Source organism: Cannabis sativa, chromosome 1 (genome assembly GCF_029168945.1).
Source record: "Cannabis sativa cultivar Pink pepper isolate KNU-18-1 chromosome 1, ASM2916894v1, whole genome shotgun sequence".
In the NCBI taxonomy this organism is placed as follows: Eukaryota; Viridiplantae; Streptophyta; class Magnoliopsida; order Rosales; family Cannabaceae; genus Cannabis; species Cannabis sativa.
Window position 1 is genome coordinate 10232784 of NC_083601.1, and position 69238 is coordinate 10302021.

Consider the following 69238-nt stretch of genomic DNA (forward strand, 5'->3'; position numbering starts at 1 on the left):
AAGAGAAGAGATGACTGTCAGACTTAGAGCTTGAGAGTTAAAAGTGAGAGTTAAGATTTAGAGAGTTAGGGTTTGACTAATTCCCTTTATATAGTAGAGCTTACATCCCTAATATCCCTTAAAAATAGGTAAATAAAGTTATATTTACATAATTAATTAATAAAGTTCAAATGACTAAATTGTCTCTCGAAAATATGGAAGTTACTGATATTTTTCTTTATTTTCGTGGGTTGTTAAGGTCTAATTTGCTGCTTGACTTGCTGTCCATAGATGAAAGTTGTGCACTAAAAACCTGCCAGGCAAAAGCTGGGCGGCCATGCACCTGCCAGGGTGCATGCTGGCTGGCCACACAATACTTGGAAGTTGGTCGACCTGTGTTGGCCATAGGGTTGGCCAGCTCCTTTGAGGTGCCTGGTTCGTCATTTCATCGTCTCTCCTAAGTATCCGGATCCTTCGTTGGTTGAAGTGCATAGTAGATGGCTTGACTTTCTTGTTGGTGAGTTGTACTCTCACGTGGCATTGATGTTGGCCATGTGGACACGCCGCATCAAGTGTGCAAAAATCAGGATAATAGTAAACTAAGAAAAAAAAAAATAGAAGTCAATGAAAAAAAATACAAAGACATATAAGAAAAGAAAAAAAAAACTTTATAGAAATTTTTATTCCAAAATAAAAATAAAAATAAAAGTGTAATAAAAATATAAATGTATAAATTCTATTGTAAATGTAAATTTTTTCTAAAAAAAATTAAATTAAATATCCTTTAAAAAATGTACGGACGATCCAAAATAATATGCAAATTGTAAATCCTAAACTGGTGTATATATAAAGAATCCATTTGGCATTGGCCAGTGGAGCTATTTAATTAGGGAAATGTGACAATATATGCTTAAAAATAAATAATACACTAAAACTATGCTAGCATTTTTTACATTATGGAAACTATACTTAAAATATTTTTCCCTTACAATTTTACCCCTAAAACAAATAAAAAATATTCATAACACTTTCTCTCTCTCTCTCTCTATCTCTCGGATTTCTCTCTCTCTCTCTCTCTCTCTCTCTCTCTCTCTCTCTCTCTCTCTCTCTCTCTCTCTCTCTCTCTCTCTACAATACACACATTGCCACCACCGGAGCTAGTGTTCGGCCGCCTTACTCAAAGGGAACTTGAAACCCAACCAAAGCTCTAAGAAAGTCATTCCTTTAAACAATAATGGGTATGTAATTTCTTTAGTAATTATTGTTTGATTTAGATGTATTTATGTTGAAAGTAATAGATCTAGACATATCCGTGGTTTTTATGTACCCTTTTGACACCCTTTGTCAATGAAACACGAAATGCAGCAAGTCTGCGAGTATACTGGTTTTTTTTTGCAATTTTAGCAATATTTTTCGACATGGTTAGCGACATTTAGCGATTACTAGCTGACAAGAGGTTAGGGATGACATTTAGCGACATGTATCGACATGTCGCGACACAAGTCGCGACACATAGAATTATTGTGTTATATTGTAGATATTTTTATTTTTCTCGACAAGTTCGCGACGTTTGTCGACATACTTTTTTTGTAATTGGTTCGCGATAAGTAGCGATAGGTTAGCGACATCTTGCGACATATTGGTTTGTTATAATTTGTGGTCATTTTGGTTTGCAGATTCAAATGTGTTTGTAGTTGTACTATATGATGGGGCTTGGGCAGTTGAAGGTTTCAACTGGATATTCAATAATCCAAAAAGTAAGATGTTAATGTTTGAGGTTGACACTACTTTAGAAAAGATGAATGATATTTTGTATGAAGAGTTGGATATAGACCCTATTGTGTATGAACTGAAAATAGAGGTGTGTTATATGTACATGAAAGGCAATATGATACCGCCAGAAATTTTAGTGAAAGATAGTCAAGTAAGATTGTTCTTAAGAATGAAGGCAAAAATGAGTGTGGAGAACTTGCTGCCACTGTTTGTGACTAAGGTTAAAAGGCATGCGCTTTTGGGGCCTACTCCGCCAACTGTCCTCCCAAGAAGTGTTGTTGGGAGTTTTGTCCCAGAAACAGATCCAGCCGTAGGGATGAATGAGCAGGCCCCTACTAATATAGAGGAGGATAATAGGGTTGACTATGGATTTGACCAGTTCAATGAGTTTGATGGTGCATTTTACAACAATGATCCTATAGTAGATTTGAACGAGGATGGTGATGCGGAGTTGGAAGTTCATGAACCTATAGAGGTACCTTCTTTAAGGTTAGAACTACCTCCACCATCTCCACCACGTCCAAGGGAGCAAAGGAAAGACCAAGAAAGAAGAACCCCTCGGAGTGAAAATCACGAAACACCAGGCACCAGTAGCAGCCGCCCAGGTCCTCCTCGTAGTACTGTACCATCTGATTTTGAAGTTTGTACAAAATTCAAACCTATTGTGTGGACAAGGGAAGACATAGAGGAAAATAATGTTTATACAACTTCTTTTACTGGTACACATTCAGGGGAAATATATGTTGGCAAGCTGTATACAAATAAGACTGAATTGAAAAATGTGGTTGGAAGGTTTGCATTGAAAATGAATTTTGAGTTCATGGTCAAGAAGTCTGGGACCGATGTTTTTTATGCAACTTGCAGGGGTTCAGATTGCAAATGGAGAGTGAGGGGGAGGAAGAGGGCACGTTGTGACATGTTTGAGGTTACTGTATTCCACAACGAACACACATGTAGCCTGGATTCTAGACATGCTGATAACCGTCAAGCAGCACCGTGGGTTGTTGGCCACCTCATTAAGAACAAGTTCAAATCAGATGGAACTAAGTACAAAGCTAAAGACATACAAAGGGATATGTTTCAGGAGTATGGGATCAAGATGAGCTATGAGAAGGCTTGGAGGTGCCGAGAGAAGGGACTTATGTATTCGAGGGGTACGCGAGCAGCAGCTTATAGTCAGTTACCTGATTACTTTTACGTGTTGGAACAGAAGAATCCAGGTACTATTACAGACATTATCACAGAGGATAACAGGTTCAAGTACTGTTTCTGGTCACTGGCTGCTTGTAGGAGGGGATTTAAGTTTTGTCGTCCTGTGATTAGTATCGACGACACGTTCTTGAAGACAAGGTTTGGGGGCACAATGCTAGTTGCTGTAGCGTACGATGCAAATAACCAACTGTTTCTGATTGCCTTTGCAATTGTTGACAGCGAGAATCATGACTCTTGGAAGTATTTCTTGCAGAAGTTAAAGGAAGCGATTGGGGAGGTTGAAAACTTAGTGTTTGTATCGGATAGGCATCAAAGCATTGAACATGCTGTCGAGGTTATTTTCCCCGAAGCATGCCATTGTGCATGCTACAAACATATTTCTATGAATGTCACCCACAAGTTCAAGACTGATGTATGTAACACGCAAATATGGTTGGCCGCTTACGCATGGTCGAAGAGGGAATGTGATAGACATTTGCAGGTGCTCCGACAGATGGATCCTCCCATCGCTGCTTATGTTGACAATATAGGATTAGAAAAATGGGCTCGTCCTTATTGTCTAGGAGACAGGTACAACATCATGACAAACAACGCTGCAGAAAGCCTTAACAACGTGACTGAAGAATTCTGGGCATATCCAATAACTACTCTAGTTGAGTTCATAAGGTTCACACTACAAAATTGGTTTGCTAACCGTCTCGAGAAGGCAAGTAAGTGTGTTACCCCTTTGGCAACTCATTTTGAGGAAGATTTGATAAAGCAACACGAGGATGGTAGACGTAGAAGTGTCCTACGTAACGGTGCACAATTGTTTAATGTTGGAAGAGGTGCTGACGGTTCTGACTTTGAAAAAGGCGGAGATGTGAACTTAGTTGAGAGAACTTGCACTTGTGGCATGTTCCAATTGTTGAAAATTCCTTGTCCCCATGCATGTGCCGCAACGCTTACTCAGAATGTCAGTGTCTACGCTCTGTCATCCCCCTATTACACAAAGGAGACGTGGAAGAATACTTACGATGCAACAATTAATGTTGTGGGCGAGGAGGATGAATGGGTGCTTCCAGAACACATGCAGAACATGAGAATCGGTGTACCGAAAGGAGAAGAAACCTGTAGGTCGTCCAAGAAAGAGCAATGCAGGAAGACTACGGACTAACCGATTTCCATCGAACGGTCAAAAAGTCAAGGAACCACGCAAATGTTCAAACTGTGGCGCATTGGGACACAACAAAGCTACTTGCAAGGCCAGGGTTTGAGCAGCATTTTCGTTTTTAAATTGCATGCATTATTATTATTATGGTTTATGACATGTTACTTGTATTTTTTTATGTATGACTATGTTTTATCGACATTATTTTCTGTGTATGTGGTTGTTTACTCTCACTATCTCAGATTTTTGTATATAATTGTGTATTTCACGACATTTTGCGATATGTAGCGACACTTTCACGACATGTTTGGAAATTTATTTTATTCTGGAAAAATTTAAAAACTGCGACTTTCCACGATTACACTAGCGACATGGTGCGATGTAGGAAGAACTTTTATCAATTTTGGAAAAATTTAAAAATAGCGACGTTTCACGATTACTTTAGCGACATTTTGCGACATTAATGGAACTTTTATTTATTCAGTGAAAAGTCGATATTTAGCGACGTTTAACGATTACATTTGCGACATGAAGCGACATGTAGCCTTGCAATATTTGCATAGAGATCCAGGCTTCACCTGTTTACCATTTAAATAACCTAACTTGCAGCGACGGCAGCCTTCGGGGAACCCTGGTGGTGGAGCCGGCCATACACCTATTTTGTTAAATTTTTTTTCAAGTTTTAGAAACCTCCACTCGTTCATAAGCCGTTCATCTTCAAAACGTTTCATGTCGTCAAGCACTTTTTGCATTTGAGGCGTAATTTCCCCACAATCAGGCTCCTGCTTGATCTCTTCAGGAGTAAGAATCGGAAATTTGCCCTTGTTCCTTCTAGTAGACATTGCTAAGAGAATTATCTTAAGAGGGAAAAAATTAAGAAAATATGTAACTTATGAGATAGACAAATTGGCTTTTATAGAGAAAACTAGTAGTTGGGAAGGTGGGATAATAAATGTAAAAATTGAATTACACAATTGTACACATGTTTGTCATGCACAAAGCAATCTGGGCAATTTTCGCGACATGTCACGACACAGAGCGACATGTTATCGACATAGTCAAGTAGTTGGTAAGGCGGGATAATAAATGTCACATTAATTACCATTTAATGTGGAAACGTCTTTTGTATCGACGTTTTGCGACATAATTGCGACATGTTAACGACATCAACTGAAGAGTCAAAACATGAATTTACTATCGACATTTTAACGACATGTTCGCGGTGCTTTAGCGATATGAAACCAAACACTCAAAAACTAAAAAATTTCGACATTAAACGACATGTTAACGATTTTGTAGCGACATGTAAGTAAAAGTTTTAAAATTGAACACTTTTCCATATATAAAAAATGTACAGTACTAAAAACAACTATCGTCTGTAATACAAAAAAATTACAACCCTTTTAAATTATATTTCACCAAGTTAAGTTCTGATAAAACAAGTCTACACACCACCGATCTCTGAACATTCTCATGCTATCGTCTGTAATGTTGTCCAAGGACCGATTCAGCATTAGGTGTTCGATGTACTCAAGTGCATACACCCTGCAATCACCACTGAAAAATTAACAACAAACACATTTAGAGACTGAACTGCATTTAAAGAGTAATGGCAAATGAAATAATAATATACTATATTAACAAATACCTTGTTTTACTTGATCTGAGTTGGCTACTGTCCCCTAAGTCCACATTCAGAATGTTGTTGTTCACTTGATCATAATAGCCAGTAGACCTCAGCAGATATGGAAACAACTCAGTCCAAGGTAGCATGATGGCATCAAACTGTGCGTCGGTGGTGCATGATAAATCATTATCGTACACCCGAATCTGCCACATATCAATATCTACCTCAACAGCAACCCAATGTTTTTGATGATCGAAGTACAGGACGAAGTATATGAAGTTCAAATCCTTCCAACATGGCATGTAACGGCTCTCCATACCCAGATAGTACTGGTTCACTGCATCTGGCCATTCGAACGTACTTCTGTCACCAGTCTGGCAGCTCCAAATGCCTATGAGGAATTGTGGAAGTGTTGTGTCCAAAATCACACCTGGCTGAGGGTACAACTCTGGAAAATGATGGCGTCTCCTCCTCATCAAGTGTGATATGGCATCTATGTGCTGCATAAAAAAAAGAGAAGATTAATCAATGTCGTAAATAAAGTCGCGAAACGTCGCGAACAATGTCGTCAGAAAAATTTGCCGAATGTCGCGACAATGTCGTGACAATGTCGCGACATGTCGTTAAACAGAATGTACAAAAAAAGTGACCATGTCGCTAGAATGTCGTGACAATGTCGCGACATGTCAACAAATAAAACAGAAAGAAAAAACATCTGTATCAGCAACAATGTCGCGAAAATGTCGCGACATTGTCGCCGACACATCGACAATAACATATATGTTGCAAAAAAAAAAAAAACTAATTAATGATTAAATACTTACATCATCGTGAAGCCACTCCGACCTAAGAAACAAAGTTGTGAAGAACTTGACATCGCCAACACCGGTGTGCACATTCCTAGGTCGGGCATTGGGAATGTCTCTAATCAACCACCTCTTGAACGTACGAAGCAATCTACGGTCTGCTGGTCTCTCCGGGTCTACGTTCTCCGGAAGAACTCGCCTCTTTTTCTTTTCCGCAGTGTAGTCGTTCAAGTACTTTGGCGGCTTCCTCTTCCTCACAAATGGCACATTTTCTGGGGGTCCAGGTAGAAGTAGGACTTCGTCCTGTGATTGTGTATCCCCAATGGCCGTGATAATTGCTTCCAATGGAGTTGACGGTGCCTCGTTATCATCTGCTTCCCAATCTTCTGGGAAGACATCTTCGTTATCACTCGCCTCTTGTTCCTCATTTTGCGGTGCAGGTGTGGGCTCTCCAGGTGTGGGCGCTCCTTTTACCATAGCCATCAACTCGTCCATCTTAGCCAGTAGAGTCTCCTTCATATCTTTTGGACTCTCTGTGAACGACCGCCTCATGCTGATATGGCTATTTACTAACCCCGTCTATGCCAACATGACGGCTTCCTGCTGGGACTTAAGCTTCTCCAGCCGGGCCTCAATGCTATCCAACCTCTTTACAAGGTCAGTGTCCACAGTTGTACTGGTTGGAGCAGAAGGACCTGCTGAAGTAGATGGCTCGTGTACTTCAGGTGCCGGTGGTGGTGGAACTAAATTTGCCTTTGTCACGGCCTAGTTGATGGTCTTCGCTTGAGTTTCAAACACAGACTCCTGTGTACCATCAACGTCCACCGTTTGTTCTACGTCCATCTCAAAGCAAAGAGGGGCTTTACCCTCATTAATACTCTTGAAGTATGCCTCTTCACTGGGCCGGGGAAACAAGCACTTCTTCACCACCAACTGAAACAAAAAAGAAAACACAAAATAATTAAAAACTGTGAAAAGAAGTCAAAAATTATGATAATTGTAAACATGCAGCACAATGTCGCTACATGTCGATAACATGTCGCGACATATGTCGCGATAAGCGATTCAGCAATTTCTTTTGCAACATCGCATAATATCGCTAACACATCGCGAACAATGTCGCGAATGTTCATTTTCAATAAATTTAAATAAAATACTGAACAGTAAAGAAACATACCTGACTGTTGAATAACAGTGCAATGTCGGTTGCCTTGACATCTTGTTTCCGCTGGCCCTCCGGTGTTTTCCAGCTCAACATTCTGGGGAACTTGGTCCCGTTGCAGTGGGCATACTTCTTCCCCAACTTCTCAATTGCTTCGTATGCCCAGTACTGAAAGGCAGGTACATAGCCACTAACAGTGTACTTTGCCTCCTGAGCAATCTTCTTCCCCTTCTTCTTGTCAACATTATCCTTGTAATGTTGCATATTCTTTCCTAATGTCTCCATCAGCTTACGAAAAGCGCGCTCGCCCCACGGATACTTAAAGAAGAATTCGAGATCGTTAACAAACTTCAACATCTCAGGCCAAACTTGGACATTGCCCTCCTTTGATACTAATACACCTTCAATGAAAGCGATCAGTCCAAGCTTGTAGGCATCATCTTTATCTTCGCACCTCTCAAGTTGGAGCATAAGGGAGTCCAACTGAACAGAACTCTTCCCTTCAAAATAAGTCCGAACTAGATGGTCGTTGGACTTGGCGTGTATTTCCTCGTCTGTAGGGGCACTACCCATAGGTAAGCCAGTAATGAGTCCAAACTCTATCCGTCCAAATCTCATGTCATTTCTCCCTACATGAAACCAAACCTCATCCTCCTTTTCTGTGTCCACTTTCATTTTTCGTAAGAGGAGGCTGTGGACCAACGCGCTGGAGAAAGTCAACTCTCCAGCTTCCCAAAAGTGTCCGAAAGGACTAGCCTTCACTATCTCAACCAAATCCATCTCAGTAAACTTGGCCTTGATATATCTGAACCTATCTGTACCCCGATAGGTAAGACGTCCCGTGAAATGAGAGGAAATTGGAAGTTTAAGTTCAGGAGCCATCTGCAAAATTGTCAACAAATTTGTTAGTAGTATGTCGTGAAAGATATCGCAGTATGTCGCTAATTATCGTGAAACATAATCCTAGTTGCTGCTAATCATATCGCCAACTATGTCGCTAATATATCGCTACCATATCGCTAACAACAAACAGGACGATAAAAAACATGAATCCTAGGTACGACTGTCATATATCGCTAACCGAATCGCCTATCATCGCAAACATGTCGCCAAACACATACAAGTCGATAAAATCATGAAACCTACGCACTCAACACTATATATCGCGAAGTGGGTCGCTAATGTATCGCTAAAATGTCGATAAACAGACGGTTTCTAATAAATTTTGAACTTTTCCAAGACGATGTCGCGCTATGTCGTGAACATAGTCGCGACACGTCGCAAATTGTGCAAAAACCAGAACACAGATCGGCATCAATGAAATTCAAACGAAAACAAAAATTTTTTAAAATAAAGTAAATACATTTCTTTAAAATGAAGCACAAACAATTAAAAACTAATCAAAACAATAAAAAAGTTTAGACAAATACCTTTTTTACTGTTTCGGATCTGGGTTTTGTGTAGGGGGTGTCGCGAGTTTGGGGTTTCACGATATCGTCTCCGGTGGTCTGGTGCTCGTCTCTTTGGGTTTCACGATATGTAACGGGCTTCCACGATTTCGTCTTCAAATGTTTCGCGATGTCGCGATGTCGTCTGGAGGTGGTGGGTTTCGCGATTTCGCGATTTCGTCTGAAGGTGGTGGTTTTGTTGGGGTCGGGTGGGGTTTCTGTTAGGTTTTATGCCCTAAATAAAACTCTTTACAATCTGATTAGTTATCAATATAAGAAATTTGAAGTGATTGATGTTTGCATGAATTTTACATGCTAATGGTTTAATATGTTTAATATGTTTATTACATTCATACACACAAAATCAGTTAAATCCAGATCATATGTTTATTCACAATTACAGTATCGTCAACACAGTGGAATGTGATTGTGATCATATGAATCAAAAGTTATGGTCCCTGTTTCATCAGTGTTATTGGATTTACACTAATGTGATAATCAGCGATGATGTGTACTTACACTTGGAGTAAGTGTTATGTTCTTTCCAGGACATTAGTAAAGTATACTAGTTTCGAATGTATGGAGTATACATTGGACTGGACCGATATTGCAACTAAGTTAAGATATTACAAACTTACCGTTATACATATCTTTCCAAGTCAATATCAGTAGTTGATCTTAAGATTGAAAAGAATCTAAATCCTGATATGCTTGGGCTCAACTCAGGAGTGTTATTCATGTTCTTTGATTTATTAGTTAAGCCTACTTTTGGGTCAGGGTGATACGTATATTTTGGGAACATGATAGTATGATTGAGTGGGAGTGCTGAACATAAATATGGAATCTATAGCTTCTACTGGTGTATAGAAGTTAAGTGATGATTCCCTTCGAGCTTAGCAAATAGAAGTAAATGGATGAGCTCTTCTTTAACTGACTAATTATTAGATCACTAAACACCATTTACAGGTAGCTAAGTGTTTTAAGGGGCAAAATACATTGAGGGGTGAGAACGGTAAAGAAATCCCATCTCGATGTAAATCATCTATATAGAGGATCTTTAAATCACAATAAGATTATAACAATGGTTAAATGAGATAGTATATTGGTATCGTGAAACATACAATATGCTCTATATAAGTCTGAGAGTGCAATTCTAAGTTCTAAGAGTGGATTCAACGAAGAATTAATAAGTAGGAATTTACTTGGTAAATTTGGTTCACTTATTGGAAGCTCAGCATATAGATCCATGGTCCCCATTCTAGTTGAGAACATTCTGCTTGTAAGACTCATTAATTGATTCGTGATTGATCAATTATAATTCTAAAGTTAGACTATGTCTGATTTTATGAATTTTCACTAAGCAGGGGTGAAATTGTAAGGAAAAGAGTTTTCTAGGTTTATTTATTTATTAATAGACTTTATATGTCTAATTAATAATTAAATTAAATGACAATATTATTTAATAATGTATTTTAATTATTAAATAATTAGTTTTGGCATTTAAAAGGTTAGAATTGGAAAATTGGCATTTTTGAGAAAATAGAGATAAAATTTGATAAAATTGCAAAATTAAGTGGGGCCCATTACAACACCTATGGCCGGCCACTTATAAGGCTTTTTCAAATTATTATTTTTATTATTTTAATGCCAAATAATTCTAAACTTAAACCTAGTAAGTTGCCTATAAATAGAAAGTGATGGCTCAGTCAAAAACAAGTTTTCAATAAGCCTTTCTGACAGAAATTTCTCTCTTCAGAAAACTGAGCCTTCCTCACTCTCTACCTTGGCCGAAACCTCTCTCCCTCTTTTCCTTCATCTTTTTCGTGACCCTAGTGAAAGAGTAAGTGCCCACACACAAGAAGCGCAACTCAATCATAGATTGGAAGACTGTGAAGGATCAAAGCTTGAAGAAGAAGGAGATTCGGGCTCAGATCTTGATTATACTCTGCTACAGAAAGGAATCAAGGGTTAGAGATCTGAGTGGAAGGAGACATTTATTCCGCTGCATCAATGTAAGGTTTTCTTAACTTTATATGTGTTTATTTTATCGTTTTAGAAAGTTCATATTTAGGATGTTAATAAACATACTTGTGAGTAGATCTAAGATCCTGGTAAAATAATTCCCAACAGTTTCGTAGCTGGCTTGGTGGGTTGTCGTTGGTGGTCCGGTGACTTGAGGTGGTGGTCCGGTTAGGGGAGGGTGGGTGTCGTTTGGTCGTTTGGGTTGCGTGAGAACGAGAGAGAGAGAGAGAGAGAGAGAGAAAAGAGAGAGTTAGAGAGAGAGTGGTAATTTGAAATGGGGAGGGTATTATTGGGATTAATCTTAATTGGAGGTTATTTTTTGAACTATTTTTTGGCTAGCATATTAAAACAACACATGCTATTTTTAAGCATGTATTGTCAAATTTCCCTTTAATTATTTAATTATTACCCAAATTTTATCTCTATTAATTAATGCGAGTTATATGCAGGCCCGGCCCTGGGCATAGGCGGGCTAGGCCTGTGCCTAGGGCCCACTCGGTCCAAGGGTCCAAATTTTTTTTTTCTCTTTTAAAATTATACAATTTTTTTTTATTAATTTTGAAAAATACTATATTTTTTCTAACATAAGGGCCAAAAAAAAAACTTTGCCTGTGGCTCACTTTGTTTCAGGACCGGCCCTGGTTATATGATATGTTTTGTCCAAAAAAAAAAGTTGGGTTGGGTTGGGTACTTGAAAATACAAATAAGCTTTCTGCAAAAAAAAATAAAATAAATAAATATACAAAGAAACTAGTCCATAAATAAATACATTTCCCCTAATATTTATATTTTATAAAAATACATATATAGAAGTAGTTTTAGATAGAAAAATAAAAGACCAATATTAATTGGACTTCTTCTTCTTCTTCGTTTCTTTGTAGAATAACAACGAATCAATCAGTGTAGCCCTCAGACTCGGAGACAAGAAGAGATGGTGGGTACGCCCAGACCACAGTTCGTTCTATTTGGATCCTCCATTGTCCAGTTGAGCTACAGTAATGGCGGTTGGGGAGCCATTCTCTCTGATATATATGCTCGCAAAGTAATGCTATACTCAACTTTCTCTCTCTTTATTTTTATAATAGTGAATATATAATGGAACAATGTTTATTATTGATATTGATGTCTATGATATTCTTCGAGCTTTTCTATGCATAATGAAGTATTATAAAAATTCATCTTGAAATTCCCTTAAATCATTCATAATATTTTAAATTGGTCTGATATTTTTTTTTGAGAAAAAAAGTTATTTTCTTCTAAGTGAAAAATGGGTTTCTCTTAAAACATTTCTCAAAGAGTTCTTCAGGAAGATTTGGTTGGTTATGGTATTATTATTATTTAATTAATATTAAAAAATTATTAATTAGTGCTAGATTGGGTTTTCGTGTTTCTTTGTGGGGCGCAAACACACGGTCATTTCTAATAAACTGGCAAAAGGAACAATAGGTTGTCAAGGGTCATTGGTTGAAGATTGATTCTATATTATATGTGCTGTGGTTTTGACTTTCCATGAAGATATTACTCTTAATCTTGATTTGGGATCCTTTTATACTATTTTGAAATTTTTGCTGATGCATCTGTGGAATTGGGTATTGAACTTTTGTAGGCAGACATCTTGTTAAGAGGGTATTATGGTTGGAACTCACGTCGTGCTGTACAGGTTCTGGATCAAGTTTTTCCGAAGGTACTAACACCTACTGTAGCTACAAAAGATATTCATCTCTTTTACTTATTATTATTACTATTATCATCTGTCTCTCCTTGCTTTAAAACGTCTACTCTAGCCGCAAAAACATCATTTTCTTTCTCTCCCAAGCTCTTACCTTTTATCTAATTCACAGTGCTTGCAAACTCAGATATAGCTTTTATATAACTAGTTAACAACTAATATTACATGTTTCTATATCAGTTTGTTGAGTTAATCTTCTGATCATAGGATTTTTGGAGATAATGGTCTTTGTTGATTGACAGTCAACAAAGGGCATTACTTTGACGAGCATTAATTTTGTTGCCTCTGTTATTTGGTTTTAGGATGCTTCTGTACAGCCATCTTTGGTGGTAGTTTATTTTGGTGGTAATGATTCAATGGGGCCTCACTCGTCCGGTCTAGGACCTCATGTACCACTTCCTGAATACAAGGAGAATATGAGAAAGATTGCAAAACATCTCCAGGTACTTCCTTCACCCGAATAACAATTTATCGTTGTGTTTAAGGACTGAAGAAATAAAGCCTAGTTAGGGGTGTGTGTGTGACGAAGAAACAGGCTTGTTATGACTTAGTGAAGACTTTGGTTTAAGTTATAGCCATGACATGTCTATTTGGACATGAATTCTTCAATTTTTCTTTCACTAATGGGCATCTTGGTTTTTACTTCTTGGGATCAATATCATATATTTAATTGTTAAAATTAGTTTGTATCAACTGTCAATAGAATGACAATTGACTCAGAACAAGGAGAGAGTTTATATTAAAAAGCTTAATTCTGATTTATATTATTGTATATCCTGTCTTTTAGTTTACATGGTTTGAAAGTACCAACATTTAATTTAAACCATTTGCTTTGCTTTCTAACTTGAATCATTTTCTCACACCTTAATAATTTTGTAACCAGAGCCTTTCAGATTCAATACGCATTATTTTTCTTAGTTCTCCTCCTGTGAATGAGGAGAAAATTCGTGGAAATGCAAGGTATGCAATATCTACATTATTTTTCTTACCAGAGTAATACAACAGAGTTCTAAAACAGGTGTTTTATACAGTGGGTTCTTCAGTGAGCTAGTAAGAACTAATGAGTTGTGCCGACAATATTCAGAAGGTTGCATTGAGGTGGGCAAGGAAACAGGTGTAAAGGTTATTGATCTCTTTACCGCGTTTCAGAACAGAGATGATTGGATGAATGCTTGTTTTACGTAAGTCCCCCTGTCGTTCTTTTTTTTTTTTCTTTATGATTTTGACAGTGAATTATGTTGACCTGAATCGTCCATTCGTGTTTTAGTGCTTTGTTTTTTATCCTGCTATTATCTTGAGTTCTCTAGTAGCGTTGATTAGTGTGGATTAATGATTGTTCGAATTAGCCAACCATACCTGGTAGGGTGGTCGTCAATGGCAGTAGTTTGTGTAAATGCACGCTCACAAGTTATCAACACTGCTTTCTCCATTTGTCAGCTAATGATCCCTGAATGGATGACTTAGTGAGACAATGATCATAGCTAATGGAGGTTGTCACTTTTCGCAATCCTGGTGACAAACACTCCTTTAAAAGCTTGTTTAACTGAATATAAATCAGTGGTCTTACTCTTACATGACAGAAGATTACAAAATGTTGTGGATTAAGTTTTGCATTTCCTTTGAAGAGGAAATTTAGCTTCTTTCGGATTTTTATTTTTCAGGGACGGGGTTCATTTATCTGAAGAAGGAAGCAAGGTAGTGGTGGAGGAGATATTGAAGGTACTCAAGAATGCTGAGTGGAAGCCATGTCTACACTGGAAATCCATGCCAACAGAATTTTCAGAGGACTCACCATATGATCTTGTTGCAGCCGACGGGAAAACGACATTAAACCCATCCGAGTGGACTTTTCACAGGGAAATTCAGTGGGACTAGTTGGCTGTATTCTTTCTGCCTGCTTTTGTAATTCAGAGGCATTGCACTTAGTAAGTTGTAATTGAATAATGAAGATTCTTATTGCATATCACAACCCTCAAAATTTGGAAAAAGAAGGGTAAGAGTGTGAAACAAGATTAAGGAGTTTGTATACTCTTGCTGAAAATTCTAGTTGTATAGTGCAAAAGACTATTATTTATATGCGCACTCGGCTCTAATAAACAACAAAGTCTAGAGACCGAGTCTTACGTGAGCCATTTTAAAAACCGCCCATGTAGGGTAGCTACGGGCTATTGTCGTATTAGATTTGGAGCTTGGAAAAATGCTTTGCTTTTTTTTTTGGTAAGCAGGAAAAATCCTTTGCTTGTTATCAACATTTTCTTCATGAATAACATTTAGAATGAATCAATGGAGAAATTAAAAAAAAAAATCATAAATTGTTACAAATATATATTGATAGATTTAATCACATACATTATTATAAATCTGATTTCTTCGTTGGTTCATAATTTATATTTTTTTTAAAAAAAAATAATTCATAAACCATAAAAAAAATTTTAATAACATTAAAAAAAAATCCATAAAATTAAAATAAAACATAATTCAGAAGGGTGAAAATTTGTACCAAAGGCACCAAATCGAAATATTGGAAGCTGCAACTATAAATATGCAACCAAGATAACATAATTTCTTTAATTAAATTTGGTAACTAAATAAGTGTGCTATCAAAATTTAGTAACTAACTATACTAACTGCTACCAAGAATATTTGGTAACTTAATAAGTGTGCTATCAAAATTTAGTAACTAACTATACTAACTGCTACCAAGAATATTTGGTAACTAAAACTCTCTCTTCTAACGGAGTATTTTAGTAAAAGCCAAAAATAGTTATAAATATATTTCTAAACGACTTGAATCATATAAACTAATCAAATAATCAACGATTAGCAAACTAAATCTAATATATATGTATTAAATGAAAGAATTTAGTTAAGGTACTGATCAAGCAATTGTTGATATTGGTTTGAAATAGCCAAGTATGCAGCTTGAGTTGGGTGCATGGAATCCCAGAAGATGTATTTGGAGGCATCAAGACATGTTGGCATACCCACAACACATAGTGGACCTATTTCAAACAACCCTGTTCCACAACATCCTTCAAGGGTTTCTTGGAATCCTTCATTAATTAATGTGTAATAATTATTAGATCATAAACATAATAAATATTAAGTTGTAAAATGATGATACATATTGTAGTTGGTAAAATAAGTATACGTACCATATTTGAAGGGGTTTGTGATCATGTCCATCATGGTGTCATAGATTCCAAAATAAACCATTTTAGAGTGGGGCAAAGAGTTTTGAAGGGTAGAGAGGAGATTTTGAAGTTTGAAGTTGTAAGCTTGGGAGTCAATGTTTTGTTGGTCAACGCATAAACGTTGTAACATGTGTGAACTTGGCATAAAGCTGCCTATTGACATTTGCAATGGTAAGCACCCCACTGGTGGGAGACCTGCCACCCCAAACTTTCTTGCACCTCTATCATATAAGCTCTATACATGCATCAACAACAAAAAGAAATTAAACATATAGTTACACCACTTAAAGAGTCAAAACTAGTGTTCAAATAGTTTCAAGACCATGAACTTGCGATTAATACGATGTATTGTTGGTTTAGTATAAAATAGTATATTAGGCTGAATAAAAAATTAATTAATTATTTGCTAAATATAAATTATAAATTTCGGGGAGACTAAACTAAATAATTGTCACGTGGAATAAGGTGATAATTATAATCTAGTTGTTAGGTTTTTTTTTCTTCCTCACTTCCCTATCTTACTGAAAAGACCGACGGCTTGTACAAAGTAATCTGTGAAAGGTTTGATAATAACTTTAAAAAATAAAAAGAATAATTAAAATTTTTGCCCTCAAACTTTAACATATATGCCCTTGAACTTTTAATGTCGTTAAAAATCCTTGAACTATTGAAATTGTTCGATTTAAGGATTTTTGTCCAATTTTAGTAAAAAAAGTCTAACATGGATGAAAGTTGAGGGGGCATGATTTAGTACATGTCAAAGTTCGAGAGACATGATTTGGTAGACATCAAAGTCAAGGAGGATGATTTAGTACATAAACAATCACTGAAATAATAAAACTTATTGAAATTAGACAAAAGTCTTTAAATCTAACAATCTCCATAGTTCAGGGGAATTTTTAACGGTTAAAAAAATTCAAGAAGTAAATCATGTTAAAGTTTAGGAGGTAAAATAAAAAACATTTATAACGAGTATTGACTTTTTTTTCCCTCTGTTAACTAATTTCAGATATTTTTTGGAACCCTATTACCACAAGTACCACAAACGCTTCATGTCAATATAATGTGCCGAAAATAAGGTATAGGGTTCGATGTGGATAGTATTTAGTGTAACAAAACACTAAAAGGGAAGCCAAATTATATATAATTAGTAATTAAATAAAAATAAGAGTGTATATATTTATAAATACCTGAATGAAAGAAGCAAGTCTTTGAATAAGCATATCATGGTAAGCAGAAGCGGAACGCTGAAAGGCAAAAGGAGTGAAACCATAGAGATTGAAAACAACATCATTAGTACCAACACTAATAACAAACAAAGCATTCTTAACCAACTCCTCACTCCTATTCTTCCCAAAACTCATCTCTATTCTCCTAATAGCTTCATCGAAATAATTCAACTGCGACTCCATGCTCAAAACACCATTAACTGTAGCCGTCGCTTCATCAAGCCCCGAACCCCCCGAGCCAAAGCTGACCCCGGTGGCTAAGCCTGCGTCACTCACACTGGCGTCTAGGTAGGCTGGCAAGTAATCCTTGATGCCAAGGATTGAGACCAAGTAGTCCGTACTGAGTTTGCCATTGGAAAATCTTCCCGAGGGAATGCGACCCGGGAAATCTCGGCCGTATGGAGCGTGATTGCCTCGGAAGATTGTGGTTAGGCCATTGTTGTTGCCCGGGTCTACCGTCGAGTCCCCGAAAGCGAAAACCGCCGGTATTGATGGAGATGCCGTGGTTGAAATCGTTAAACAAAATAGGACGAGTGTGAACAACATGCCCAACAAGATCCTGGCCTTCATCATCATTATGTTTACTCTCTTTTTTTTTGGTTTTTGATCTCTTCTCTTCTCTTCTCTTCTCACTATAGCTTTTGTATAATTATGTGTTATGGACGTACTTAGTTTATAACTTTTATATATATATATAGGTGAATGTGATTAAGATATTTTTTCAAATTTAAAATTTTCATTTAAATACTTAATTATTTTGTTGATGTTTAAATGAAATTTATTATAAGCGTGAATTTAAAAATATAGATTGAAAACAATTCAAATATTTATTAAAAATATCATTTCAAATTTAAAGATATATATAAATTAAAATAATTAAAATAAAGAAAATTTATAAGACCTCTTTATCTATTTTCTCATTTTTTTTTAATTATTTAAAATTTATTTATCTATTTTCTATTTTTTTTAATTATTTAAAATTTATTCATTTATTTTCTTATTTTTTAATTATATTTTTTTTATTTTTTTTAATTTTTAAAATAAAAAACACGGTAATTTTTTTAAAACTTTATAAATATCTAACAACTAATTTTTTAAAAAAAAATTAAAAATTAAAAAATATATCTATATATCTATATACTAGCAAAAAACTACGTGCGATACACATATATTAAATTTTATGCTAGTTTCTTTCTATGTTATTTGAAAGTAATACAATTAAAAATTAAAGAAAAAATATTATTAGTTATTAGGTGAGATTATTATTATGTGTATCTAAATATTATAGTTTATAATGTTGTCATTTAAAAGTGAATACCGAATCCAAAAATTAACTAAAAATTGATGTTCTTATACTTAAAGAAACATTACTTAAATGGGTGTAAGATAAAAAGAAAATTAAAAATCAATCTCTAAATTGTTGATAATTGAATATATCATTTGTGTAAAATTGTAGATAAGAAAACTAATGATACTCATTGGTGGATTTCAATCTTCATTTGCTTACTACAACAAATATATTTTTTAGAGGCGACAACATTTGAGGTGACAAAAAGTCGACTCTAATAGTAAGGGTATTAGGGGCGACAAATAAATGTCGCCCAAAGAGGAAATTTTTTTTTTAAAAAAAAAAAATGGGAAGCTTTAGGGGCGTCACATGTCGCCCCTAAAAGAATTAGAAGCGACAAAAAATTATTAGGGGCGACACATGTCGCCCCTAATAAGTTGAAAAGCAATCGATGCTTTTAGGCGAGAATTTTTTCGCTCACACTATTAGGGGTGACTAAAGTTGGCCCTAATGCCCTGCCACCTGACACGGTCAAGTGTCGCCTCAATAGTCGCTTCTAATAGTGTGCACATTAAAGTCTCACACTTCCCCTTCCTAGAGTCATTTCATCTTCTTCTTCCCCCAATTTTTTTTTTATTTATTTTCTCTCAAAAAAACCCACTTTCCCAAACTCAAACCCACCCCAACCTCACCCTCTTCCCCCTCACTCCTCCCAGCTGCAGCCACGAGGCCCGGGACACGTCGACCCAGCCGCAGCCCCACCTCCGACCACCACTACCATCAGCTGCAGCCACATCTGGCAGCTCTCCGACCAACCCCAGCGAAGTTAGGGTTCCCGGGAGTTGAACTCCAGGTACATATCCCGCCACTCCGGTTGGGTAGTATCCTCCGTAAGCCACTATTTGGGCCTCTTCCAAGTTGATGTATTTTTGGACCCTCTTTTGGAAATCTTAGAGATTCGCAGCTCCTTCTTGTTGTAATTCGTTCCAGAACGGGGTTTCGGTACGGATCCCAGCTTGGAGAAGTGCAAGTTGTTGTCCATCATCAACTTTCTTAGTTTTTGAGGCCTCTTCCTTGAACCTCTTTATGAAATTTTTCAATGTCTCTGTGGGTAGTTGCTTGATGTTAGTCAGGGCGCTAACTTCGAGATTAATCTTCCTCGCGGCGACGAACTGTCTCCGGAAGCTAACTTGTAATTTGTTCCAGCAGTCCACAGATCCTGGTTTCAACTTTTTGAACCATTCCTCCGCGGCACCGCTTAACGTCAGTGGAAAGCACAAGCATTTAGCGTCATTACTGACCCTCATGACCGTCATTACTTAGTTAAACCGGGACAAATGATCACTGGGGTCCGAGTCTCCGGTGCATGCTGCCATTTTGGGCATCTTAAAGTTTTTGGGGAGCTCCGCCTCTAGAATGTGTCTGGCGCATGGCTCCCAGTCCTCACAGTCAGAGTCCGAGTCGTCCCCCTTTTGTCTCCGGGAGACTTGGGCAATGTCCTTGCGTAGTATGGCTAGCTCAGCCATAATTCCTTCGTTCAGCATTCCTGCGTAGACCGCCGATGCGTGTTTCTTTTTGTCCAAGTGATCCCACAAATCACCGTGCCTCTCGTTGATCTGATTTCTTAGATCAATGGGAGGGTATCTTCGGTTCCCTCTTCATTTTTCCCCGGGTTCCTGATGCACAGAAACGCTCTTTCGGTCCTCTCGATCCTGAGGGCCAAGACTCCCTTTTTGGAGTTTGCCCCTCTGCGGACCTTTCCCTTTCAGAAAATTTGAGCGGACCTTTCGCGGATCCTGCATATTTTTCTTTTTTTCTGGGATGGAAGTAGGGTTTTTCCGTTGGTTTCCTTCAGAGAGATACCGTATGGGGCTAGGTTCCCTGGACTTATGCTTCAGAGTGCTTGGTGAGGACTCTTCCGGTGTTTCTTCGAGTCCTGTAGGGATGGCTTTAGGGTGTATATGGATCCCTGCTGTCTCCATGGTTTTCTGCATAGCGACCATCACCTCTTGCATCTTTTTGTTTTGTTCTTTTTGGTCTGCGATCTCGGCTTCATGATCAGCAGCCTTTTACCTTAAGAGCAGTAGCTCTGTGTAACTGTCTTCCTCGTAGGCGTCGTACTCGTCAAAGTTTTCTTCGTACTCGTCATCATTGGCCTCCTCTCGTTCCTCAGAATCCACGTTGACTTTTGAAGCCACTTCCTCGTCTTCAGGGTTTTGAGCATCTTGAGGAGGACGAAGGAGGACGGGGCTGACGCGTATTTTTCCACCGTTGTTGCTTGAGCTTATAAGACTGTTGTCTATTTGGAGACGCTTCCTTCAGCTCTCAATGAAAGTACCAAAATGTTGACCAAGGTTTTCGGCAACCAATTTAATAATATATGTAAGAAAGTGTTGGATATTATTTTACCAGGATCTAGATTTACTAACAAGTATGTTGGATTAACAACCTAATATGAATTCTAAAACAATGTAAATAAACACATATAAAGTTAGAAAACCGTACAGTGGGTGCACCGGAATAATATGACTCCTTCCGTTCAAATCTCTAGCCCTTGATTCCTTTCTGTAGCAGAGCATCACCAAGATCTGAACCTGGATCTTCTTTTCTCCTTCTTTGATGCAGAATTTCCATAGTCTTACATACTATGATTGAGATACCACTTGATGTGTGTGGGCACTACTCATCTCACAAGGATTTCGAAATTTTCTCTCTATTTCTCTCTTGAATTTCGTGGTTTATCATTTATACAAGAGAAGAGAACAAGGTTGCTTTATATAGGGAAAAGGGAGAGCACAACTTTCCAAATAAAACAGTTTCCTTAATTACTGTGTAATCAATTAACTGCCTTATTTAGTGTGATCCACCACTTTCCTATTTTTGCTAGGCTTTGATTAGCAATTACATGGCAATTAAAATTGAAAATAATAATTGGGAAACACAAACCATGTGGCCGGCCATAGGGTGATATGGGCCTCACTTGGATTTTGCAGTTTCCTCAATTTTATTTCTATTTCTCCAAAAATGCCATTTTTCCAATTTTAATCATTTAAATACCAAAACTAATTATTTAATAACTAAAATAGATCATTAAATAATATTGTCATTTAAAATAATTATTAATTAGACATACAAAGTCTCTTAATTAATAATTAAACCTATAAACCTTTTTCTTTACGATTTCATCCTTAAACTGTGAGAATTCATAAAGTAGACATAGTCTAACTTTTAGAATTATAATTGATTAATTAAAATCAATTAATTGAGTCTTACAAGTAGTATGGTCTCAACTAGTATGAGGACCATGGGTCTATATAACCGAGCTTCCAATAATTCGAACCGAATTTACCAAGTAAATTCCCTAACTTATTAATTCCTCATTGAATCCACACTTAGAACTTGGAATTGCACTCTCAGTCATATAGAATGCTCTATATGTTCCACGATATAGACACGTCATTAGTTATCCATTGTTATAAGCCTAATGTGATCAATGATCCTCTATATAGATGATCTACATTGAAAAGGCACTACTGTTATCGCTACACCTTCAATGTATTTTATCCTTAAAACATTTAACCCTGTATAAATGATATTTCAGCTAAGTGAAATGAGATCTCCACCATTTATCTTCGTTTGGTTAAGCTCGAAGGAAATCATCATTTACTTCTATTTGCCAAATAGAAGCTAAAGATTCCATATTTATGTTAGCGCTCCCACTCAATTGCACTACCGTGTTCCCAAAATGTACGTATTACCTTGACTCAGAAGAAGGCTTAACTAACAAATCAAAGAACACGAATAACACTCTTGAGATTGAACCTAACCATATCAGGATTAAGATCATTTGATCTAGGATCAACAGGTGATATTGAATTGAATAGATATTACGGTAAATTTTAATATATCTAATCAAAGTTCAATATCGGTACCTTCCGATGTATACTCCATACATCCGATACTGGTAAACTTTGCCAATGTCCTGGAAAGGACATAACACTTTTCCAAGTGTAAGAATACCTATCGCTGATTATACCATATCAGTCTAAATCCAGTATTCTGACAAATCAGGGAATAAACTTTTGAACATATAATAAAGATTATATTCCACTGTGCTGACAACACTATAATCTTTAACCAACTCATATGTTCTGGACTTAAAAAGAATTCATACATTATATACATATAATCATGAAATAAATCATGTGAACCATGCAACATAAAATATTATTTTTGATCTTTATTAATAAGTAAATCTGATTATATGAAATGAGTTTTATTTAGGGCATAAAACCCAACAGAAAGCTGTAGGGAGTTTAATGCATGAGATTTTTACGTGGTTGGGGCATTAATGAGCCTTAGTCCACGAGTCTTTTTTATTTATGAGAGTATTTATTACAGAGAATGTTCTTGGTAGATATTCCTCTTAGTTGCTCTCTTTAATTCTTATCAACCCAGAATTCTCGACCCCCGTCTTAGTGCGTTTGGGGGGTATTTATAGTGTTTTTCTGAGGTGATCCCTAGAACTGAATCGATTGTCTTTATGTGCAGGTTCGATAAGGGCACATATTCCTAGTCGATGCAAAATAAGAAATACATGGCCTATACTGTAGGTATCTTAGGGGTTAGGTGGATATAATCCTTTATCCCTTCTTAATTGATGTGATCCCTCATAAAGTAGCCGTCACTAGCCTTATTAATCATACCGTCAGACATATTGCTTATGGAAATTCCAATACGTTTTCTCCCATGCGGCATTAAATGAGAGGTGACTGTTCAAATAGGGTCCAGTACCTCCCGGAGATGCCTTAGCGTTCCCCTGGTCTCCGGGAGTATGTGGAGCCTTCACATCTCCTCGAGGAGGTGTCTTCTCGTTGACACTCCTGATCCAAAAAGACTTAGTCGATTTATTTAAGAGTCGAGCCTCTTAAATCCACGCGTCGTTGTCATATTTGTCCACGTGTTTTGGGCAAGATCAAGGGCAACATGTACCAAATATTATTTCTCTCTTATACATGTGTTTTTAATGTGACATTTTAATTTTATTCTATTTTTTAAGCAAAATTTAACATTAGTATTACTAATAATTTTTAAAATTATCTTTTTTTTTTTTATGTTTTATTTATAATTTTATGGTCTAAACTTTTAATTATAAAAATATATTTTGCTCAGCCAAAATTTTAAAAAAAAAAAAAACCAACTACAAAACAATGAGAAATCAACCTCATGTTTTTATTGTGACATTTTAATTTTATTCTATTTTTAAGCAAAATTTAGCATTAATATTATGGAAAATTTTCAAAAATATTTTTCTATTCTGTTTTATTTATAATTTTATGGTTTAAAATTTTTAATTATAAAAATATACTTTACTCAGCAAATTTTTTTTTTTTAAAAAAATCAACTACAAAACAATAAAAAATTAACCTCACGACAATTATAAATAAATTATAAAACAAATAAAATCAACCAAAAAACAATCTCACGATAACTATAATATAATTATAAATAATTATAAAAAAACTGTTTAATTATTATTATTGCTAAATAGATATTTTTGTAAATAAAAAAATTCAAAGAGTAAAAATAATTTTTTTTTGATGTTGATATATTTTTGTAATTTTTTTCAAACTCTTAGAGAATTATGTAAAATTTTCTAGTTTTAATTATTAAATTATATTAAAAAAATTCCAGCCAAAAATAAAATTACAAATATTAAAAAGACATCCAATTCCCGCGTATATGTTTGAGTTTCCCTCCATTTTTTTTTTTTTGGTCGTCTTCATCTTCTTCCTTTTCATATTCTCTATGCCAGTGACGAGATCTAGTGAAGTAATCCTGCCCTAACTCCAACTTGAATTTTCAGACTAACAAGATTCAGTAAAGGAGCATCTCGAATTCAGGTCATTTTCTACGTTTTATATTTTTTTCCTGCTTCTACTTTGTGTTCTTTTTCCGGTGGCGTTTCAGATCTGTACTTGAACTTCATATAATTTTCAATTAGGGTTTGGCTTTGAAATTATATATAGAGACGAGATTCAGTGGCCATTGTTTTCCTGTCTTGTGTTTTCAATTGGGTATCTTTGGGATTAGACAACCCCTGACTAATTTCAATGGCGAATTACTACGATATTGATGATATTATCGCAGAAGAAGAGGTAAAGCATCATAATTGAATTCTATTTCGAAAGATTTTGAAATTTTGGTATCAATGTATTTATATGTTTTTGCTCATAGATTGTCTCGGTGGTGTTCCAAAAGGCGGTAAACGGGGTTGGAATTGATCCTAGTGCTGAAACGGCTTGTGTAAGTTAGTAGATTGGTTTGAACTCCGGATCTTGAATGAATGTGTTTGTGATATTTTATTGGGTGTGTTTCAGGTTGAACCAGGGTCCAAGGTTGAACTGCCCTTTTGGCTTGCTCATGAGCTACACCTCAGACAAGTAGCGACTATAAAGCCCCCACCGTGCTTCAATCAAAAGTAATAATAGTACTAACTCAACCCTTTTAATCTCAGTTAAATATTGTAAGATTATAGGACTTTCAACGGCTTAATTAGAGAAAAGTACTTTCCTTTTGCCTTTTGATACTCTTATTATTCCCATCTTTAGCATGTATTTGCTTTCTTAGCTGATACAAGTCTACTATGAGTGGCTTTCTCAATTTGAACTCTTATTGTAACCCGTGTCACTTAGTCAATTATGGTGATTCTTGGTATTTATTGCTTATTTGCAAGTTCAAAATGGTCTTCTGGCTTCATACAGCTTATTTGCAAGTTCGCTTATGAGGGTTAACAGGATTGAATCATTACTAATACTAACCCCAGAGGAATTGTTGTTATATATACTTATCTGACTTCTTTAGCGAGTTCAAAGTTGAGAAAATGTGATTGCTATGCTAACACTATGATGTTTGATTATCCCTTTTAATACCAGAACCAGGCTGGAACTTGGGGCTGATGCCGCTTGTGTTGATTTGAGATCTCGATGTCTGTACTTCTATGAATTTGGATGCAAAATAGCTCCACTGTGAGTTTCTTCTTTATCCTTTCTTTTACTCGTACAAATTAAATGTGTTTTCTGTTAAACTATGTTTTTACACGTATGTGTCAGTTCTATACTTCCCTTTTAGATATATTTGTGAAGAATCCATTATAGATGAACCTATTTTGTCAATACTTGCTTTCACTGTTTGAACGTGGAACTAGTTTTGCTTGGATAATTGGTTATGCACACTTCCGTAGCTGATGATGGTACCCTAAACTCTTTGATGATGTCATCAATTTATCATCTTCCACTAACTTTCAGCCTCCGATTCGATTAAATCTGTGATAAATCATTATGGTAAGAGCATTAACGAGGGGCTGACACGATCCTATAAAAATATCTAGGAAATGATTCTGTTTTGGTCTTATCGTTTTTTTAAAAGCACATTGAATTCTTTTTCTAAGCACATTGAATGGATGGAAGCAAAATCATTCATACATGTTAGAGTCCACATCAATTAGAAAATTAATACCATTTATAAGTTGATGGCTAACCCTAATCATTCTAATTGGTTTTGACATGAAAACTCATAATTATTACCACACACTTCCACATCCTAACAGGACATACTATTGACTCTGGCTTAGTTTACTTGGCAGCATTACTTGTGGTTAAGAAATATAATGGATTGCTGCTTGGTGGTTTTGGCTTGTCAAGCTTTAATTTGCTAAATGGGCTGTAAATTGCCTCTTAATTTTTGTTCATACGAACAGGGTTGGTGATAGAGATATGGGGTCCTTCCTCTTGTCTGCATTTAAGAACAGATATCAGGAAGTCCTGGCTAAGGCACATAGTGTTGCATTTGCAGCTGCCTCGAAATTATCAACACTCTTAACAAAGGAAGAAACCAACTGTGAGATTCATATCACATTTTTAACATATTCTAAATGTTCATTCAGGAATCCTTCCATTGATATTAACCTAATAGTTTTCCTGTTTTTTTTACCAAAGTATATGAGGCAGCTCAGTCCTCAATGGCAGATTTTAAGAAATGGCGGATTGGTGGCCCTAGATTCCAAAGAGCAGCTATTCTTGGGAGAAAAAGGAAACCAGCAGACTAGTTGCCATCTTCAACTTTATAATTCCATTTCTTTTACATGAGATATTTTATGCACTTGTATACGAATAGTTTGTATTTGATTAGTATAGCCAACTCTACTTTTTGTATATCTAGTTTTGTTATTCTATCAATTTCATTTCCATTGAAAGTAATCATACTTCCACAATTATGTAACAAAATTTCATATAGATATTTAAGAAGCTTTGGACTTGTCAACTAACATCAAAGATAATTTTTGAAAATTGGGACCACGGGGCTCAAAAATACGAAAAGTTGGGCATCCAATTCTGGATTTTTAGTCCTAATTTTGTCTTGCAAATGGCAATTACACCAATTTCTTCAGTGATATTCTGCTAAGGCTTATAGATTGTAGTTGTACAAAGATTCTTAAATTGGGGATCGATAATGGAAAAGCGAAATTAGCACTACCACTTTTCGCTTTTGCATCTTCAAAAGTGCCCTTCAAAAAGCGTTGTTCTATCAAATAAAAAATGTTAAATTTCTTTCCCAAATCCATTACGAGTGGAAAGTTCTAATATTGTGTGTGATTTTATCACGATGCAGAATGCTGATGGCAAAAACATTAAATTATAGGTAAATAAGCATGTTGTAGTTCATCAGGAAATAATAACAATAATTGTATTCTTTTTCAACTAGAAAAACAAAACCTTGTTAAGAACAATAAATTTCACAAATCAAATAAATGAACCATGCAAACCAAAAAGAAGAAAGACCAAAAAAAAGAAAAATAGAATTGTTATGGCACATTTGACAATAATCCAATCAAAACACATGAAATATGAGTATGCACTTATGGATGGGGAATTGGGTTTAATATTAATGAAATTTATGATACACAAAATTATCGTCCGAGTGACAAATATATTCTCAACTAGTAAAACAACCATTGTATTTTTCATTGTAAATATCATTTGTAAAAAGCTTTAGCAAAAAGAGAATATCAAATATTTATATGAATGCAAAAATATCATAGCAGATTCCTGTCTGGTAAACTACTTTATCCTTTCTCATTGGAAGATATTTTAGGGGGAGACCTTTTTCCACCTACGTGGCAGAACATTTTTACTTTTTCTCCCTTTTTCCTCTTTCTCTCTCTTCCATTTGGATTACGATATGCTCTCACATTAGATATTTATCTCCCACTCCAGACTTCCCCAATTCTATTCGAAGCGCGTGTAAACATTCTCCAACTATTCACAACTCAGTGAATTTCACGCGCATATTTAATCGCGTACAGTCACCAGCCAATGAATTCTAGTATATATATATCTTGGTCTTAACCTCTTCTGAGTCACCAACTCTAACTTGACCAAAATTACGAAAAAGGACCAAAGAAGCTCAAAACAATGTGTTCCCATGGCTAAGCCGATTCTGCTCCGGCAACCCTAGCTTATCCTCTTCTTCTTTCTCTCTCACATGAACACGTTTGATTCCTTCTCTGCCGTAGAATCGAGCATGGAAGACGAATCGAACCGCCGGAATCGGAGTAGGATGCGGGCCCGAAGCCGATCCAAACCCGCCCCAGCCTCCATTGCCGTCTCCGATGGGGAAGAGGAAGAAGGAGATCCTGAATTGTGGAAGAACTTCGACCAGAATTTCGGACAGGTACAGACAGTTCTGGATCGAAACAGAGCGTTGATTCAACAGGTGAACGAGAATCACCAGTCTCGAATTCCAGACAACATGGTGAAGAACGTGGCTCTAATCCAGGAGATCAACGGCAACATTTCGAAGGTCCGTTCGCTCTACTCCGACCTCGGATCCAACTTCACAACCTACTTCCACAACAACAAATCGCAGAATGGCAAGCCCGATAACCTTCCTCATCATCATTGATATTCTTCGTTTAAAAAGTTTTCAAAATCATTGCTTTTAGTATCTTCTTTTTAAATAATCATGTTGTCTTTTAATAAAGTGAGGCTTCTGGGTGTAAGTCCTTGAGCTAATTAGAGAGAGCCCACATGGATTTATATATATATTTATATATATATATATATATATTTGTATAAGTATGAACTGTGTTTGTTGTGATGTCTGCTTGTCCCCTGTTTGTACTAATATGTGTAACACTTGTTGTGTTTTAAAGGAGGATGAAGTACAAGACCCTCTTTGGGTTTCCTCATCATTCCATAGACGTAATAAGGTATTATTTGAACTTTGTGTTTATTTTGTTTTAGTTTCCTTTGTTTGATTATTTACTCTCTCTCTCTGTTATCGGTACTAAATAAAGGTGCTATGACTATGAGTTTTGTCTGTAATTGATAAACTAACAATTTTTGGAGCTTTTGATGACAAAGCTCACTTTTTAGTGTTTTGGGAGTACATAAATAGAAATTTTGATAAAAGATTTGGATTCATATAACTGAATATGATACAGAAAGATATTTTTGGGGTTAGGTGTTCCACTTATGCTGTTGGTAAAGCAAAAAAAAAAAAGACCCATTGATTCTTATCTTGTGTTGTGTTTATTTACAAGGGTTAGGGCGGGTCACTATGGGACTTCTAACTTGTACTGTAGTATGTTCATATTCATTGCTAACTGTGTATTGATATTCAAATTAGGTTTGGAGTACTACTTAATGAGGAAGAAGTATGTTCTTAAAGGAGAAAGAAAGATTGATTGGTGGATTAAATTAGTATCGATTATGTAATTGAGTTAGGACTAGAATGTAATGTAATGTAATGTAAGGAGTTCAAATAAGTGATGGCAATAGTAAATATAAGTGCCTCGCATGTACTTGAAACTCTTATACCAAAATATGTATGAGCAGAGGGGATTTAACTTTCCCGAAGTAAGAAAATATGAGATTGATGGATATCTAATAATAAAATAACCTGTATTTGGGAAGCAAACTATGGACCATAACAATATTGTATACCCTTGAAAAGTCAGGTGTTTTTAAATACAAAAAGTGGTGATAAGGTTAGACCAGATCACTGTCCATACATTGGGACTCCTGTAATTGAAGATATTAAAACATACATACAAGTAATGTATAGAAACTCCTGTGAAACTATAGAGGAAGTTCACCGCTGTCCGAAATAACAACTCTGACCTTGGGCACACCATTGTCTCTTCCTTCGGCTTCAATCTTGTGAACAATATCCATACCAGAAATTACCTTTCCAAAGACAACATGGTGGCCGTCCAACCTTCATAAAGAAAAAACTCTCAAAGTATAAATCTTGAAAATAATGTCCCAAACTTATATGCTAAAAGCACAATGGTTAATGAACACATTCTAATTACACATGCGAAAGCTAAATAGCTGCAAAATTTGCAGCGGCAATAATAGTAATGTTTTTGTCGAAAGTTGCACTTAACTACCAATTCAATTTTATTACTGAAAATAATACAAAATAGTTGCTAATAGTTGATCTTAATATACCCAACTTATTATTATTGACAGCAATATGATTCTTAATTTTGGTCAAATTTCACCTTTTAATTACATACTTATTAATATTTAATTTATATTTAAGGAAACTTAATTTAGTATTATAGCTGTAAATATTCCAATTTAAACAAAAAATGCATAAAGTAAATTTTAATTTATAAAAATATAAAAAATTAAATAGGCAATTAATTAGGAAATTAATATCCTAGTAATTCTACAATTATATCTAAACACTCCAATTGTATTCAATTTTATTAAAGTAAAGATTGTCCATGTACCAAATCAAGTTCTCCGAACTTTGATATGTATCAAATTGGCTCTCCTAAATATTTCGTCCTAGCTCCGCCCCTAGTCCTTGAATAATATTTTGTCTAAGTAGTTTGGGAGAAATTTTTAATAGCTTGAAAAGTTTGAGGACACGATTTTGTACACAAATTTAGGGAGCAAATTAGCCTTCTTTTTATATTGGGGGGACAGGAACTTGCACCTTCTCTTATGAATCGGTACAGTGTTAATATTTTGCAAATATTCGATATTATTGTCGTCAGAAAAATTGAATTGGCATTTAAATGCAACTATTAACAAATATTTGGTCCTACTGCCGAAAATACCACTATTTTGTTCAGGGAAGAACGAACTTTTCCTACACTACTGCAACAAACCAGAAGCTACAAACTTCTAAGCTATGTTATGAAAATGAAGTTGTTCAAACAAAATTATCAACATATAACTACCACTTACCAGTTGGTCTTCACAGTGGTAATGAAGAATTGGGATCCATTACTGTCTGGTCCAGCATTTGCCATTGATAAAATTCCTAATGGATGAACATAAGGAGAAATTTTACTAATGATAATAAGAAGTTCCTTATGTATAGAGTATGATGATACAACACGAAAACAGTCAAGAAGATGGACTTTTCAACTTGCCTGGTCCAATGTGTTTTAGTTTGAAGTTCTCATCTGCAAATTTAGCACCATAAATGGATTCTCCACCTCGTCCATCGCCAAGAGTAAAATCACCTCCCTGAATCATAAAGCTGGGAATAATTCTATGGAATGAGCTCCCTTTGTAGTGGAGAGGCTTTCTGCTCTTCCCAGTTCCTTTTTCTCCTGAAATGAGCGGCTCATCAAACTCGAAATTAAAAATGTTGAACTTGTTAGCTTCCCGGCCACTAAAGCCAGTAAATAATCATAAGCACAAGAGGCCTTCAACATAAAAAAATTGAAAACAGACAATAAAGATGAAAGCATCAATTTAGTTGGTTTCCACTTACCAGTGCAAAGAGCTCGAAAATTTTCTGCATCAACATGTAAAATTGGTTACTATGTTGCACAGCAAAGAGCAATTAGAACCCAACAATGTTAAGAAAGATACTACTTTCATTGTATTCAGAAGCCTACCCATGGTTTTAGGAACTGCTTTTCCAAAAAGGCCCATGATTATGCGACCTGATCAAACATTAAAAAGAAGTGTTGATTGTATTAAATCACGCAAGATCCAAAATTCTTTTCTTCTTAATGAACATGAAACCAGATGGTATTGAATTCAATTTCAAACTTAATGATCTCATTCCATCAATTTTTTCAGAACCACAATCAATAATAAATCAAATACATTCAAATTATTCTTACCAATGGGCTTCCCCTCCATCTCTATATCAAAATAAACTTTGTGAGTCACTTCTTCCAAATCCAAACCCGTCTCCTGTTAAACACCCAAACTAAAAATAATGAACCATTCCAGTTTTCAAGTCCGAAAAAAAGGGTCCAATTACAACTACAAAGGCATAGAAATTACCTGATGGGGCTCCTTATTAACGACAGCTTGTACAGAGGCCACTTTATCGTCGCTTAATCTGCTCTGATATGATATCACCCAAAAATTAAATTGAGAACAATTATCAAGAATCATAATAAAAAGGGGATCTTTCACAAACCCATTACACTCTCAAAATTAATATAGCTAACGAATTACCAGAATAAAAACCAAGGTTATGAAGAGGAAGAGAATCCATAAGAGAGCTGCCAAAGCTATCCTCCTTTTGGTTGCCATAGTAAACTCTTTTCTCTTCTCAACTCAAAATACCGGAGGGTGTTTCCAGTTTCTGATGCAATATAGTTCCTTTTTTTTATGGGTTGCTTCGTTAACCGGATTCGGTGGACTAGTTTGTACTATTTGGTCGTTGTGAGTAGAGAAGTACAATATAAAGCTAATATATATTTTCTTTTAAGCTAATATTATTTGATAAAAATTTTCTTTCAAAATTTATTCAAAACATACATGTAAATCTTGTCCAGGGTGTTTCGAAAAAAAGAAAAGAAAAAGGAAAATTTTGTACAGGGAAATAAATAAAATTTACAAGGTAATTTCCCATTTTTATTTAGGTCACCTCAATCTCTTATAAAAATACAAAAGAAAAAAAAGAAAAAAAGATAGGGGAATTTTATTTCTACTAAGTGAACCTTAACCTTAACCCTAAACCTAAATATAATTTTCTTCTAAGAGCATCTCCAATTCATACATTAATAAATTTGGTATCATACTATTATCAAATTTGGTATCAAAAATTATTTCTACTCTAATCACAACACCAAAATTACACTAAAAAATATTTTATTATTAAATTAATTTTTTAATAAAATAAAAAAGAGTCACGCATGCAACTAACAATTTGAACTAAGGGTGTTTGCGGTGAAGGTGGTGCAGGCTGTAGCTTTTTTTCAAACCAAACTGCATATGTAGTTTTTGTAATTTCTCAAATCACAACCCCACCGCGAGATCCTAAAAATGCAAAAATCATATCGCGAAAATGTGGTGTGATGCGGTGCAGTTTGAGCGATTTACACTTTCATCATTATCAAACATTATAATAAAAATTTAAAAAACAATCTAATAAAATTTTAACAATACAAAAAAAAAAACTATTAAAGTTTTAACTGTAATATTTTGTGCCCTAAATAAAACTCATTTCAATATAATCAGATTTACTAATTTATAAAAATCAGAAATCATTTTATGTTGCATGGTTCACATAATTTATTTCATGATAATTTTTAATGTATAAATTCTATTAAGTCCAAAACATATATATAAAAATATATATTTGTTCATGATTATAGTGTCGTCAGCACAGTAGAATATAATCATGATTATATGTTCAAAAGTTTAATTCTCATGATTTGTCAGTTCATTGGATTTAGACTGGCATGATAATCGGCGATAAGGTATACTTACACCTTGAAGTGTTATGTCCTTTCCAAGGCATTGGCAAAGTTTACCAGTATCGGATGTATGGAGTATACATTGGAAGGGATCGATATTGATATTAGATAAGATATCATAAATTTATAGTTATATCTTTCTAAGTCAATATCAATGGTTTATCTTAGGTCTATGGATCTTAATCCTGATATGGTTAGGTTCAACTTAGTTGTATTATTTATGTTCTTCAATTTATTCGTTAAAGTCGACCAATTGGATCTTCTTGTGACATACAGATTAAAGACATGGTAGTTCAATTAAGTGGGAGCGTTGATCATAGATATGGAATCTATAGCTTCTATAAGTATTTAGAAGTGAAACGATAATTTCCTTTGAGTTTGGCTAAATAGAGATAAATGATTGAGGCCTCATTTCAATATTTATACTAGTTTACTGAAGTATCATTTATAAGTAGCTAAGTATTTTAAAGATAAAATACATTGAAGGGTAGAACGGTAAATTTGTCCATATTCAGTGTAGATCATCTATAGATGAACTTTTGACTATTAGGATTGTAACAATGGATAATCATAGCGTATCTATATCGTGGTACATATAGAGCATTCTATATAGTTGAGAATATTATTCAATTCCAAATCTATAGTGACGCAAGGCGGAATTAATAAGTTAAAGAATTTACTTGGTGAATTCTAAATCTACTTATTGAAAGTTCGGTTATATAGGCCCATGGTCCCCTCACTAGTTGAGATAATACTGCTTGCAGACTTAGTTAATTGATTTTAATTAATCAATTATAATTCTAAAATTAGACTATGTCTTATTTAAGAATTTTCACTAAGCAAGGGCTTAATTGTGAAGAAAAGAGATTTTGGGGTCAATTTGTTAATTAAGAGACTCTGCATAGTCTAATTAATAAATTACATAAATGATAAAATCATTTGATAATTAATTATAATTATTAAATAAATAGTTTTGACATTTATAGGATTGAATTGAAAAATATGGTATTATTGAAAAGAAGAATAAGTAGTTGAAATAAAGTGACAAAAATCTAACTAGAGACTGGTCCATTGAGTGTACGGCCTAGAAGTAATTTTTGCCCAATAATATTTTATTCTTTTTTAATCCATATAATTCAGTCATAAGCCCTAGTTGAAACACTATATAAGGAACATGCTCTCATCTCATCCTCTTGTCAATTTAACTATTGCCTTCAACCTAGATGAGAGAGTTTCTTCCTTAGTGATTTCAGCCTCCTTCATTGTTCTTCTATATTCGAATCCATAGTGAAAGAGTGTCATGCCCACACATAGCAAGTCAAGTACTCAATCATAGTGAGTAAGACGGTGGTAACCAAACTCGAAGGAGAGAAAGAGATCCAAGTTTAGATCTTGATACTGCTTTGCGACAGAAAGGAATTAATGGCTAGAGATCTTGAACGGAAGGAGTCATTATATTCCGCTACAATCAATGTAAGGTTTTCTTAAACCCTTACGTGTTTTATTTTCATTATTTTAGAGAATTCACATTTAGGATATTAATCAACATACTTGTTAGTAAATCTAGATCATGGTAAAATATTCCCAACATTTACATTATAGCATATATACTGTTGACCGAGGTTTTCGGCAATCAATATAATAATAGTATTTAAGAAAGCTATAAGGAATTAATGAGAGAGATTTTTACGTGGTTGGGGCATTAATGAGCCTTAGTCCATGAGTCTGTGTATTTATGAGAGTATTTATTACAGAGAATGTTCTTGGTGGTTTTCCTCTCTAGTTCTTATGAAACCCAGAATTCTCGACCCCTGCCTTAATGAGTTTGGGGGGTATTTATAGTGTTTTTATGGGGTGATCCCTAGAATTGAGGTACATGTCTTTCTGTAATTTTTCAGTAAAGGCACACATTCCCAATGGATACATCATAAGAAATGCATGGTCTAATCCCTAGGCTTTTTAGGGGTTTAATGGACGTAGTCCTTTATCCGTCCTTGATTGATGTGATTTCTCATAAAGTAGTCGTCACTAGGCTTATTAATCATAGCGTAGTAGCTGCAGATGGGGGGGTCACGCCGTCAGACTTTAAGACATATGGCAGTTTAAATACGCCTCCTCCCATGCGACATTAAATGCGAGGTGGCTGTTCAGATAGGATTTGACACCTCCCGGAGATGCTTTGTTGTAGCTTTGCTCTTCGGGAGTATGTGAAACTCACATGCCTTCTCCGGGAGTCATGTTAAATGTTGATCCCTTTGACTAGAGAGACTTAGTGGAATTATCCCAAAGTTAAACCTCTTCAGTCTACGTGTCTCAATCCGGTTGGTCCACGTATTTTGGACAAAATCAGGGGCAACATATACTAATCATCAAATCATTATATTAGATTGTCTCTAAAAATAATGTAATGTACACATATATTACATATATTTGTTCTTACATGGAAAAAAGAATAAAAATCATATTGAAAAGAATTGGTAACTTTATAATTTATAGTGCGGTGCAGTTTAAACTATAATTATTAAATTCAAACTCGTAAATCGCATAGCACCATGCAGTTTAGTAAAAATACAATTATTAATATGTGGATATTTCTTACAGAGAATGTTCTGCTCTCTTTTTTCCGACACCCCTCATTAAATTGGTTGATGGGTAGGTTAGAAAAATTAATAATAAATCCAAAATCAATTTGTATATAACATAGAACACAATAATAATATATAATAATTAGGTATGTGTACCTAATTGATCCATAACAATTACTTCAATTCGATCCATAGCAATTACTTCAATTCGATAGTGCAATACTATCAACTAAGTCTTTCTCCCTAAATCTCTAAATCAGAAGCAGTTTATTTATCTGATTATCAAAAGTATACAATTGTGATGAGACAATATGTATTTATAGAGTTAGGGAGGGGACTTAGCTACATAACCCTAGTTGGACTGGGCCTGCTCATCAAAGGCTTCAGTTAACTAGAAAAGCCCACACTTCTGCTTCACCTAGACTTTACACACAGATGCTAAGCCCATTAACAATTGATCACCAACAATATGGGCTAATGCAGCAAAGAACTATCCAATCAACTCAAGTTTTAATAAAACCAATAAAAGTTAATGTAAGTCCAAATAAAAAGTCTAACATGGTATTTATAGCAGTTGTCAAGAAGAAGAAAGGTCTCAATTGTCTTAAGTGCTTGCCTTGGCTATGCACGAAGTAGGGTATGCATCCCCTACGTAGTAGGTTACGTAGGGTTTAGGTGAGATAAGCCATCATCCTTCCTTGATTGATGTGATTGTTCATAATGGATTCGTCACTTATACCCTTGATTATCACGTAATTGTTGAAGGATGGGTTTATGGCGTCTGACACATCCTTTCATATGCGTTTATCAACGCTTCCTCCATACTGCATTAAATGCTAGCTGACAGTACATCTCCGGTACCCTCAATCCGGAGGAGCTAGACGCTATTCTGCTCCCGGAGACAAGTTCAAGTCAGATCTCTCCAGACTTGGTCATGGCTCCTGAAGTAGCTATTGGGTTATCCTGAGGGGATTTGACCTTTGTAATGACTCTCCTTTAATTATTTTCGAGTCCTCGAGCCTCACCTACCACGTGTCCTATAATAGGATTTACCACGTATATTGGGAGAAAACCAAGGCAATACAAACCAATTCAAATCCCAAGATGTCATATGCAATTTACTAGTATTACATTTTTCACCTCACATAATTTTTTTTACAAATTTTGTCAATTTTCTTCAAAATTGACAAAATTAGTATCTTTTAAACCTCAATCCTCCATAATTATTATTGTTGTTTTTTTTTGGCTGAAACTTATAAATGTGTTAGAATATTCGCTAATGTGTTGCATATTACAATTTGCAATCTCTACGAAGATTTATGCTTCTCTAATGGATGCTTTTCAACAAGTTTAATCAATAACGAATCATTTTTCTTTTCAAAAATACAGACAATAATTCTATTTAAAATTTTAGTTTCAAATTAAATATTATTATTTGTGATATGGGCATTCTAAAGTTTTGTTTTTTTGCTTTCCTTTTCAGGGAGAGAGATATATATAAGATACCAACAGCCGATGTATTTAAGGAATCACCATGAAATTGGGTTATTCATATAATTCAGCAAAAACAATAATTGATAAGTTATACTTAGATAGATCTGAATTAGGTGGAGTTTTCAAAGTTGGGGTTTGAGTCACATGTTACACAAAATAAATTAAGGATTAGCATGTGGGAATGAGGTTTAAGTAGTTTTACAATTCAAAACTTCACTATTATATAATCTCGAATTCTATTTAATAAAATAAAAAAAAATGTACTGTACACAAAAAAACTTAATTTTATGTTGCCGAAAGTCACACATCACAAAATAAAATAAAGGACAACGCGAATTAGTCCTCGTAATAAATAAACTTTAATTATACTTATTAATTACTTGTGAATAGAATCTTTATAAATTCTATTATAATTATTCCAAAACATGTTCACATCACCCTTATATTTAAAGTCATTGCAAAAGAAAAATAAAAAATCTTGCACATTTATATTTAAGTGAAAAGAGTCGTTCTCCACTATATATAATAAGTGGAAAAAGATTTTTTTGGGGTATTTTGTAGAGCAAATTACAAAAAAGAATAAAAAAAAAAAAACATTCACCAATAGGAAAGCAAGAAGAAGATTTAGAATTGTGCAATAATTTTCTTAAGAAAGAAGAAAAAAGAATATTTTTGTTCTTTGGAAAAGAATATGAATAACTCAATAATGGATTTTAATGCTAATTACAAAGAGCACCGCAAACATATAAAGGAAGGCAAAAGCTGTTTTCGTGTCAGTTTTTGTAACGCAATTTTAGAAAAATAATTAAAAAAAAAAATAATTCAACAATAATTACGAATAAGAAAGATAAATAGATATGTACAGTTTCAAAAAAAAAAAAAAAGTGGACTTTAGGTACGGTCCAACTAACGAACGATTCAGCTTCGAAACTACTCTTATAAATATATAAAAATAAACTCTTTTTACAATCAGATTTACAATCACATTGTTGTGAAAAATTCGCAGGAACCATATCAGTCTTTCTTTTTGTTATCTCTCTTTTTTTTCTTCTTGGGTTTCTCTCTATAAAAGTCTACCATAATTAGAGGAGGAAGAGGGAGAGAGAGGGATAGTGACATTGTTAAATTTGTGGTGTTGTGAGCTTTTTGATCTGAAAATGGCGAGTAAAACAGAGGGTTACAACATCTACAAGATTTTCAAGTATTTCAGTAGAAAGTTCAAGATCAAGGATAAGGCTTTACCCACTGACGTAAAGGAAGCTTTCTCCAACTATGCTGGCTCTCCTGAGGCTCGCATGAGACCCGATCAGCTCCGCCGATTCATGGCTGAGCACCAGGGTGAAACGGAAATTACTCTCTCTGACGCCGAGGGAATCGTACGCCAGGTCCTCAGTAGACGCAAAAACGACGTCGTTCAAGACCATACGACGGGGCTTATCCTCGAGGATTTCTTCTACTTACTATTCCTCGACGATCTCAATGGCCCTTGCAATTCCCAGGTAACTTTGCCTTAATAACTTCTGTCTTTTTCTAACTATTGTTGAAATATTTCAAATTCATTTTGGTAAAAAAAGAAAAATTGAAGGCTCTTTTTTACTGTTTCCATTATGATGAGATGAAAATTGAAAAATACCCATAAAAGATTATAAGATTTGTAAACCAGCCAAATATATATCTAGTCAAGTTTTTAAGTATCAACAAATCTTCTTACTCCTTTTTCCTTTGTTGGGTTTTAATTGAAGTTTAGAATCTTGTTAAGATGTACACTTTGGATGCATTTAACTATTAAGCTAAGTTCTTTTTTAATCTTCTTTTATTACTGGGTGGGGACCTGGTAACTTTTGTTTGTTCTTTGCAAATGATAAGCCTATAATGTGCGATTTTCAGGTGCACCATGATATGACAGCTCCCCTGTCTCACTATTTCATATATACAGGGCATAATTCATACCTAACAGGCAATCAACTTAGCAGTGATTGTAGCGAGGTCCCAATTATAAAGGCTTTACAAGGAGGCGTTAGAGTCATTGAACTTGACTTATGGCCATCTTCCAAAGATGATATTAATGTTCTACATGGGAGGTTAGTTTAACTATGACTTCTCCTAACCCCATTTTGAACAAAAATTTCAATTTTTTCAGATATTGTTTTTCTGGGTATTTGTTGTAGGACATTGACTACTCCTGTGCCATTGATTAACTGTTTGAAGTGCATTAAAGAACATGCTTTTGTTACATCTCCATACCCAGTGATTATAACTTTTGAAGACCACCTTACACCAAGCCTTCAGGCTAAAGTTGCTGAGGTTAGTCTTTTACATCATCAAATTACAACGGTTGTTATTTTTTCACTTTTTAGTATTTGTTTTATGAAGTTGTAGTAGTTTTGAATGTAGATGGTAACTCGAACTCTTGGAGACTTGCTTTATTATCCCGAGTCTGAATGCTTGACAGAATTCCCTTCACCAGAATCGTTGAAGAATAGAATAATTATATCAACTAAACCCCCAAAAGAGTTTCTAGAATTGAAGGATAAGGGAAATGTCTTGGCTAATGAAAGAGAATCATCTGGAGAAGAAACCTCAGGAAAGGACACTGTAGATGGAGGCCTTGGAGTTGAATTCGATGCCGATGATAGGGTGAGTAGGAAGTAATGGAATGAAACTTAATACCTTGCATTTCGTATCTGTTTTATTCTGTTTATTATCTATTTTTGAATAATGTAGAGTGAAAGTGATCAAGATGATGAGGACAACAATGCCTGTGGCGATAATAAATCATGTCAACCAGCAGCACCACCTGAGTATAAACGTCTTATTACAATCCATGCCGGAAAGCCAAAGGGTGGTCTAAGGGAAGCTTTAAGAGTAGCAAGCGACAAAGTTCGACGCCTTAGTTTGAATGAACAAGCACTTGAAAGGGCTGCTGCCTCTTACCCAACTGACCTTGTAAGGTATATTTTCAAACTCAGTGCAAGAACTTTTTGTCCTGTTAATATTAGGTCTAAATCTTTCTTTTAGTGAATTGGTTTTGATACAAGCTGTTGTACTGTCTAGTTTCACTCAGAGAAATGTTTTAAGAGTGTACCCCAAAGGAACTCGATTCAATTCCTCAAATTACAAGCCCATTATTGGATGGATGCATGGAGCTCAAATGGTTGCTTTTAATATGCAGGTGAGCATTCAAGATCTTAGTCAATTTGAGTTGTTTCTATATATATAATGAATTATATCTGTACATGTTACATAATGAACTCGATAAAACAAATTTCAAAGTTTTAGTGTATAATCATCTGATGAGGGCTTAAATTTTCGTAAGACTTCAATCATGCAATAGAGGGTTAATCTTGCCGTTGCTGTTAGTTTTATAAGCCTAATTCTATGAACATGTTGTATAACATCTCCTGGTTTACACCACCTGCAAGTCTACTAGTAGCACATTTAAATTTTTTTAGTTTTCAATAATAACAGGGATATGGAAAATCACTTTGGCTGATGCATGGGATGTTTAGAGCCAATGGAGGCTGCGGTTATGTGAAAAAACCTGATTTTCTGATGCAAAATGGTCCAAGAAATGAGGTGTTTGATCCTAAAAGAACCAGGCCTGTGAAAATGACATTAAAGGTGAACCTTTATCTTTGTTTACTTTAGAAGAGAAATTATTTGATAGATTCGTTCGTGCATGTAATTAATGAAGTTTACAATTACTTTATCTTAATAAACAGGTTAAAGTATATATGGGGGATGGATGGCACCTTGACTTTAGTCGAACACACTTTGATACTTACTCACCACCTGACTTTTACACAAAGGTTACTTTACTACTAACATAACATTTACTCTTTCTTCCAAATGACATTAACCACATAGTATTAAACCGATTCTTGGAGTGCACTTATTTTCTTGATGGGATTAGTTTAATGTAATTTTTTTTTTAAAAAAAGGTTTATTTGTTTATTTACTTTTGGTCAGGTTTACATAGTTGGTGTACCAGCTGATTGTTCAAAAAAGAAGACAGAGATAATTAGTGATGATTGGGCACCTGTTTGGAACGAGGAATTCACATTTCCTTTGACAGTACCTGAGTTGGCCTTGCTTAGGATAGAGGTACGAGAATATGACAAATCCGAGAAAGATGATTTTGGTGGCCAAACATGTCTACCGGTCTCTGATATTAAACAAGGCATCAGAGCAGTCCCACTTCACAACAGAAAGGGAGAAAAATACAAATCTGTCAAGCTCTTAATGGGATTTCAATTCCAATAAAATTCATTATCCCCCTCTTTCTCCCTTCTTATTATATCATCCCTTTCATCACTAAAATTAATAAAATTCAAGGGTGTCATTGTAAATACTATTATTTGACAAGGGTGGTGGTGAAAGATACTAGAATTTTATAAGGGACTACTTTTTTTATTTATTTATTTATTTATTATTATTATTTGTTTATTTTTAGATGTCCAGATTTTTGCAACATAAAATCTCCTTTCATTGTGGATCATTGTGGAGCCCCTAGGTGGCATAAGCACTATTTGTATTTGAGATACAGTGGTCCAGACCTTATTCATCTCAAAAATAAAAATAAAAATAAAACAATTGGTCATTTTCTAACATCTAAATTTAGAAAACATAATATAGATCACTAACGTATATTATCTTAAAAATAGTCCTAGATTGCGATCAATCTAGGATCTAGTTCACCATAATTTTTATTTACTGCTCAAATAATATATAATCAAAATTCACTTTTATTTTATGTAGTGAGATACATTAAAACTCAAAACATATATATGCATATGTAATAATATCAATTTGGACATTGGTCTGAATAGCCAGGACCACCATAGAAGAAATGAGTTCCTTGACCAGCAGTATTGTCATTTACTACTTTGATATCGTAACACAAAGGCTTGGTAACATAAGTGGTGAGGTTATCGGCATCTTTGAAGGTTTGGGAATCATCTTTGTACATTACATTAGTAAAACAACTTGATTTAGTGTAGCCTTGGTCAGGAAAATGACCACTCCCCATCTGAGTTTCCGAGTGATGACCATTGGGCTCGTCGTTAACAATTTCTCCACCCCAACACAGGCTGTTGGCACCATTACCAAGCCTCGTGAATATGGAATTTGGCCAATAACCTATTGCCTCATTTTGAAATGTCAGCCACCATTCTCCACTCTCCTTATGCTGCATGCATGCATTACCAAATATCCAAAATTTATACAAAATACGCATATATTGTTTGAACTATATAATATACAATACACCATAATATATAAGAAAAAAAATTGATATTTCTTTTGCTAATTAAGATTTTTGTCCCTTGAACTTTGACATGTACCAAATTATGTCCCCTAAACTTTTAAGGTCATTGAAAATGCCCCATGAACTATTGCGATGGTTGGATTTAAGGACTTTTTTCTAATTTTAGTAAAAAAGTCTAACATGGATGAAAGTTCAGGGGCATAATTAATTGCATGTCAAAGTTCGAAGGCATGATTTGGTAGATATGAAAGTCTGGGGAACATGGTTTAGTACATAAACAATTATTGAAATAGTAAAATTGAATAAAATTAGACAAAAGTCTTTAAATCCAACAATCTCAATAGTTCAGGGGCATTTTCAATGAGCTTAAAATTCAAGGGACATGATTTGGTACATGTCAAAGTTCAAGGGACAAAAATTCTAATTAGCCTTTTCTTTTTATTCAAAAAAAAAAAAAAAAAAAAAAAAAAAAAAGTATTGTAGAAATTATATAAATAAATATGTAAATACCTGGTCTATTGTAACATTTATAAAGATTTGCTTCCCGTCATAATTGGAAATAGGCTCCAATACAGAACCTATAGCAGCCATTCTGCTTACTTGTACAAAACCGGGACAATCAAAATTTTTACAACCTGTGCTTCTATAGCCATCACTCTGATAATTAAAGACAAATCATCAACCCTTTATATGCTAGCTCAAGTGGGTTATTAATTAATTGTTCAATATACATAATATACATGATGCATAAATTTATATACAGGTAACAGATCGTATGTATAGCTAGATAACTTACTGTCCAATAAATAAAGAATCGTGTTCTTGGATCACCAGTACCAATCTGCAAAAAGAATTCCCAAATTTATTTAAACTTATATATATACATATGATGTACATTAAGATAATGTTACATTAATGTACAAGAACTACTTACTACCCAACCAGCTTCTATAGTATTAAGTTCATCATAATTATCCGATGATGATGCTACCCAAATTTGAGAAATACTCATTGTTCCGTGAGGATCTGGACTCCATAAGTTGATATTTGCTTTAGCTCCAAAATATGGACCACCAAAGATTGATACTTCAGCATACTGTATATATATATATATGCATTCCACCAAACAAAAAAGAAAAAGTTCAATACAAGAATAATTATAATATATTATATAAAACTTATGTGCCAATTCATAACTATGCTTGAATAAGTATATTACCTCATGACCATCATCACTAGGTGAAGCATTGCGCTGATTATAAGGTTGTATGAGTTTACTGTAATAATGAGATTTTAAATGGGTTTTTGGACCATATTTAGCAAATGTTGGTGTTCGAACTATGGGCACTGTTCCTTCTGGGCATTCTCCAAACTTAAGCCATCCTTGTAACTCCTTCAGTACATAATCCTTTTCTCCTTTTACTTGATTATTTATTTTAATTGAACTTGACTGTACAAATGGGGAATCATCTAAATTAGGTAATTCTATATACCAAAACAAAACCCACATAATTTATTTAAAATAAATTATATACACACAATTATGATAAGAGTGAGCAAAAACCTCTATGGTGTGGTTCTTGAGAAGAGGATGATCAAAAGCAGGTTGCTTGTATATATCAACACAATCGATCACGTCACCATCATCACTCTGCCGGCCAATTTACTAATTAAATTTTATTACCATTAAGAAATATATATATGTACCATTTTCTTAAATTGAATTTGATCTCTGAGAGCATATTTTTAAAAATGACAATAAATTGTAGTAAGTATTGCCATGAGGAAGCTTGTACAAAATATTGACATATAACAAGAATACAAACCTCTATGGTTTTGATCGTTCCCTTACGTTTGCCTATATCTGTACTATGTAATCTTCTTCCATCTGCAAAGTTAATAAGGATAAAACATAAAATTGCCAAAAGTAATATGCTACTCCTTGTAACGACGGTTCTAATCATGATATTAGTGTTGTGAAGATATTCCAATTAAGCACAGCTATTTGATCCATATCCATGTCTCTGTATATATTGTGTGTTTACTTTTCATTCAATATATTCATACTATATATACAAAATAACTAAGATATCTTATAAGTATCCAAAATTTCTATATATTACAATAAAAAAAATCTCAACTTTATTAAAACTTTTATGGAAAAAAAAAAGCATATATTATAGTATTTTAGTATATATTTAAAATAGAATTTTGTTTATTTTAAATTTTTTTATTGTAGTTAAATTATGAGATTCAAAATATATATTTACTGATAAAATATTTGAAGATATATAGAGATTATATGTTTTTTTTATCTGAATATATTTTATCAAACACTTTATATGATGATTTCTTTTACACTTTTTCTATAAGATATGTCTATTATATATGAATTTAATAATTATATAGAAAAAGAATGTGAAGCTTTTTCAATCAAAATCATAAATGTTCTTTATTATTATTATTATTATTATTATTATTATTATTATTATTATTATTATCCAACAAAATGATAACCACTAGATTTGGATATGAAAAAATAAAATCACAACTGATTAAGTATTTTTTTTTTCAAATCAATACAATTGATTTTTTTTTTTTTTTAAAAAAAGAATACTTAGAGCAAAATTGTTCTAAAAGGTATGAGAAAATTAGCATCAACCAAAATAAGATTTTTGATACCAAACTAGCATTACTGTTATGGCATACTTATATTAGCTAACAATGTGCAATCAACAGTTTTGGAACAGTTAAAAAAATATTTTTTTTAATCAATTACAATAATGTAATATGTCAACCAAAATAAAAAACAAAGAGGAATCTAGTTGCACCAATCAATCATCAGTATATATAATGGAAGGTTTAAAGGTGGTATCACATAGATTTTTTATTTTATTATATTTTTTTTTTCTTATTTTTTACATTTTTAATTTGTTTTTATACTTTTAAAAGTGTGAGATTTCTTTTAAAAAAAGTCCCACATATTTAGAAACTATTGTGAGTGTTATATTTTTAAGTTATATATAGATGATTGAACTTTCACTTTGATTGTACCAATATTGATATTATTAATTTTTATATGGGTGATTAATAAATTTAATTTTGCCCAATTAGTTATAATTTTTGTGAATGATAAATTTAATTTTGAGTATTTTTTAAATAAATACAATACATATTTTTTACACATATGCTTAAATAAGTATGAGTCATACTAAGGATACACATCAAAAAGCGCGGCTTGGTTCTCTAGTTCATTAATAAGACAATGCTTTAACAATATCCGTATAAAAAATATATCTTAGATAATTCAATAATTCTACATTGCACAAAGAGTCAAAGCCTCAATCACAATTTTGGAATCATAATGCCCAACTTAGTTCTATGCAGTAGAGGCAATAACGGTCCCACACGCATCTCGGGCCACCATGCCCAGCCCACAAACTCTACTAGCTAGCTGATCAGAGCAGCGTCTGAGTTCACCTTGCACCATCTCGACGAAGGCGGGTTCTAGGACGAGGACCTATTGACTGAACTAAACCACAATTTCCTTCACATTAAGTGTAATGTCTTTGCTTTGAGCCTTTATTGGGTTTCCCCGCAGACTTATGACTCTTATACACAGGTACGTCACTCTGTATGCTTCTTGGAATGACGACTAGCCCTACAAACTAACACGAGTTTCTCCAGCGTGCTTTGTCCTCACTCGTACACTTTTTGAGAAAACTTTCCTAGAGATCACCCATCCTAAGATTATTCAAGGTCAAACACCTTAACTTAGGATCTCTTAAAAGTGATGGACTCCCAAAAACAAGATGCACCTTGATATAGAGATAGTACGGTAGTACCTATCAATCTATTTAAACCCGCTTCAACTATGTAGTCTCATACAGTCTAAGAATCATCTTACTTGACCTTCCTCAAGCAATGTGGGATTGCACATATTACCTGTTATTTTTCTTTATGGATCATGAAATTACTGACTGTCACAATCACACTCTTACAGGGTGCGACATTCTCGTCGACCACACTTCCGACTGGGTCAAGGTTCTGATACTATTTTGAAACGCTCCCACCACAAGCCTCCATTGGGCCTCCTCCCACGGACTCATGATTCTTATACATGAGTATGTCACTCTAGATGCATTATGGAATGATGACTTGCAAACTAACAGAAGTGTTTTCAGCGTGTTTTGTCCTCACTCCCACATTTCCTTTCCAGGAAGTCACCCATTCTAATATTACTCCAAATTAAACATGCTTACTTTAGAGTCCTTAGGTGTCACACACTTACATGCACCTGATCAAAGTTGCGTTTAAATTAAAACATAGTTTGGTAATAGAGGAAATTATGTTGAACATGAACTTTTTTTTTCTTTCTTTTGATAAATGTGGAGAAATTAAAATTATTAATAATTTATACAATTATTTTTTTCCTAATCTAAATTAGTTTTGATATTTCCATATTTTTAAGTTATTTTGAATAAAATGATATTTTTATTTATTTAGTGTTTAGATTTTGTGTTATTTTTCAAGGCACATTATGTAGGGTTATTCACAAATTGCTGCAATCAAGATGACGCCTCAAGCTTAGGGAAGACAACTCGAGATAAAAAATAGTGTTAGCTTAGTTAGCAATTGTTGGAGTTAGTCACCTTTCATTTTATTCAACATGACGCTTAAAGAATAATGAATGTATATTTTTCTGTATTCTCAGAACATGTAATTTTATTACCCATAATGTGATTAAGTGAGCCTTCGCCCACCACCACTTTGGGTGCTTACCTATTTCTTACCTTTCGAAAGACTTATTTTGTAATAACCATAAAATCTAATTTTCTAATTAATAGACGATCCTTTCAAAAAAAAAAAAAAGAGTTTATCATCTCCTCAGAGTGCATTGGAAACCCTACAAAACTCACAATGGGAATTAGTTTATTGAGTAATTTGCGGCATAAATACTTAAGTTTAACTCTCAGTTGAACATAAATACTTAAGTTTAATTTTGGTCGTAATAATATCTAAGTTATATTTCTGGAACTCTGTAGGTATCAAACCGTTAAATGTTAAGTCATTATATCCACATGTCATTTTCTTATTAGTAAATTTGAACTATTTTTTTTAAATAATAAAAATTTAATGACTTGGACCAATCAGGGATTGCCACGTGGCAATTTATTTAACCAGGTACCTACAGAAGTTCCAAAATTATAACTTAGGTATTATTACTGCCAAAAATTAAACTTAAATATTTATTTGCAACTGGGAGCTAAACTTAAGTATTTATGCCGCAAATTACTCTTAGTTTATTGCGTACTTATTTTATTTAATTTTTTGAGGAAAATAGTACATTTCTTTTCTAAATTATAATTTGTCTTTAAACTTGCTCAAAAAAAAAAATAATTTGTCTTTAAACCAACTCACAACCATATCATTTAATCAATACAATATTTTTTTTACATAAAAAAGGATGAGGTGGTAATCTTTTCCAGAGTCTTAAGACATAATTTCATCCATTTTAGTAAATGTTTTTCCTTTGTTTAAGGGCGAAACATTAAACACTCCCTCGACTCCCTACGTAAAAGGAAGCCCCTTCTCTTCTCTTCTCCAAAAACCACGCTGGCTCCCCTAAGGCCCGCATAATGCCTGATCAGCTCCGCAGCGTCATGGCCGACCCACCTCTCTCAGACTCCGATGCAGATTCCGATAATGGTCAACACGGATGCGAACACACCCGCCGCCACGCTGATCTTTCCGATTCAATATTCAGATCCTACTTTGAGTTCACTGGCCGATCACTCACCACCCCCGCTGACCTCTCCAAGATTCAATCCTTCCTCACCTCCTCCTCTTCCGGTGCTCTTTCCTGCCTAATATGTCTCGAACGCATCAGACCCTCCGATCCCACTTGGTCCTGTAATTCCCTCTGCTTCGCTGTCTTCCACCTCTTCTGCATCCAGAGCTGGGCGCGTCAATCTTCCGACTTGGCCGCCCTTCGTGCCTCCACGCGCCTCCCCATCACTGCGAATAGGGCTGCCGAGGTTTCGGTCTGGAACTGTCCCAAATGTAGGTCCGAATACACCCAATCTCAAATCCCTAAGACTTACTTTTGTTTCTGTGGGAAATTGGAAAACCCGCCAAGCGATGACCCTTGGGTTTTGCCTCATTCGTGTGGCGAGGTCTGTGATAGGAGTTTACAGCACGAGTGTGGCCATCGTTGCTTGCTTTTGTGCCACCCGGGTCCTTGCCCCTCTTGCCCAAAACTTGTGAAAAGTCGTTGCTTTTGTGGTTCCGTTGAAGATGTTAGGAGATGTGGTTTTAAGAACTTTTCATGTAATAAAGTGTGTTCCAAGTTACTGGATTGCCGAGATCATACGTGCTCTGAGATTTGCCATGATGGGCCGTGCCCGCCATGCAAAGTTCGGGATGTTTACTGGTGTCAATGTGGAAAGAAAGAAGAGGAGAGGGAGTGTTGTGATCGAGTGAATTTTCGGTGCGAAAATCAGTGTGAGGAGATGCTTAATTGCCGGAGACATGTATGTAGTAAAGGGTGTCATTCAGGTGAATGTGGTCCTTGCCCACTTCAAGGGAAGAGGACCTGCCCATGTGGGAAGAGAATTCATGAAGGAATGTCTTGTGATGTTGCAGTGCCATTGTGCGGTTCCACTTGTGATAAGGTGCTTACTTGTGGCTACCATAGATGCCCGGAGCGATGCCATCGAGGTCCCTGTATTGAAACATGTAGAATAGTTGTCATTAAGTTATGCCGGTGTGGTAGCTTAAAGAAAGAGGTACAGCGTATTTGTTTAATGTTTTGTTTTGTACTTGAGATGTCATTTGATTTTGTTCAGTGTTATTTGTTCGCTTACTAGTTTAGTGAATTAAGTTTTATTGAATCTACAGGTTCCTTGCTATCAAGATATGGCATGTGAGAGGAAATGTCAGAAACTAAGAGACTGTGGGCGCCATGCTTGCAGGCGCCGTTGCTGTGATGGGGATTGTCCACCATGCACAGAGGTTTGTGTTTGTATCTAAGCTTTATTGATTTTTGATGGTGAATTGTTGACTTCCAATTAATTTTTTAAATTTCAGGTATGTGGCAGAAAGCTTCGATGTAATAACCACAAATGCCAATCTCCATGTCATAGGTGAGTTCAGTTATTTCAAGTTTTTTGTATGCAAGATGATGGTCCATACGTAGGTAAATAATAACATGTATATTATGCATAGACACTGAAAGCAGTATCACTCTTTCTTTGAACTGGCTATGCACCCATTTCGTTTCATTTCAAGTGTCTTTCTTGGCTTCCAAAGCTAAGTTGAGCTTTCGATCTCTGTTGTCTAGTTTATCTGCCACCTATTTTTTATTGTTACAAAATTAATAATGTAGTTCATGGGATGTATATTTCATGCATGTTTTACAGAGTACTTTGGTTTTTTTTTTGTTAAAACATATGAAATGTGTATTGCTCAGGTACATTGCTACCATGAACTGATAGCTGATATATTGAAAGTTGAAATCTCGTTATCTTACATCTGTATTCCTTAATTTCTAATTTGGTTTTATCAACTGAGGGATATTTATATGAATTGTGGTGGGATTGCAAATTTTATTTTGCTGCAAGGTATGATCTGTTCCGTTTTATTCTTGCAGAGGTCCTTGTGCTCCTTGCCCAGTAATGGTGACAATATCATGTGCATGTGGTGAAACACACTTTGAGGTGTGATTTTTGTTATTATATTGCCTTTTTTATGATGTAAAATTGCTATCAAACTAGTGTATTAGGTAATACGAAATGGTATGACTTATATAGCTTGTCACGGCTGAACAACGGTGTGTCTTGTAGTGCTCCTTTTTGTGATTTCTCAGAAATATCTGCGCTTGTATACTATTTTGCTTATACGTTCAACTTAAAAATTGATTTGCTAAATTTCTTATTTTGGATCTTATTTTAGGTTCCTTGTGGTACTGAGAAGGATCAAAAGCCTCCTAGGTGTCCTAAGCGATGCACTATTATGCCTTTATGCAGGCATGCAACCAAAGTTAAGGTACTATTGGCGGTTTTCTGAATCTAATGTTCTCACAAAACTCATTTTTCATGTTTTGGATCAGAAGTTGTTTCATATAAATATAAATATATATCCTTATACCCTTATACCTCAGTACATGAAGCTGTTTGGATGAGTACATTCTGGATAATTCATGGTTTTTTCTTTTTTTATTTCACATATATGCTTTGTCTTTTCCAACTTAAAGTACAGTTATTAACTCTTAATCAGAACTTTAGATTACATTAGTTTTGGTCCAAACATTAGTCCTAATTATGTTGATATGTTTTAACTATTAACTATATTGGTAATTTATTTAAGTTAGTATTAAGAAATTTTGCTATTCACAAAGATGAGAAGAATGCTATTCTTATTTGCCTCTTTTCCTCTTTTCTGTTTCTTTGTGGGTGAAATTTGACTCACTTTACAGCCTCATAAATGCCATTACGGAGCTTGCCCTCCATGTAGGCTGCTTTGTGAAGAGGAATATCCATGTGGTCATATGTGCAAGCTAAGGTATTTTATTTCACGTTCAGTTACATATTCTGTATTTTCTTGTGTAACACTAGTAACCACTTCTTTTCTTCTGCATGTTTAGGTGTCATGGACCTAAACCTCCTCCTAATCCAGAATTTACATTGAAACCAAAGAAAAAGAAGCATGTTCATCAGAGTGAATCTACCCCTGGTTCTCCATGCCCTCCTTGTCCAGAACTTGTTTGGAGATCGTGTGTTGGCCAACATATTGGAGCTGATAGGATGGTTGGTTTGTGCATAGAATATACGACATGTATCATTCGAGCTTTGATTTCTACTTTCTAGATCTTTTTTCTTATTGTGCTCCTATTTTCAGATGGTATGCTCAAATAAAATGCAGTTTTCTTGTGAAAACTTGTGTGGAAATTTTCTACCTTGTGGTAATCATTATTGCACAAACTCTTGCCATGCCCTGAAGACCCAACCTTGTGAAGAGTGTAATCTTTCTTGTGAGAAGGTATGAACTTCCTTCTTGTATGTTGAATATGTTTGCTGAGAATAACTGGGTTACCCGTCTGTTACTTATCATGAATTTCATGTACTGGTTTCAGGAGAGGACACCTCTATGTTCACATCCTTGCTCCTTACCATGTCATCCCGGAGACTGTCCCCCATGCAAGGCTCTTGTTAAAAGATCATGTCATTGTGGTTCAATGGTCCATGTTTTTGAGTGCATGTATTACAACAGCTTGTCTGAGAAGGGGCAAATGACTGCTCGCTCATGTGGTGGGCCTTGCCACAGGTAATCCAAATATGTGATCCCTTGTTTGTTTTCAGTTTATGACATCTTAATTCTCCGCATAGGATTGTAATTTCACCTTAGTTATTTTCTTCTGTATTAATACAAGAACCAAATTGTGGCTTAGAAACAGTTCTGTTTGTGCAGAAAATTGCCAAATTGTACGCATTTATGCCCTGAGACATGTCATCCTGGACAGTGCCCCTCCCCTGAGAAATGCTCCAAAAAGGTACTAATTATATTGATGGATAAATAGTTTTGTAACTAGATTAGATATGCATATGCCATTTTTGGTTTTAAGTTCTCCTAATATTCATTTATCAAATTTTTCGTTCTCTGTTGTTGTTGCAAGGTTAATGTTCGTTGTAGATGTCAGACCTTGAAAAAGGAGTGGCAATGCTACGAAGTTCAAGCAGCCCATCGCCATGCTGGTTCTGATCCCAAAGACATTATTAAAAGTCAATACGGACTTGGACTTCTTCCATGTAATTCTGATTGCAAAATTAAACTACAGGCTATTGATTCAGAATTACAGCAGCGCAAATCTAAAGCTGTGGAGGTAATATAGGTCATTAGTGACCCTTGTCTGTCTCATCATTTTGCCTGCATAACCATTATGCCAATAGACTCCATTACTTTAGACCACATACAAACACATTAAGAAATGAAAACTTTGAAAATAAGTCATGTGATTAATTTACATTATCGACCGAAATACATGCCCAAATAAACTACACATCAGATTAGATTTATCAAGATAAACCTAATGCATATGAATTCTAATAGGTAAAGGTACCGGACACTGAAAAGCATGTCCCGAAACGTAAAAGAAGACGGGAACGAGTACAAGAAACAAAGCAAATCTCAAGACTTCAAGTAAGTTTCTTTCTTTAATAGAAGTAGGTAGTGAAGATTTACTCTTATTTTCAGTGCTTACTAACAATATTTTGTTCTTTATGAGCAGAAAGTAGCGTCCACAATAAAGTGGCTACTTCTATTTGCCATTTTTTTGGTGGCTTTGATTGCATCACTATACTGTTGCTACAAGGGTATCCTATGGCTCAACGACTGGATGAACGAAATTGAGGATCAAAGACTAAGAAGAAGACACCATCACCACCGGATCTAATTTCCCTAGTAGCTATATCCTAATGCGACTTTTGCACTATACTTAGGTCAGTATAAATTAAATTACTCACATTATTTATATATATACATTATACATATTCTTTTTCCTGGAGAGAAGAAATTCACTCTTGGCAAATGGATTCTTTGGTGAATAAATTAAAATAAAAAAAAATGAATATTTTTGGTCTTATAATTAATCATTACTTTGACTTGTGTACGTATTCTTACATTATATATTTACACATTTGAATGTAATGTAGCATAACATATTCTTTGTTTGTAATGTTAATGTATAATGATTGACAATCTAATAATTGTGTTACTGGGAAAAACTTTTATGATTGTCTGTGTTGTTGTAATGAAATGTTGTTTTTTCTTATCATATTTACTTCAGAATCAAACCATATTGATTGATAATAATATATCATTAAAATAATATTATTAGATTGGAAAAGAGACTGATTAAAGAAACAAACTTTTATTGGGCCAACAAACCTTCTATTTCGAAAGTCATGACTTGGTGTTTAGTGGGGTTGTAAAGACTTGGAAGACTTGGCTCGCTTAAACTCGACGGCGCCCTCTCAACGCTCAAAATAGAGATTGACCCAGATTTCAACTGCTTCCCAAGTCCTCAACCTAAAAATGAGTTCAATGAATTTATCTTATTAGCTAGATTTCTTGGTAACCTCCCTTTTAAGATTTTTAGATTTTCATATCTTATCTAAACTTTACATTGCTACACATGCTGGTTGGTACTGCTTTTTGTTTCATTATTTTTTTTTTTAAAAAAAAAAAATTAAATAAATAGATCCAATTTGTCAAACTTTTCTTTCATAACACAATCGTCCATCTTGATTTTCAACTATACCAACTCCTCCACCTCTCTTTCTTTATGTTCATTTATTTGGTGCTATTCTTTATTGTATTTTCCTTTTATTAGTCTGTGTTTTGTAATGACTTGTTGAAACAGTGAAGAGTGTGACCTTGTCAGTCTAGAATTTTCAGAATTCCTTTGATGATTCTAAACCCTATAAAATATAAATATTGAATAATTTGGATGTAACCCAAAGCTTCCTTAGCTATTATTATTAATCGGAATAAGAATAGTCAATAATGATTTCCCAAATAATAGAACCATTCATATAATTTTATGTTGTTAGGTATTGTTAGACTAAACTCTCATAATTCTAAGCATTATGTATCATTTTTGACACTTCTTGGTCTTGCTTTCTCTTAATGAAACTAATTATATACTCTCTAAACATTTATATAATTATTATACAAAACATCTTTTCAACTTCACTGTCGTAGAAAAGGTTTGAGTTCGGTCGTACTTACATTAATTTTCACAATACATAGCAAACTCTTCCATTTTGTAAATTGAAATTGAAGAGTGTTTTAAAAGTCATACTTGGAATTTGGGTTCACCTAATCAAAGTATAAACATTTTTAATAAATTATTGAAATTTAAAAAGGAGTGGTCACTTGCTACCCTCCTTCAACTCATTCATTGAAAACCCCACACTCCCTCCCCTAACAAGATTTAATGCCCATAAATTCATTCAATAATTGGTTCTACTATACAATTAGATATACAAAAATAAACATTTTAAGATATCATTGGCAAAATACTTTCTTTATTGAAGTAATTTTACATTTTGGCTTAGTTTTATTAATTCTCTACAAAATAACATCAATCTAAAATGACTTTAAATAAGATAGTACCAAATTCTGTTTTTTAAAATTTTCAGTTGGTTAATTTTTTTTCCCTAAACTATTATTGATTATTGGATTCAAAAAATTTCTTCCAATTAAACTAACCTAACGCTAACGTAGTGGTTGTCTTTGTACTAAATTGTACTCCTTAAAGTTTTATCTACATCAAGCATCAATTAATAAAATTAAGATTGAATTAGAAAATCTCAATATAGTTAAAAAAATTTAGGTTCATGAACAAAATTTAGTACATGTTTACACAAAGAATTTTTTTTTTTTTGGTTACTATTTCCGTTAATAATATATTTATATATATCCAGTTTGTTCTTTTATCTTTGTGTTGTTTTCAATTTTTTTTTTTTAAAAAAATTGTTTCTAAATGATATTTGCTTGTTCTTATGTATATTTTACTAGATATATGTTACGTGTCAAGTCACGTATAATACTTAGGTGAATTAATTATATTTAGGTTTAACTAAATACATTGATGCTGATGTGGCAACATCTAATAATTTATTAAACCACAAATTATGTTATATAGCCACATTTTATATAGAATAGATTTATATATTTTCTTTTTCTTTTTTCATTTTATTTTGAATTGATTGCTTACGGTTTTTGTTGGCTTTTTCTAACGGCATCCCATTAGATGCATCAAAACTCACCTTTATTTATTTTTTTTATAGCAAAAATTCACTTTTCTTTAAAATACATAAGTTACACCAAAAAAATATATTTTACATCATTATATCATTTTAACTTACAAATATAAATTTATATATAATATTAATATAAAAAACAAAAAGTGGAAAATGTATTTACGACATAAATACCTATAATTTTGAGTTTGTAAGCGGTATAGTTTCATTAATTTTTTTTAGTTAAATAAGCACCTAGTGTTAGTAAAATTGTAATTTTTGTCCAGTTCTGTTATTATGTAATCTGTTATTATCTTAAGAATAAATAAGATTTTTTTCCCTTGAACTATGATCTTTGTAGAGTTTTGTTTCTTAAATTTTTTTCTATTGCAAAAATTCTCCTAATTACGCAAATCGTTACAAATATCTCCATCCAGTTATATTATGCTCATTTTTAAAATAATTTCCTTATGTGGCTTTGGATTACAAAAATAATTATTGTGTGATGGCTCATTTAATAACTTTAAGCTACCTAAAATTTAGTTTATTGACATTAAACATACAAACAGACAGTAGCTCTAAGGAGGTACATACACAGCAAGGGCAGACCGACATAAAGGCGAGATGGGACAGTCGTCCCTGAAAAGAAAATATCGGAAAAAAATATAAATACATTTTAGTTAGTTACAACATATATTTCTAAATAAAAGTAATATTTTAATGAACATAATACAAATACAAATTATTGAACCTAATATTTTATTGTTATTTTTTTTACTTTATACTACATTTAATACTAAAATACAAATTTATCTCAATTTTTAACATATTATACCATGTGAAAAAAAGACACTCCCTCACTTACAAAAAAAAATATCGCCCCCTCAACTTAAATTCCGAGTCTTTGATATACATTCTCATAATTTATGATTAAACTATTATTTATATATTTATTTTTATCTGAATTCTTAAATTGGACTAAATTAGCGTTATATTAGTGATATATTAACAAATTATTTAAATAAATAATTAAAATGCAACTTCAAGCGTCATAGTTCAGAGAATAAATCTTACCAAACTTAATTTTAGATTTGTTGAAAGAAAATTTAAAAATAATTTATACTACATATTCCAATACAAACTCAATAATTTTAAATTTGGGTTTTACATGCGTCTAGAGTACTAAAAAAATCATTTAAAGTTTATATACCATTACAAACTCAAAACGTTAACTAATATCCCTTACTACAACATCATAGCAACAAGTCGTGGCACTGTAACTCATTACTATTTCGCAGTCCTATTATTGGGTTGCAAATCACCACCAAATTGTTGCTTTTCTGTCTCATTCGACTTGGTCTAAGAAACAAATCTAGTGTTTTTAGAAAGCTGTCCTTTTTTCTTAATATAACGACCTCTACTTGTAGAGCATATAATCCTTTTAATTTTCTATTATCAACCTTAAATAAGTAATTTATTATCCACCAAAATATCTTAGAATTATTAATCTAGATCTATATTCAATGGACTATCTTTAGAATTCGACATTATTTTCTCAGCTTTTTGCAGTTTTATGCTCGATAACACATGTTCGTGTTCTTTTGGCTAGGAACATTTTTATATCTAATTCAGTACAATTTTGGGCACTGCCAAAAGAATTTCCAATTGGCCAAATTAGTGATTTGAAGTTAATTGCATGGCCGGTTCTAGAAATAAGCAAGTGAAAATTACATAAAATATGAGATTTTGTAAAAAAGTTACAAAAATATAGCATTTATAAGTTTGCCACCATTTTTTTTTTCATATTTAAGACTTTTTATGGTATTTGATATGCCATATTTTTGTAAACCTTTTATCCAAACCCATATTTCATGTTTTTGTTTCTAACTTAAATAGTTTTATTTTTTTTAGTTTATTTTACATTTACATTTTAGGGTTTCTTTCTATTTGAAAAATTTACACCAAATACTAATTTTTTTTTTTCAAACATTACTTTTATAATTTGACAAAGATATTTTTACATTTATACTTTTCTTTATTTTTTTTTTCTATTTTATTGTTTTTTACTTATTTAAATTTTAAAAAGTTTTTTTTTTTTTGTCTTTTTTATATATTTTTTAATCAATTTTGGCTCTTTTTTTTTTCTTTTCATTTTTAAGTCTGACTTCTTTTTTTTTTCTTTCTCTTCTCTCTCTAATTTTCTCTTTTATTTTATTTTATTTTTTCTAATTTCTCTTTGTGTCTCTCTCTTTTTTTTTCTTCTCAAACTATTTTTTTTCTCTTTGTATATATATAAATATATATAATTAGTGTACATTTTTGTATCTCATTTTTTTTATAGAAATTAAACTTGTTTTTTTTTTTTCTATTTAAAGTACTATTTATTTTTTTTTTCTGTTTTTTTTGTTAACAACTAATTATGTTATTAAAAACAGCAAAAAGAAAAAAAAAAACAGTTTAATCAACATCATCATGAAAAAAAAATATAAAAAATCATATTCTAAAAAGAATGTAAACTTTAAAAACTACTTTTATCAACATTGAAAATAACTAATAATTTCATTAAAAGATTAAAAAAAATAGTTTCATCAACAAGATAATGAAAAAAAATTACAATCTAAAAACGATACTAACTTTAAAAACCAGTTTCATCAATATTAAAAAAAAACTAATTACTTCATTAAAAGAGGCAAAAAAAAAAAAATAGTTTCATCAATAACATACTGAAAAATACACAATGCCTAATAACTAAAATTTTACAAACGATACTAAATTTAAAAACCAGTTTTGAATATATAAATTTTATATCAATACCTAATAACCAAACTTCTAACTTCATTCTTTATTTTGGCATTTAATTTTTATTTGCTTGCTCAAAAAATAGAATTGATTTAAACATACGTTATGTAGCGAATATAGCAAAGAGAAACAGAAATTAAAATCAAAGAGAAAAAAAGAAACAAAGAAAATTAAAGAGACAAAATGCAATAAAAACCATAAAAGAATAACAAAGAAAAAAAACAGTGGAATGTAAAAAACCAGTTAGTAAAACAACCAAAATAAAAACAAACAATAAAAAACCAGCTTCTTGAAATAATCAAATAAAAAATTGAAACTTAAAACTCAATTATGAACAACAATAAAAAAACCAGTTATGAAAACGAGTTACTAAGAAAAAAACCAGTTATGAAAATAATAAAATAATATGTGTGTCAGAAACTGATTATTTAAAATAAAATAAAAATTGTTGTTCAAATATCATACAATAATAAAACTGGTTTTATACAAACTAAAAAAAATACAATAATATCATAAAAATGGAGCAACCCCATTACAGAACAGTTAAAACATGTGAAACCAGTTTCGACCTATGAAACCAGTTTTGACGCTATAAAAAATCATAACAAAATATAAATATTAATTATAAAGTTAACTGAAACTAGTTTCATCAGACAATCAAATAAAAAAAAATACACACACAAAAATACAAAAAAAAAAAAATATTAATCACAAATATAATCAAAACAACACACCATGCATACAAATATTAAAAACAAAATATAAGTGTAAGTTTCCAACCTAGAAACAAAATAATAAAAAAGTTAAAATAAAAAATTTGTAATAACATAATGAAACTATTTTTTTTTATTTTTTTAATAAAATTATTAGTTTCTTTCAATGTTGATGAAACTGGTTTTTTTTTTTTTTCAGGATGATGTTGATGAAACTGGTTTTTTTTTTCTGCTGCTTTTAATGAAATAATTAGTTTTTAACAAAAAAAAAAACAGTAGTTTAAATAAAAAAAACAACTTTAATTTCTGTAAAAAAAAAAAAAACATCTACAGTTGAGATCATTTGTTCTTTATTTTAGTGTTTTATTTTTTAAAAAAAGAAAAAAAGTAAAAAGAAACACAAATTTAAAATTTTTTATGGCATTCCTCATTACTTTTTCCCATATTTGTAAGTTTTTTTTAAAAAAATGCCATATTTAGGGTAATTAAGTTTTTATGCCATATATATCAAAACATATATTCATTTTCCCATATTTTTGTAAATAGCCCAATAAGCAAAGTAAGCTCAGCCTAGAGCCTCCTTCCTAATTCCTATGGGCCCGAAAACATATTTTTTTTTTAATTTATATATAATAAGGATTATTTTACAAAAACATAAAAATAACAAAAAATTTACAAAATACGGTTTCACGAAATTTTAAATATTTTTACAATTTTTTTTATTTTATTTACAGAAAATACGGTCTTTTTATGTTGTAATCTTGTTAATTTGTTGTTGATTTTTTGTTATCTATATGCTATTTTTTGTTGTTATTTTCATGTTACTTTTAAGTAGTTTTCTTGTTGATTTTATGTTGTTTTCGTGTTATTTTTTGGAAAGCCGTAAAAATGTAAAAAAAAAAAAATTCTTTGAACGTAAAAATGTAAATATTTTACAAAAAATGGTGTCTTATGTAATTATTCCTATATAAAAATTCTATTATAAATCATAAAATTTTTCCAAACATTTATTTTGCGTTTATCTTTCCCTTCTAAAATACAATAGCCGCCTTGGCATCACCTTACATCACATTTTTATTTTAGTTGTAAAATTGTACTAATATATATTGGAATTCTTTTTGAAGATAAATTTTCTTTTATATTTTTTCAATTATTCTATTAATTTTATCCCTATTAATTTACGATATTTTCTATTTTTATCTAATCAAAGATTAACCTTATTTTTCTCTAAAAAACACAATCTATTATATTTAAAATTGTGTCTTAATTATGTGTGTGAGAATAATTTGAATACAATACTTATATGAAAAAAGTATATTTGTAGTTGAGGAGGCTGAGGAATCTACTTTTCATGCTCTAGTGGGTTGTTCTTTTGCTCGAGCCCGTTGGAATAGATCTTTGGTTAGTATTTGTAGTTGGTCAGCGAATAGTTTTGGCTTGGTTTCAAGCTCTTTCGGCAAGGATCAGTTCTCAAGCATTGGAAGAAGCGGCGATGGTTACATGGAGTATCTGGAAGGCCTGTAATGAGGTTGTTTGGCAACAAAAATCTCCTACTGCTGCATCAGTGGTTTTGTCGGCAAGATCGTTCCTTGATCAATTTCGTTTTGCACAGTCACGGACGACAAGTTCGTTGTCTAACAGTTCGATAGGACTGTCTTCGCGTGTGCATTGGACTATACCAATTTCTGATCGGATCAAGGTCAATGTTGACGGTGCTCTATTTAATGATGTTAGCCGTTTTGGGATGGGTTGCTTAGCCCGTAACCATGCTGGTCAAGTTCTCGAGGCCTTCACTAGTAGCGAGGAGGGAATTGTTAGGCCAGAGATTGTCGAAATCATCGGGATCAAAGAGGCCTTAAGCTGGATCCGACGTCATAATTGGCAAAATGTTCTGTTGGAAACCGATAGTTTGGTCTGTGTTCAGGCTATCCAGAGTGAGTTGTATATGCCATCTGAGTTTGGTTTACTAGTTAATGATTGCAGAATTGCTTTATCTTCTTTGAGTCATGTTGCTATTCAATTTGTTGAACGATCTGTGAACAAAGCCGTCCATTGTTTGGCGCGTAGCTCTTATTTTTCTCCAGATCGTACTTTTCAAAATTATCAGTTAAGTCCTGAATTGCGTAATATTGTATTGGTTGATTTTACCGGTTAATAAAAATTTACTTTTATTAAAAAAAAAAAAGTATATTTAAATTAAATTTAATTAATGTATAAGAAAAAGATTATTCTTTAACTTCTTCATCATCTCGTATAACACAATTACACAATATATATCTAAAATATATATTATAGCCATGTGGATAACTAGTTTGCTATATATTCTAATGGGTATATAGTTACGACATTTTCGGTTAAAAGATTGTGTTTCATAGTGTATTAAATTAATGTTATTGTAACACATCAATTTAAACATTTTAAGGGAAAAAAAACAGTACAAATAGTTAATTTTTTAATAAATAAAAAATTAATTAACGTGTAAAACTTAATGGTTTGACACACATAACTTTTTAAGGGAGATCTTGATTCATAGTTACAGTTAACATTCAAGTGAAGTCTTCCTCAAAGTGCCCATGAAAAGAACCAGGAATTTTTATTCAGAAAGAATGAGATCTGGTACCTACACGTGTCAAACGAAGAAAGAAGTCTAGAAACCAGTGGGGCTCACCCTTTTGACTAATTCAATTATAAGGAGTCAAACACAGCCAACTTTTAAAACTCAATTGTCTAGTGTTTGGACCACCTTTTTAGAAATACCTTTTCCAGCGTGGACCATACTTTTGATAAAAGAAAAAAAACACACATATTTGGAATCAGAATAGAACACATCACATGCATCGTCAACTGTACAAGCCAAACCTCGAAACACGTTCACACACCACCTAGGCTAAGCTTGATGTTTCCCTTCTTCTTTCCAAAATTCATAAGAGTACATGCCATAATCTTTTGTAATAGACAATTTCTTAAGAGAAACATGTTAAAAGAGATTATAATTTAAGAAAATAACTTTAATAGAATATCGTTAACCAATCGATATAGAAAGTGTTAGGATACCACTGTACCTAATACTCAATAGAAATGCTGATCTCTTAAAAGAGCCTCCTCTCTCCTCACTATCGTTTAAGAGTTGTAATTGTCAAGTTAGGGACCACAATGAACGATTACAATTTATGAGTGGGTCTAGCCACAGTAACCAATCAAGATTCAAGATTATTATAAGGCACAAAATTTGATTGTTGGATAAAAAGTTATGCTTGTAATAGTCCTATTACCAACTATGGATATAATATATGCAATTACGCACAATCGATGGATTTTACAAAAGTAGAAGTATACACATGTGATGAGAACAAGATAGCTAGAGAAGAGAATACACAAAATGTAAAGTAGAAGACAGAAAGAATGTTTATGAATTTCAAGATGGCTTTCAAAATAATGTGAGGGGGTGAAAGGTGAAAAAGATAAGCCCCCTAAACAAGAAAATCAATCATTTAAAATCATTCTAGTTGTTAGTGTTTCACGAAATTCTAAACTAAGACCTCAAAAGAAGGTTAAAGTCCTAAACTTTACAATGGTGAAAAATGAGAAAAGAAAAATGGTGTTACTCACAAGAATTATCTTCAAACGAAAAACGTTAACTTAAAAAATCAATCTTTCTTTCTTTTTCAAATCTTTAATGGTTGTTCATTCCTATTCTGAATGAATAGAGAATAACATACCACTAGAGATGCTGCCATGGCTGTCATCACAGAGAGTTAAAGCTCTTTCCAAATTAGTTACAATGTCAGTCATGGTTGGCCTCTCTTTTCCTTCCAAATTCACACAATGCATTGCAGTATAGGCCACTAACTCAACCGCCTCTCCTTCGTTTAGCTCCGGCCGTCCCACCCTTTGGTCCAAAATTTTCGCCAATTCACCGGCCTTAATCACTGGCACCGCGAAGTCCACCACGCTAATTGGCGTGCCACCATCTTCTGCATTCCTGAATATGGCTCTCTTTCCTGTCAATATCTCCAAAAGAACCACCCCAAGTCCATAAACATCACTCTTTGCCGTCAATACGTTTAGACCATAGTATTCTGGATCAATGTACCCCACTGTTCCAGCAGCCTTCGTCGGCCTAAAATCCCGACCCGATTCAGGTCCCAATAATGACAATCCAAAATCGGAAACTTTAGCAGTCCAATTAGAATCGATCAGTATGTTTGAGGACTTAATGTCCCTGTGAATTATAGGCGGAACTGCATAGTTGTGTAGATACTCAATGCCACGAGCCGCGTCGAGAGCTATGTTGATCCTAGTTTTCCACGAGTTGAGGAAACTACTGCTTTTCTCGACATTGTTCTTGTTATGTAAATGGTCGTAGAGAGCACCATTTTTCATGTACTCATAAACCAGAAGCCTCTCTTCTTTCTCTTCGCAATACCCGACAAGCTTAACCAAATGTTTATGGTGAAGCCGAGACAAGAAAGCCAATTCCGAATCGAAAGCCATCTCTTTCTCCTGATACTTCTTCATCTTCTGACCTGTTTCTCCTCTCTTAATAGCGACCTCTCTGCCATCGGAGAGCTTGCCTTTGTAGACGACCCCGAAGCTTCCTGCGCCAATCTTGTTCTCTAAACAGAAGTCGTTAGTGGCGGCTGCAAGCTCGGCGAGGGTGAATTCCTCAGCCCGGTCTGCGTGTTTCGATGAAGTTCCGCTCCTCTGGCGTCTCATGATTCTGGAGCCTTGGCGCCTAATGGTTGAAGACCTAGACGGTGGGCTAGTGTTAGATGTGGTAGGGCCTCCGCCATTGGAGCTGGCAGCTCTGGTGATCGTGGGCTGGACAGAGTTATGGATTTTCTTCTTCCCGAAACAGACACCTGTCCATAAGCAGTAAATAACTGTGCAAACCCCGGCAAAAGCTCCAACTGATCCCACTATAGCGAATGCTAATAAACCCTTCCTCAAACCCCTGGAGGGAGATGAAGACTGCGGCTGCAAAACCGGCGGCAATGACTGTTGCTGTGGCGGTGGTGGGGTTGATGGGATTTGAGAAAAATATGTCTTACAAATATTTCCATTACCGGAACAGAGCTTTTGAGATAAAGGATATATAGTGCAGTTTCCAGAAATGGTTTGAACACAAGGTCCTGGAAGAATTTCTGGTAAGGGAAGCTCTGAATTTGGATCCGTAACAAAACCATTATTGGACCATCCTGGTCCCCAACATAAGATAGAAAAGTTTGTCGTTGTTAATCCACAAGTGAAATTCAAACCTGAAACAATAGTTTCGAACGATACCCCTTGTATTGCTTCCACAGAAAATAGCCCTCCACCACCCCAACAAACCACCGAGCCATTTCTTCTGATTCCGCAACTATGGTTAGCTCCTAGAGACAATCGATAAAACTCGAACGGTGAGCCAATAGGAGCATTTAATTGACCCGAAGAGTTGTTACCTGAGCAGACCAAAAAACCAGTACTATTCAACCCACAAACATGTGATTCACCGGCACTAATACTCGCCATAGTCATATTCCCAAACCCACTCTGTATATCATTAACGGTTGAAACAGATCCCCAACACCGAACCCTGTTATTATCTCTCAAAATACCACAAGAAAAACCCAACCCAGATGATATTGAAGAGAATCGATCAGACCCAGATGGCGGAAATTTAAAGCTACTGTCGTTCCTCCAACATTTCAGAGCTCCGGTACCTACCACCGTCGCGCAAATATGGGGATCGCCAACGGCGATACTTTCCAGTCGCACAGTGTTGTTGAAGTAAACCCTCTGCGTCCTCACGGGTAAGGTGGTGTTCTCCATCAAGAGATTGTCCCAGCAAAGCATGGTGTAACCACCAGCCCTGATGCCGCAAATGGAGTTCCGGCCACCGGAAATGGAGGAGAAGGACACGTTGGGAAATACGTCGAGTGGTTGTTGTCCTTTTCTGTAGCAGATGATTCTCTGCCATTGTTCATTGGCGACTATCCCACAGACTATTCCGGAGTAGGTGACGGCGAGAGTGTCGCCGGAGCCGAGGGCATAGGTTGAGGGGATAATGAAAGAGATGAAGATAACAACGACAACGAGAGTTACGGCGGCGACCGCGGTGGAGGAGGAAGAGGGTATTTTCGTCATCTAAAAGGTAGGGGCTTTATGAAGGGAGTGGTGGGTGGTGACAGTAGTCTGGTGTGCTTCATTGGGGGGAGAGTAGAGAGGTCAGAGGTAGAAGAAGAGAAAAGAGTGTGAGATTTCAGAGTGAAAGAGAGAATATAGAGTTAGAGAGGTTCTTCTTCTTGGTTTTTCAGTTTCAGAAACGAGCAAAAACCTCAACAAAATACCCTCTTTCTTTGTGATACAAAAATTAAAATACCTTTAAACCGTGTTTGGTTTGGTTCAATTTTTCAATAATTTTTATTTTTTTATTTTTGTTAAAAATAAATATTATTTTTTTTTTTGAAAATAAATATTATTATTATTTGTGAGAGATTTCTGGGAAAAAAAAAAACGAGAGAGAGATTGTTCAAAAAAAAATAAAAATCAAAGAAAGAGAGGGAGAAGAGGATGGTGATACGATTCTTTAAATAACTTTTAATTTAAGGTGCATGAAATAGAGATGTCATTTTTTTAATAGATAAATTAATAATAAGGACAATTATCTCCCTAAAATAGAAATAACAAGAGATTTACTTTTGTTTTTTTTTATTTTTGAATTCACATTCCTCTTTGCTTCACATTGGGAGACCTTTGATTTTTCTATGTAGAGAAAGTTGAGAGATTCCCAAAAATTTAGTTGCCTAAGAACATATATTTGGACCTTTGGGGTGCATTTGTTTTTCTTTTTTAAATCAAGACATTTCAATTTGTTTGGTTTAAATATTTAGACAGTTTTTTTTTCTTTAATTTCTGAATGTATTTTTTAGTGTTTATTTTTTGTTGGAAAAATGAATAATGTCATTAAAAAGGCATAAAGCTACATAAATCCAGCGATCATTACAAGCATGAAAAACTAAAATAAGTTAGGCAAATAATTAGACAACCAAACTCAAAATCATCTAAAGGGCCTATTAAGTTAAAGAATGTACAAAAATATTATTAGCTCGCTTACAATGAGAATAAGAAATATGAGAGAAAGACTTTTAAACATGAAAAATATCATTAATAACAATACCACTCATTGTAAACTTTCATCTTATTAGAGACTGAATTTACAAAATGCAAACAGTCATAAAACACACAAATGTGATTATACCCAAACCGCCTACAAAAATGAAGACCTTGTAGCAGGACTGAAGCCTCCGCCACATGCGGTTCAATTATGCCATCGGTTGGAGTAGCAGCATAACAAAGCACATCACCATTGGGATGAGACACAACCACTCCTATGCCAAACCTCTTCCTTTTAGAGAAAATGTGAGCATCCACAAACAAATTAATCTCTCTCAAATTTAACTCAAGACTCACTCCCGCTATATGACAAGAAGAAGACTGTGGAGAACTCACTAGGACCGATCGATCAGAGTGGTGTTGGGCATCTTGGAACCACCAAAGATAGCTAAGAGCCTAGCTACTAACTATTTCATAAGAAATCAGCTTATTATCATGCACAAAGGTATTGCGACGATACCAAATTCTCGAACAAAGAACAAAAAATTCTTCAACTTCTTCTTTAGACAAAATATCCATAACCCCAACTAAAAGTTCATAGAAATTAGATGCCATCTTCAAACTATCCAAGCCCCTCAAACCCTACCCATGCCGAGTAGATTTAAAGGAAGGACACAACCACAAGGAATGGAGAGTTGTTTCATTGTTCCGTAAACAAATAAGACATATCTTAGAAGCATTTATTTCATGTCTAGTTAAATTAGCATAAATTGGGATAAAATTCACGCTAGCTTTTCATACAAAATTCTTTATCTTTAGAGGAAGAGAGAGCTTCCAAAGAAACTTCCACCACTTAGAAGTTTATTCACAAATTAAAAAATTACATAATATAATGAACTAATTAAATTATATTTTAAAAAATGTACAAATATTCAAATACAAAACATAATTAATTTTAAGAAATTTAAAATATGTATTGTTTTCTCTTTTTTGAAATAGCTTTAGTGCAAGTTCATTCCTCAATTTTTTCATGATCTGTGCATCCTCTGCTCTCCAACTGGCTCCATTTGTTTCCTCCAATTTTTTTTTCTGGTCCTTCCTCAAAGATTACTTGACATTTTTTTTCTTGCAAGAATGATTACTTGAGGTTGATCAAATTGATTGAAGAATTCATCATTGATACACTTTTTCTTGATAAAATTTCTAAATTGCAAAACATGCAATAATAATATCTCATTGGACGTAAAAAATCATATGGAGCCATCTTATCTACTATTTGAAATCTTGCTTTTAAAACTCCAAATGAACGTTCAATAACATTTCTAAGTTGAGTGTGAGTGTGGTTAAACTTCTCCTTTTCGTTACAGCATGCCTACGACGATAATCTCCTAACCAATATCAAATATTATTATAAGGAGGTCAAAATCCCTAAGTGTATGGATATGTTGCATCACATAGGTAATACTTATCTTAAATGGACACATAAAATTGTTAAATTATGTTATCATACCAATATATTACACACTGTTACAGAAAGGGTCATTGATGACCATCAAACTGGTCATGAAAGCTCTTTCACATCCTCTTGTTGATAGATATGATATGCAACGCCATGAAAGAGGTATTTTTCATGTCCAACAATGTTGGATGTGATGGGTGTTGGGTTTTATGCCCTAAATAAAACTCTTTACAATCTGATTAGTTATCAATATAAGAAATTTGAAGTGATTGATGTTTGCATGAATTTTACATGCTAATGGTTTAATATGTTTAATATGTTTATGACATTCATACACACAAAATCAGTTAAATCCAGATCATATGTTTATTCACAGTTACAGTATCGTCAACACAGTGGAATGTGATTGTGACCATATGAATCAAAAGTTTTGGTCCCTGTTTCATCAGTGTTATTGGATTTACACTAATGTGATAATCAGCGATGATGTGTACTTACACTTGGAGTAAGTGTTATGTTCTTTCCAGGACATTAGTAAAGTATACTAGTTTCGAATGTATGGAGTATACATTGGACTGGATCGATATTGCAACTAAGTTAAGATATTACAAACTTACCGTTATACATATCTTTCCAAGTCAATATCAGTAGTTGATCTTAAGATTAAAAAGAATCTAAATCCTGATATGCTTGGGCTCAACTCAGGAGTGCTATTCATGTTCTTTGATTTATTAGTTAAGCCTACTTTTGGGTCAGGGTGATACGTATATTTTGGGAACATGATAGTATGATTGAGTGGGAGTGCTGAACATAAATATGGAATCTATAGCTTCTACTGGTGTATAGAAGTTAAGTGATGATTCCCTTCGAGCTTAGAAAATAGAAGTAAATGGATGAGCTCTTGTTTAACTGACTAATTATTAGATCACTAAACACCATTTACAGGTAGCTAAGTGTTTTAAGGGGCAAAATACATTGAGGGGTGAGAACGGTAAAGAAATCTCATCTTGATGTAAATCATCTATATAGAGGATCTTTAAATCACAATAAGATTATAACAATAGTTAAATGAGATAGTATATTGGTATCGTGAAACATACAATATGCTCTATATAAGTCTGAGAGTGCAATTCTAAGTTCTAAGAGTGGATTCAACGAAGAATTAATAAGTAGGAATTTACTTGGTAAATTTGGTTCACTTATTGGAAGCTCAGCATATAGATCCATGGTCCCCATTCTAGTTGAGAATATTCTGCTTGTAAGACTCATTAATTGATTCGTGATTGGTCAATTATAATTCTAAAGTTAGACTATGTCTAATTTTATGAATTTTCACTAAGCAGGGGTGAAATTGTAAGGAAAAGAGTTTTCTAGGTTTATTTATTTATTAATGGACTTTATATGTCTAATTAATAATTAAATTAAATGACAATATTATTTAATAATCTATTTTAGTTATTAAATAATTAGTTTTGGCATTTAAAAGGTTAGAATTGGAAAATTGGCGTTTTTGAGAAAATAGAGATAAAATTTGATAAAATTGCAAAATTAAGTGAGGCCCATTAACACCATATGGCCGGCCACTTAAAAGGCTTTTTTAAATTAATATTTTCATTATTTTAATGCCAAATAATTCCTAACCTAAACCTAGTAGTT

General features: G+C 33.9%; 11 protein-coding genes and 1 long non-coding RNA gene across 13 annotated transcripts; 6 read left to right on the forward strand and 6 right to left on the reverse strand.

Annotated features, from left to right (window-relative positions):
* Window positions 1-4622: 4622 nt before the first annotated feature.
* Window positions 4623-7099, reverse strand: LOC133036205 (uncharacterized). Its single transcript, XM_061112731.1, has 5 exons — window positions 6566-7099; window positions 5763-6241; window positions 5563-5671; window positions 4805-4971; window positions 4623-4659 (listed from the first exon to the last, which is right to left on the reverse strand). Exons 1-5 carry the CDS (start codon window positions 7097-7099, stop codon window positions 4623-4625), a joined length of 1326 nt encoding a protein of 441 aa, XP_060968714.1.
* Window positions 7100-11820: 4721 nt separating this feature from the next.
* LOC115707323 (GDSL esterase/lipase CPRD49) lies at window positions 11821-15049 on the forward strand. Its single transcript, XM_030635245.2, has 6 exons — window positions 11821-12221; window positions 12786-12863; window positions 13211-13351; window positions 13792-13868; window positions 13940-14089; window positions 14570-15049. The coding sequence occupies exons 1-6, from the start codon at window positions 12111-12113 to the stop codon at window positions 14781-14783; spliced, it is 771 nt and encodes a 256-aa protein (XP_030491105.1). The 5' UTR covers window positions 11821-12110; the 3' UTR covers window positions 14784-15049.
* A 280-nt stretch (window positions 15050-15329) lies between these two features.
* Window positions 15330-17991, reverse strand: LOC115703786 (GDSL esterase/lipase At2g40250-like). Its single transcript, XM_030631017.2, has 3 exons — window positions 17293-17991; window positions 16064-16337; window positions 15330-15961 (listed from the first exon to the last, which is right to left on the reverse strand). The coding sequence occupies exons 1-3, from the start codon at window positions 17905-17907 to the stop codon at window positions 15771-15773; spliced, it is 1080 nt and encodes a 359-aa protein (XP_030486877.2). The 5' UTR covers window positions 17908-17991; the 3' UTR covers window positions 15330-15770.
* Window positions 17992-24362: 6371 nt separating this feature from the next.
* On the forward strand, window positions 24363-26952 carry LOC115706433 (DNA replication complex GINS protein PSF3). Its single transcript, XM_030634084.2, has 7 exons — window positions 24363-24522; window positions 24624-24777; window positions 24857-24925; window positions 25000-25100; window positions 25555-25647; window positions 26379-26518; window positions 26617-26952. The coding sequence occupies exons 2-7, from the start codon at window positions 24733-24735 to the stop codon at window positions 26724-26726; spliced, it is 558 nt and encodes a 185-aa protein (XP_030489944.1). The 5' UTR covers window positions 24363-24522; window positions 24624-24732; the 3' UTR covers window positions 26727-26952.
* Window positions 26953-28021: 1069 nt separating this feature from the next.
* On the forward strand, window positions 28022-29599 carry LOC115706039 (protein EARLY FLOWERING 4). The gene is made up of 3 exons (XM_030633540.2): window positions 28022-28550; window positions 28833-28889; window positions 29309-29599. Exons 1-2 carry the CDS (start codon window positions 28163-28165, stop codon window positions 28838-28840), a joined length of 396 nt encoding a protein of 131 aa, XP_030489400.2. The 5' UTR covers window positions 28022-28162; the 3' UTR covers window positions 28841-28889; window positions 29309-29599.
* LOC115706040 (peptidyl-prolyl cis-trans isomerase CYP19-4) lies at window positions 29567-32516 on the reverse strand. Its single transcript, XM_030633541.2, has 8 exons — window positions 32122-32516; window positions 31945-32007; window positions 31779-31851; window positions 31548-31595; window positions 31421-31444; window positions 31074-31256; window positions 30886-30961; window positions 29567-29899 (listed from the first exon to the last, which is right to left on the reverse strand). Exons 1-8 carry the CDS (start codon window positions 32197-32199, stop codon window positions 29761-29763), a joined length of 684 nt encoding a protein of 227 aa, XP_030489401.2. The 5' UTR covers window positions 32200-32516; the 3' UTR covers window positions 29567-29760.
* Window positions 32517-38418: 5902 nt separating this feature from the next.
* On the reverse strand, window positions 38419-38827 carry LOC133030797 (uncharacterized). Its single transcript, XR_009684343.1, has 2 exons — window positions 38690-38827; window positions 38419-38598 (listed from the first exon to the last, which is right to left on the reverse strand). It is a non-coding gene; the product is annotated as an uncharacterized LOC133030797 (long non-coding RNA).
* LOC115706257 (phosphoinositide phospholipase C 6) lies at window positions 38592-41864 on the forward strand. Its single transcript, XM_030633846.2, has 9 exons — window positions 38592-38946; window positions 39335-39528; window positions 39616-39751; window positions 39842-40084; window positions 40172-40398; window positions 40502-40619; window positions 40916-41068; window positions 41170-41256; window positions 41417-41864. The coding sequence occupies exons 1-9, from the start codon at window positions 38605-38607 to the stop codon at window positions 41708-41710; spliced, it is 1794 nt and encodes a 597-aa protein (XP_030489706.2). The 5' UTR covers window positions 38592-38604; the 3' UTR covers window positions 41711-41864.
* Window positions 41865-42178: 314 nt separating this feature from the next.
* On the reverse strand, window positions 42179-44820 carry LOC115703785 (protein neprosin-like). The gene is made up of 7 exons (XM_061103687.1): window positions 44540-44820; window positions 44278-44364; window positions 43933-44163; window positions 43648-43809; window positions 43510-43554; window positions 43224-43370; window positions 42179-42635 (listed from the first exon to the last, which is right to left on the reverse strand). The coding sequence occupies exons 1-7, from the start codon at window positions 44675-44677 to the stop codon at window positions 42252-42254; spliced, it is 1194 nt and encodes a 397-aa protein (XP_060959670.1). The 5' UTR covers window positions 44678-44820; the 3' UTR covers window positions 42179-42251.
* Window positions 44821-48153: 3333 nt separating this feature from the next.
* LOC133030775 (NF-X1-type zinc finger protein NFXL2) lies at window positions 48154-53982 on the forward strand. Of its 2 annotated transcripts, XM_061103654.1 has the most exons (14): window positions 48154-49501; window positions 49614-49727; window positions 49803-49858; window positions 50365-50431; window positions 50667-50759; window positions 51190-51275; window positions 51358-51520; window positions 51612-51752; window positions 51847-52037; window positions 52182-52263; window positions 52387-52593; window positions 52821-52910; window positions 52999-53209; window positions 53608-53982. In XM_061103654.1, exons 1-13 carry the CDS (start codon window positions 48353-48355, stop codon window positions 53161-53163), a joined length of 2604 nt encoding a protein of 867 aa, XP_060959637.1. In that variant the 5' UTR covers window positions 48154-48352; the 3' UTR covers window positions 53164-53209; window positions 53608-53982. The 2 variants fall into 2 exon arrangements, with proteins under 2 accessions (XP_060959637.1, XP_060959635.1); XM_061103652.1 differs by lacking the exon at window positions 53608-53982 and having other exon boundaries at window positions 52999-53389.
* A 6538-nt stretch (window positions 53983-60520) lies between these two features.
* On the forward strand, window positions 60521-61183 carry LOC115703783 (uncharacterized). Its single transcript, XM_030631015.2, has one exon. It carries the CDS (start codon window positions 60521-60523, stop codon window positions 61181-61183), a length of 663 nt encoding a protein of 220 aa, XP_030486875.2.
* A 1227-nt stretch (window positions 61184-62410) lies between these two features.
* Window positions 62411-65567, reverse strand: LOC115707607 (putative serine/threonine-protein kinase-like protein CCR3). Its single transcript, XM_030635621.2, has one exon. It carries the CDS (start codon window positions 65152-65154, stop codon window positions 62719-62721), a length of 2436 nt encoding a protein of 811 aa, XP_030491481.2. The 5' UTR covers window positions 65155-65567; the 3' UTR covers window positions 62411-62718.
* Between the last annotated feature and the right edge of the window lie 3671 nt (window positions 65568-69238).

Coding starts and splice junctions, on each gene's coding strand:
- LOC115703785 (XM_061103687.1), bottom strand. CDS start 44,677: ATGATTAGAACCGTCGTTACAAGGAGTAGCATATTACTTTTGGCAATT. Junction 43,810..43,932: donor CTAGTGATGATGGTCATGAG/GTAATATACTTA, acceptor ATATATATACAG/TATGCTGAAGTATCAATCTT. Junction 43,555..43,647: donor CTATAGAAGCTGGTTGGGTA/GTAAGTAGTTCT, acceptor TTCTTTTTGCAG/ATTGGTACTGGTGATCCAAG.
- LOC115707607 (XM_030635621.2), bottom strand. CDS start 65,154: ATGACGAAAATACCCTCTTCCTCCTCCACCGCGGTCGCCGCCGTAACT.
- LOC115707323 (XM_030635245.2), top strand. CDS start 12,111: ATGGTGGGTACGCCCAGACCACAGTTCGTTCTATTTGGATCCTCCATT. Junction 12,222..12,785: donor CTGATATATATGCTCGCAAA/GTAATGCTATAC, acceptor GAACTTTTGTAG/GCAGACATCTTGTTAAGAGG. Junction 12,864..13,210: donor TGGATCAAGTTTTTCCGAAG/GTACTAACACCT, acceptor ATTTGGTTTTAG/GATGCTTCTGTACAGCCATC.
- LOC115706257 (XM_030633846.2), top strand. CDS start 38,605: ATGGCGAGTAAAACAGAGGGTTACAACATCTACAAGATTTTCAAGTAT. Junction 40,399..40,501: donor TACCCAACTGACCTTGTAAG/GTATATTTTCAA, acceptor TGTACTGTCTAG/TTTCACTCAGAGAAATGTTT. Junction 41,257..41,416: donor CACCTGACTTTTACACAAAG/GTTACTTTACTA, acceptor ACTTTTGGTCAG/GTTTACATAGTTGGTGTACC.
- LOC115706039 (XM_030633540.2), top strand. CDS start 28,163: ATGAACACGTTTGATTCCTTCTCTGCCGTAGAATCGAGCATGGAAGAC.
- LOC115706040 (XM_030633541.2), bottom strand. CDS start 32,199: ATGGCAACCAAAAGGAGGATAGCTTTGGCAGCTCTCTTATGGATTCTC. Junction 31,257..31,420: donor TTTTCGAGCTCTTTGCACTG/GTAAGTGGAAAC, acceptor CGCTCATTTCAG/GAGAAAAAGGAACTGGGAAG. Junction 30,962..31,073: donor ACTAAAACACATTGGACCAG/GCAAGTTGAAAA, acceptor TTCATCCATTAG/GAATTTTATCAATGGCAAAT.
- LOC115703783 (XM_030631015.2), top strand. CDS start 60,521: ATGGTTACATGGAGTATCTGGAAGGCCTGTAATGAGGTTGTTTGGCAA.
- LOC133030775 (XM_061103654.1), top strand. CDS start 48,353: ATGCCTGATCAGCTCCGCAGCGTCATGGCCGACCCACCTCTCTCAGAC. Junction 51,521..51,611: donor ATATTGGAGCTGATAGGATG/GTTGGTTTGTGC, acceptor TCCTATTTTCAG/ATGGTATGCTCAAATAAAAT. Junction 51,753..51,846: donor GTAATCTTTCTTGTGAGAAG/GTATGAACTTCC, acceptor TACTGGTTTCAG/GAGAGGACACCTCTATGTTC.
- LOC115703786 (XM_030631017.2), bottom strand. CDS start 17,907: ATGATGATGAAGGCCAGGATCTTGTTGGGCATGTTGTTCACACTCGTC. Junction 16,338..17,292: donor GACTTGCTTCTTTCATTCAG/GTATTTATAAAT, acceptor ATGCATGTATAG/AGCTTATATGATAGAGGTGC. Junction 15,962..16,063: donor CACAAACCCCTTCAAATATG/GTACGTATACTT, acceptor TAATTAATGAAG/GATTCCAAGAAACCCTTGAA.
- LOC133036205 (XM_061112731.1), bottom strand. CDS start 7,099: ATGAGGCGGTCGTTCACAGAGAGTCCAAAAGATATGAAGGAGACTCTA. Junction 5,672..5,762: donor CTCAGATCAAGTAAAACAAG/GTATTTGTTAAT, acceptor TTAATTTTTCAG/TGGTGATTGCAGGGTGTATG. Junction 4,660..4,804: donor CGGCTTATGAACGAGTGGAG/GTTTCTAAAACT, acceptor AAATATTGCAAG/GCTACATGTCGCTTCATGTC.
- LOC115706433 (XM_030634084.2), top strand. CDS start 24,733: ATGGCGAATTACTACGATATTGATGATATTATCGCAGAAGAAGAG. Junction 25,101..25,554: donor CCACCGTGCTTCAATCAAAA/GTAATAATAGTA, acceptor TTTTAATACCAG/AACCAGGCTGGAACTTGGGG. Junction 25,648..26,378: donor GGATGCAAAATAGCTCCACT/GTGAGTTTCTTC, acceptor TCATACGAACAG/GGTTGGTGATAGAGATATGG.